The sequence below is a fragment of the Nicotiana sylvestris genome, chromosome 6, assembly GCF_000393655.2.
Source record: "Nicotiana sylvestris chromosome 6, ASM39365v2, whole genome shotgun sequence".
Taxonomy (NCBI): domain Eukaryota; kingdom Viridiplantae; phylum Streptophyta; class Magnoliopsida; order Solanales; family Solanaceae; genus Nicotiana; species Nicotiana sylvestris.
This window is the reverse complement of record NC_091062.1, coordinates 108,318,441-108,390,529: the sequence shown is the minus strand read 5'-3', so window position 1 is coordinate 108,390,529 and position 72,089 is coordinate 108,318,441. Positions and strand designations below refer to the sequence as shown.

Here is a 72,089-nt window from a genome sequence, read left to right as displayed (position 1 = left end):
GTGTCATATAATCTTCTGTTGGGATGACCCTAGATCCACGCCGCCAAAGAAGTGCCTTCTACACTTCATCAGGTGGTCAAATTCGAATGGGATCGACAAGAGATTGTGGTACACGGGGATGATGGTACAGGTGCCGTTAGTGATGCCATTGTGCCCTTCATAGAAACCGACGATGACAAGGGCCCATTGGTTTACCAGGTTTTTGACGCAGTCTCAGTAGACAAAATTCCTGAGGGCGGGGGCCTTCCATTTCCCAGAATAGCAGCTGCAACCTTCATGATAGCCTCGGAAATGTTAAACAATGGGTTTGTACCAGGAAAAGGTTTGGGGATTGATCTGCAGGGAATTGTCCAGCCAGTTTCTTAGCCCAAGAACCTGGATACTTTTGTGTTAGGATTCAAGCCTACCGCAGTGGATGTAAAGAGAGCTCGCAAGTTGAATAAAAGAGGCTGGGTCCTTCCCAAGCCAATTCCACACCTGTCCAGATCTTTTGTCAGGCCGAGCATCAAAAAGCAATTGCTTTCCAAAGTTCTCGGACCACTGATTGGGCCAGATGGAGATTTGAATGAAGGCTTTGAAAGGTTGTTCGTTGATGTCAACATGATAGAAGCTGGAGAAGGTTCCAGTAAGGCAGACATATAGTTTGTGGGGCCTAGGGCCAATACCAACAATTAGATAGCTACTCCCCTTCCTACTCGGAGGGAGTCTTGGTAGTGGGCTTTGATTTTTCTTTCTTGTCTTTGGATTATTCCAGGGTTGTAATCCAGATTTATTTTTGTTGTGTTCATCAAAGTGTGAAACCTTATTATCCCGTAATTCAATAAAATAAAAAAGTTTCTTCTTCATTCCTTATTTTATTTTAATTTTGGTTTTCTTCTTTTCTTTTTCTGTAAAGTTCTCTTCATACTGGTCTTAATGACATGGTGTGCATAAGGAATTCTCAGCCCAGTCTTAAAAATCAATTTGATTCCGAAATGATAGTTCAAGAAGTAGATTACGATTACGAATCAGAGTATGATGATAAGGATGAAGCGTTCGAAGAAATTAGTAAAGAGTTAATTTACTTCGAAGAGAAAACCCAAACCCAATCTGAATGACACAGAAACCGTCAATTTAGGGGACACAGACAATATCCGAGAGACTAAAATAAGTGTCCACCTCGAGCCAAAAATCCGAGAAGAGTTAATCAAAACACTCATTGAGTACAAAGATGTTTTTGCATGGTCATATGACGACATGCCAGGGTTAAGCACTGATTTAGTGGTCCACAAATTGCCCACTGATCCAGCGTTCCCTCCCGTCAAGCAAAATTTGAGGAAATTCAAAACTGATATGAGTGTGAAGATTAAAGAAGTGGTTACCAAACAGTTGGATGCAAAGGTTATCCGGGTCACCCGATATCCTGTTTGGTTGGCTAATGTCGTGTCTGTGCCGAAGAAGGATGGCAAGATCAGAGTATGCGTCGATTACCGCAATCTCAACAAAGCAAGTCCGAAGGATAACTTCCCACTGCCCAATATCCATATTTTGATCGATAATTGTGCCAAGCGTGAGATCGGATCTTTTGTGGATTGCTATGCCGGGTATCATCAGGTTCTAATGGATGAAGAAGATGCAGAAAGACGGCATTCATCACACCCTGGGGAACTTATTGCTACTGGGTAATGCTATTTGGTTTAAAGAATGCTGGGGCAACCTATATGAGGGAAATGACTATTGTGTTTCACGATATGATACACAAGGAGATTTAGGTATATGTAGATGATGTGATCATAAAATCAAAGCATCAATCCGACCACGTCAGGGATTTGAGGAAATTCTTCCAGAGGCTTCGCAGGTACAACCTCAAGCTCAACCCCGCCAAATGTGCATTTGGTGTTCCATCCGGAAAACTGTTGGGATTCATAGTCAGTCGGCGAGGCATAGAGCTGGACCCATCAAAGATCAAAGCCATACAAGATTTGCCCCCTCCGAGGAACAAGACTGAAGTGATGAGTCTGTTAGGAAGGCTGAACTACATCAACAGGTTTATTCCTCAGCTCACGACAACTTGTGAGCCTATTTTCAAGTTTTTGAGGAAGGAAATTGTGATCAAGTGGACTGATGAGTGTCAAGAAGCGTTTGACAAGATAAAAGGTTACTTGACAAACCCACCTGTGCTGGTTCCGCCAGAACCAGGAAGGCCTTTGATTCTTTACTTGACAGTCTTGGAAAATTCATTTGGATGTGTACTGGGGCAGCATGACGTCACCGGCAGGAAGGAGCAGTCCATCTATTATCTTAGCAAGAAGTTCACAGCTTATGAGGTTAAGTACACTCACCTGGAAAGGACATGTTGCGCCTTAACTTGGGTGGCACAGAAGTTGAAACATTATTTGTCATCCTACACTACTTACCTCATTTCACGCTTGGATCCGTTGAAGTATATCTTTCAAAAGCCTATGCCGACAGGCAGACTGGCAAAATGGCAGATTTTGCTCACAGATTTTGACATAATCTATGTGACTCGAACTGCGATGAAAGCCCAGGCATTGGCCGATCATTTGGCCGAGAACCCGGTCAATGAAGAGTATGAGCCACTGAGGACTTATTTTCCCGATGAAGAGGTGATGCACATTGATGAACTAGAACAGGCCGAAAAACCAGGTTGGAAGCTCTTCTTTGATGGAGCCGCGAATGCGAAAGGAGTTCGAATAGGAGCGGTACTTATTTCTGAAATAGGAAACCATTATCCTGTTACGGCTCAGCTACGTTTCTATTGTACCAATAACATGGCTGAATATGAGGCATGCATTTTGGGTTTAAGGTTAGCTGTAGACATGGATGTCCAGGACGTCTTGGTCTTGGGATACTCGGACCTCCTGGTGCATCAGATTCAGGGTGAATGGGAAACACGGGATTTGAAGCTCATACCATATCGACAATGTTTGCACGATCTGAGCAAGCGATTTCGATCAGTGGAGTTCAGACACATCCCAAGAGTTCACAATGAGGTTGCCGATGCTTTGGCCACTTTAGCATCGATGTTGCACCACCCAGACAAAATTCATGTTGACCCGTTGCATATCCAGGTTCGTGATCAGCATGCTTATTACAACATGATAGAGAAAGAAATGGATGGCAAGCCATGGCTCTATGATGTCAGGGAATACCTCAGGATAGGGATATACCCGGAGCAGGCCACCGGAGATCAAAAGAGAACCATTCGGCGATTGGCCAATGGATTTTTCCTCAGTGGAGGAGTGTTGTACAAAAGAACCCCAGATTTGGGATTACTGAGATGTATAGATGCTAGTCAAGCCATGACAGTTATGACAGAGGTACATGCTGGAGTTTGTGGGCCGCATATGAGCGGATATGTATTGGCAAAGAAGATTCTTCGAGCAGGGTACTATTGGCTCATTATGGAGCGTGATTGTATCATTTTCGTGCGGAAATGCCATCAGTGTCAGATACATGGAGATTTGATTCATTCTCCGTCGACAGAATTGCATACAATGTCAGCACCATGGCCATTCGTTGCCTGGGGCATGGATGTCATTGGACCTATTGAGCCGACAACTACCAACGATCATAGGTTCATTCTGGTGACCATCGACTATTTCACTAAGTGGGTTGAAGCTAAAACTTTCAAGTCGGTAACCAAGAAGGCAGTAGTAGATTTTGTTCACTCCCATATCATCTGTAGATTCGGAATCCCAAAGGTGATCATCACGGATAATGGTGCTAATCTTAACAGCAATTTGATGAAAAAGGTATGTCAGCAGTTTAAGATTACACACCGTAATTCCACACCATATCGTCCCAAGGCGAATGGAGCAGTTGAGGCAGCCAACAAGAACATCAAGAAGATACTGAGAAAGATGGTAGAAGGATCCAGACAATGGCATGAAAAATTACCATTTGCATTGTTAGGTTATCGCACTACTGTCCGTATTTTAGTTGGGGCAACTCCTTATTTGTTGGAATATGGAACTGAAGCAGTAATATCGGCAGAAGCTAAAATTCCATCCCTTCGGATTGTCGCTGAAGCTGAGATTGATGATGACGAGTGGGTCAAAACCTGTTTGGAGCAGTTGAACTTGATTGATGAAAAGCGATTGGTAGTCGTGTGTCATGGCCAGTTATATCAAAGAGAATGGCAAGAGCGTACAACAAAAAGGTGTGTCCCCGGAAATTTGAAGTGGGCCAGCAAGTGCTGAAACGCATCCTCCCACATCAGGCTGAGGCAAAGGGCAAGTTCGCCCCGAATTGGCAAGGGCCATTCGTTGTAACCAGAGTGTTGTCCAATGGCGCTTTATGTTTAACAGATATCGAAGGGAAATGCGTCGACATGGCTATCAATTCTGACACAGTTAAGAGATATTATGTATAATTTCTTTTAATTGTAATTGTCGTTTGTTTGTACTTGGCATTTATCGGAGAATGAAATGACGGAGGCAATTCTTTCTTCTATCCAAACACTTTAACATTTGCTTCCCCTTTTGAGCCTTATTTATTCTTTCATACCCCTCTTTTGGAATCAGTAATGAAAATGAAAGAAAAAGAGAAGAAAAAATAACGATAATAAAGACAAAAGAAAAGTCACAAGAAAAACAAAGGAAGTGGGAACTACGTTCGACTTGATTCCTCAAATAGGATACGTAGGCGCCTCGCGGCTCGGTCATAGCGTAACAAAAAATAAAAATCCCCAAGCAAGAAATTGGGGTAGAAGTTGTGTTTGTAATTTTGCGAAGGAAGTTTGATTCCAAGAGTTGTAATGTTTTACCCATCAAAATTATTTTGAACCTTTTGATACCCCTTTTCTTTTAGACATACACAAAAACCCATATTGATGTCCAAAAAAGACCTCCCGATCAGCCTCCGAGAAGTGCCCAGGCTGGAAAATGGAAGTCAGGAATAACACTCTGATCCCCAGCAGAGAGGAGGATCATAAACTGGAAATGAATTAATAGCCGGAAAAATCCCCAGCAAAGAGAGTCGTATAGGCAACACTCCAATCCCTAGCTGAAAAAATAAAATAAAATGAGAGAGTCTTATCGGTGAAAACCTTCACAGGCACCATAAGGCGACGGGAGTTAAGAGAAATAAAATGAGAGAGTCTTATCGGTGAAAACCTTCACAGGAACCATAAGGCAACGGGAGTTGAGAGAAATGATAGAGTCTTATTAGTGAAAACCCCTCAAAGGGCACTATGAGGCGACAAGATAAGATTGGCGGAAAGGATCCGTCGAGGCATCAAGCAATGCAAAAGTGTTGATTTGGCAAAAGGAGTTGGGCGCCTGCATATCCCCCAGCGAAATGAGGCCACCAGAAAGATTGATTGATACAAATAGACTGGGTTGATTAATCCGGAATGCACGACATGATCGTCGGTATCGGTTATTTCATTCAGATAAGTCCTTTTCATTTTTCTTCTCCCCAACATTCGTTCAGAAAGACTTCTTCTATTTCTATCTTTTGACATCCATTTTTTATTTCTTGGTTTAAAGACTTTACCTCCCCAACAGTTTGTTTTGAAAAGGATTTTCAGAGCTTACTACCAGTTGCCAAAACGGTGCAAAGCAAAATGCGAATAGGACAGGCCAAAGATAAGGCAACAAAGTGAAAAGAAGTTTGTCGCAAGAACAAATGGTGAATGGGTCTAAATCTGTGGAGAAAAACAAAAAGAAACCGTTAAAAGGTTATGAGGATCCCCAGCAGATTTGCGAGATGCAGGAACAACTCCGACAGATTATCGACCAAGTTCCGCGATGGTCGAACAGCATAGAGCGGGGAAGGAGGAGAAAGGAAAAACCATCCCTAGCAGGAATATCATCCCCAGCGAATAATATCATCCCCAGCAAGTTTTGTAATAAAACGCAAAGCAGGGAAAGGAAAAAGGAAAAACTATCCCCAGTAGGAGTGGCACGACCACTCACCACATTTTAAACTAACAAATTTTTCTTTGATTTGAAGCAGGGAAAGGAAATGTTATCGACAGCAGGAAGACATGGCCACAAAGAAGATTATCAAACTGGGGCAGAAAATTTTCTCTCAGTGCGAAAATTTTCTTGAAATCAGATACCCACTTGGGAAAGATGGAAGATAACACAAGTTTTGAAGGAAGTGGAATCCCGAGCAGTTCACGGGAGAAGGCAATTCAAGTTTTAAAGAAAGCAATCTTGGAAGAAGCAAGATAACCCAAGTTTTAAGGGTAGTGGTCTTTGAATCAGTATCATCCCCACCATTGTTAAAAGCAGGAAAGTAACTAGTCTTAAAGAAGGAAGATAATTCCCTAGCAGTGTTATCCCCGGCAGGTTTCAGAGAAGTGAGAACACCAGTTTGAGGGAAGTAATTGCTGAAGAAGTCAGGAGCCCGCCTGAAGAACGGAGGTTGTTTATTTTAAAAGTTGGAGAAGTCACGAGCCCGCCTGAAGAATGGAGGTTGTTAAATTTTAAGTTGGAGTCAGGAGCCTGCCTGTAGAACGGAGGTTGTTTATTTTAAAAGTTGGAGAAGTCAGGAGCCCGCCTGCCCGCCTGGAGAATGGAGGTTGTTAAATTTTAAGTTGGAGTCAGGAGCCCGCCTGTAGAATGGAGGTTGTTTATTTTAAAAGTTAGAGAAGTCAGGAGACCGCCTGGAGAATGGAGGTTGTTAAATTTTAAGTTGGAGTCAGGAGCCCGCCTGTAGAATGGAGGTTGTTAAATTTTAAGTTGGAGTCAGGAGCCCGCCTGGAGAATGGAGGTTGTTAAATTTTAAGTTGGAGTCAGGAGCCCGCCTATAGAATGGAGTTTGTTAAATTTTAAGTTGGAGTCAGGAGCCCTCCTGTAGAATGGAGGTTGTTAAATTTTAAGTTCGTGTCAGGAGCCCGCCTGGAGAATGGAGGTTGTTAAATTTTAAGTTGGAGTCAGGAGCCTGCCTGTAGAATGGAGGTTGTTAAATTTTAAGTTGGAGTCAGGAGCCCGCCTGGAGAATGGAGGTTGTTAAATTTTAAGTTGGAGGCAGGAGCCTGCCTGTAGAACGGAGGTTGTTATATTTTAAGTTGGAGAAGTCAGGAGCCCGCCTGTAGAATGGAGGTTGTTAAATTTTAAGTTGGAATCAGGAGCCCGTCTGTAGAACGGAGGTTGTTTATTTTAAAAGTTGAAGGAGTCAGGAGCCCGCCTGGAGAATGGAGGTTGTTAAATTTTAAGTTGGAGTCAGGAGCCCGCCTATAGAACGGAGGTTATTTATTTTAAAAGTTGAAGGAGTCAGGAGCCTGCCTGGAGAATGGAGGTTGTTAAATTTTAAGTTGGAGTCTGGAGCCCGCCTATAGAATGGAGGTTGTTAAAATTTTAAGTTGAAGAAGTCAGGAGCCCGCCTGTAGAACGGAGGTTGTTATATTTTTAAATTGTTGAAGAAGTCAGGAGCCCGCCTGTAGAATGGAGGTTGTTATATTTTTTAATTACTGTTGAAGTCAGGAGCCCGCCTGGAGAATGGAGGTTGTGTCATCTTTCAAAAATCAAGTTGGAGTCAGGAGCCCGCCTGCAGAACAGAGGAATACATTTCAAGATCAAATCAGAAGTTAGTAATGCGGAGGGTTACAACAAAAATCCCCAGCATAACAACCTTTAATGTAGGAAGCAGTGTCCCCAGCAGACAGAACGAAATGATAAAACTTGTGTTCAGAAAAGCAAAAGGCCAGTGTCATCCCCAGCAGTTTTCGGAAGAAAAACACTAGAGGAAACACAAGCCAACAAGAAAGCAAGGCAACCAGAGCGAGTGGAAGATAGATAAGATTTTGTAATTCCTAGTTTAGTCTAGCCTCTTGTTTTCTTTTGAGCACAGTGTAACAAGGAGATCGATAAGCAATAGTAACAACATGCAGCAGCAGTAACAACAAAATTGCAGTCCCATGATAGTCTCAGCTACCAAAACTTCTCGAACTACATTAACCTGATTCCCTTTTAGCCAGGGATATGTAGGAAACCTTTGAAGCAAAGGTTCGGTTAAACCTTTTCAAAAAATGCTTCACACGGAGTATTCCAACGGGCAAAAATTGCTCATATCCGCTCACTTTATCTTTGCACGAAAACTCTTTGTGTTTTCGTACAAAGAGGGGCAGCTGTGAGCACGTGATTTTTGCTTCACGAAAACTACTCCAAAAGAAATCAAAAAATAAAACAAAATTTTCTTGGTGTACAATTTTTAGAATTTGCGTGGCATTTTTGGATAATTATTTGTGTTTTTGTCTGTGAATGTTTATCCTGTTATAATTAATTGAAATAATAAAAAATATGTGGCATGTGCACTTAGGATTTTTATTTCTTAAAATTAGGAATTAATTAAACCATAATTTGGTTTTAAAAGAAGGAAAATCACAAAAAATATGTAATTGTTGTAATTTTGTCATTTAAATGTGTCATTGTGTGATTTTATTTTTAATTAAATGTTTTAACTTGTGTGTTGTTTGTTGTTAAGGGTTAATTAATATTTTTGTAGATCAATTTTGTTTTACAATTTATTTCTAGTGTTGTTGTTAATTGTTAATTAAAAGAAGGAAAAGAAAAGAGTTAAAATAATTAGCTGAGTCGGACTGGGCCAGGCCAAAATCAGGCCAAAAATGCAATGCAATGACCCAGTCCATTATGCCTGATCTCTCAGATAGCCTAAACGACGCCGTTTAGGCGTCTTCAATCTGAGCCGCTGATCGAACAGATCAAACGGTCCAGTGCAGCCCTAGCTTGGTTTGAAACGACACTGTTTCAAGTGTGTAATCCGAGCCATCCATTTTCTTTGATCCAACGGCCTCAACACGACCCGATCCACTTCACCCCCGGGCCAACCCATTCCCCAACTTAAACCGAACGACACCGTTCAGTTAAGTGAGTTGATCCAGGCCGTTGATCGTGCTTGATCCAACGGCCAAGATCAATCCCCTCTCCACTATATAAGCCTAATACCTACCCCAGCCCCCCAAACCAAACACCCCCTTTTTTCTTCCCTGTTCATCGTCTCTCAACTCAGAGACGAACTAGGGCTAACCCTAGCCGCCACCTTACCTCGTCGCCTGAAACTGATGCCGCCGGCCACCACCTTAACACCATAAGACCATCTGACCACCCCCGTTCCAAATATGTTACTCGTTTGGTTTGAATTTTCCCACATCTTCTCGAATCTTCATTTGAAGATTCGAGCCAAAAGGAAACCTACACCAACCAACCCCAAATTCATACCAGGTAACCCCCAGACCTCCCTCATACCATAAATAACTTTGGTCCCGTTCGAATCTGCCTAGAAACATTCGAGCCCCAAATCGAATGTAAGAACCCTAGAAAACCAAAACACGGGCTTCGTCTGAAATTAAGAGGGATTTGGGGTTTCTAACTGACCTTAGTCCAGTGTTCTCAGTTGAGAACACTCGATTAAGGTCCGTTTGACCTCAAAAAATCCAAGCCCAAGTTGGTCCCAAGGTCGTCTGTTTCTGATCTTTGTCACTGAGGTATTTTTCCCTTCTTTTGTTCTATTTTTGTGTTTATATCTGTTTATTTGTTTAGTTTAAGTTTCACTGATTTTTCAATTTTCGTCGATTGATTCTATCCATCTTCAATGACCTTTCATTTGGTCGAATTATTCTGTTCATTGATTAAGTATATGTTGTAAACTGTATAATAAATGTGATTAGTTTCGTCGATTAGTTGGTTGTATTACAACTCACTGTTTCTGTCAAATGCTACTCGAATCACATGTGGTTTTTTCTGATTGATTGTCGATAATTATTGTACATTATGGCCTGTATAATCGATTAATCAAGTGTCCTCAATTAATTTGCTTGAAAAATTAGAGAAAACATGATTGTAGTTCCTGGTTGTTTTCCAGTAGGTTTACCATTTCTTTTTGTCTTCTGTGTTAAATGTGTAATGAATTGAACCTGCTGTTTTCAGTCTTGTTTATTTTAACCAGATTACTCATTCAGTTCTTCATAGTTTATCTCATTGCCCTGATTAATACCATTTCGATTTTCTTCTGTTCTTCTGCCTTAAATCATTGTGTCTGAATAGGATTGTGAATTGGATATAGTTGTAGTTATTTAGGTGTTTAACCAAAAATTAGTTTCGGGTTTGAACTTACATAAATGTAACTTCAGACTTGTAAAGCTTAGGGTAATTAAGTAATAACAGTGGGGTCTCAGGGGGTAATTTGGGGAGTTCAAAGGTTTGAAAATGGTTTTGACTGAGTAGTTTGTCCAGTGGGGTCCTGGTGTGCTTTAAATTGAACTAGTGCTTATTGATAGGAGGGCGACTAAGGAATAAGAGGTGCTTTTGCTAATTGTAAATTAGCAACAGTAGGTAATAATGAAAAGATAAAATGATTCACATAGTAGAGGAATATAGTAGCTGGAAAGTAAAAAGAAGTGGAGGGTAATAATAAAAGGGTAATAGTAAAAGAAAAGGGAGGGGCTGAAAAGGGTCTGCTTTGGGTATAAAATAGGAGTCATTTGGGGACTAATGGGGGGACTGGATTTTGAGGGGAAAAGTCCAGAGTTTAAGAATGAATGAAAGCGGAACTTTAAACAAAGGGAAAACATTCATAGTTCAAGTTAAAAACCTACTGGATTTTATCATCAGAATTCAGTAATTTTAAAGTTGAAATAGGTTGACTTTCAAACTAAAAGTGAGGTCTTTTCATTACTTCTAAAATACCAGAACTGTTCCATTGCCCTTTCGCCCCTGATTCACTCTGTTTTTCTGCCAGTAATTGTTTGGCATTGTTGGTTTTCAAGTAGTATTTCCCGAAGTGTGCTATTGGACATCTGTTACTGTTTCATTGCTATTTCTGGGTTTTTCTCCATTGGTTTTCGAGACTGCTGGTTGCCGGATTTTGTTCCATTGGTTTTAAGTTGCCTGTTGGTTATTGTTGATGTTGTTGTTGTCTGCTACTGATCTACTAATCCTCACCTTCTTCTTCTGTTCTATTATCAGGTACACTACTTTGAATCACCTCGATGTTTGATTATTGAAGTTGAAATAAAATGGACAGAAGATTTCTGTATTTAACTATAGAATAATTGTATTTTAGTTAGATATTAGTTATGTGTTTCTTGTTATATGAAGGGTAGAGGCATGTAGTATTAAGACTATTTTTGTAAGATCATTGATTAGCAGCTAGATAGGGCATAACGTTAGCTTACAGACCTAAGATCCTTGAAATGACGTGAATATTAGTCAATACAGTATGCATGTTTAATTTGAGCAGAATTGTTAGATTGTTGAACTATTGGATGTATTTCTGTAGGAATTGCATAGTTATCAGTTTTAGTTTTGCTAATTCATATATTTAAAATAATGTAGCATCGGAATCACATCCAACTCGAATTGGTAATTAGTTAATGTGGTGAATCGATTTAATTGGTTGGTAAAATCTAGCTTTGAACTCGCGAATATTGGAATAGAAGTAACTTGAAGTTTGTGATTTTTTGAATCTTGTTAGTAACAAAGATCCGTAAGTGTTAGGCAAATATAATTGGTTAGTAATTTCGAATAATCCGTAGGCTTGATATATTTGAAGTGCGATTCAATGTAGTAAGGCTAAGAACACTAATCCAATAGGTTATTTAAGTTAATGATCAAGCTTAAGCAAACTTTCGTAATCATTAGTAATTAAGGTTGGCTTAGTTTCAAGTAGTTGAAAACAATTAGTTCCAACGGTTCATTTCATCTAACAATGTGGGTTTAAATTAGTTATAGGATAATTAGTTTCTTTTGAATATATATTGTTTGTCAATTCCGTATTTATTTATAATTTCAATTTCGGTAGTATTGGCTTATAGAATAAGGCATGAAATAATCTCCTTTTACGCAAGTTTGATTGCAATTTTCCGGTTGCGTTTGCTTTTATCCGATAAATAAGTGATGGCCTTTTCAAGCATGTAATTAACTAGGATTTTTCTCTTTTATTTTAGAGACAAACTTAAATAGATAATATAGTAACTTTAGGAATGTCCTTTTAAAAATTAATGAGGCGTGCCTCGCCAAAATAAAACGTACAAGCGGCGAGGCCCTCTATTTTTAATAACTATCTAGCTTTCGGGAGAGGCCGTTTAGTGAATATCCACGACCTTCGCCGAATTAATAACATGATAGTCTCTTTAGGCGCATGTTTAATAATCTTACCTTTCTTAAATTCGGGTGTGCATTTCATGCGACCCAAATCCAAATCCCAAAATGTCGAATCAAATGTGTTCAGGATTGCGGGTGCAATTCATGTGACGCGATCCAAAGACATGTTTCAAACGACGTTCAAATTTCTTTAATAATTTGAATAAAAGCGGTTCATGGTTGGAATTCGCACATAAGTTCATATTTGTATAAAATCAGATAATTAAGCCGAATATAAAAGTTGAGCGACTGTGCTAGAACCACAGAATTCGAGAATGCCTAACACCTTCTCCTGGGTTAACAGAATTCCTTATCCGAATTTCTGGTTCACGGAATGTTAAACAGAGTCATTCTTTTCCTCGATTCGGGATTAAACAGGTGACTTGGGACACCATAAATCTCCCAAGTGGCGACTCTGATTCTTTAATAATAATCCCATTTCAATTGTCCTTTAATTGGAAAAACTCCCTTGTACCTTTGCGAGTGTAGTAAAAAAGGAGGTGTAACAGTTGGCATCCGGTGGAAACCGAAAGGGAAACAGACCTCCTCATTTGGGGATCATCGGAGGGGGCCGAATAGTTATGTCCCAAATTTCCATGAATTGGGATCTAGGGAACGGGGACATCTTCCTCTTTGACGACTATGACCGGTGGAGATGATGTAGCAGTTACTGGTGGCGAAAACAATGTTGGCAAAGAAGGTGATGAAGCTGATGGCATTGTAGGTTGTGGCAAAAGCAGTGCTGGTTGTTGGTTACACATCAACCGAAGATGGAAAAGATTTGGTACCCAGCCTCACGGTAATCGGAATGGCGATTGGGACTCAGAAGCAAGATTTAGCATCTTCCACTACATCATATTCCCCCAGACCGTCAGAACGTCGTCCTCGATTGGCATAACTAGCTCAATAGATTGAGCATTCTGTTGGGCTGATGAAGGTCGTCACCTTCTCATCATTGGCTCCTCCATCATCATCGATCATCACCGTGTCTATGGCTAGCTCGGACGTGATGCTCATCACCACACTACCCACGGCTGGCTCGGGCGTGGCGCTCTTTGCCTTTTAATTTTAACCTTTGGCCATGGAGGAACGTCACTTTTTTTGTTGCTTGTTCTACGACCGGGGACTCCAAGAAGAAGCGCTTGCACTGGAAGTAGGCCCAATGACACCCTTTTAGGTGAAAGCCTCCTGTAGCAACCTTGCTGCATCAGCAGGATCAGCCAAAACATCCTCTTAGGGGATGATAACAGAGCCTTGCAGAAGACCTGAATTCAACAAGAGAGAAAAGTTAGCCAGTTTTCCTATATGAAAGGTAAAACTTGGGTAAGTTCAACCTACCATGGTTTTTTCCCTCCACCCGTATTTAAGGGCCAGTTCTTTCCATCGACGAGTCTTAGACGTAGTGACGTCCAAAATCTTCTGAACCCACTGGTCCAAGCCTTTAACCCTTGATGGTGTCCACCAAATTGCTTAAATAACAAAAGAAGTAGGATCAGTAGTAGCATGGGAAAAGCTTTAATCAGATGGAAAGACACATGTTGAACATACGATTATGATTGCATGATTTAGGAAAGGATGGAGTTTTAGTTGGGATGATGTCTCTGGAGGCAATTACAACAAGTGCTCCATTTATCCACGGTCGTTGTCATCGTCCATGCAGTTGAGCAAAGCATGGTGACCACACTTACTGAAGTTTATCATTCCCCCACGGAAGATCTTGAGGGAATAAAGGTTCCTCGGTCGATCCAAGGAGAGATCCTCCCCTGTCTCCTCGCATAAATGTCGAAGACATACAACTATCCGCCATACAAAAGAGCTCACATGTACCAAGCAGACTTGGTAACGGAAGTAAAACTCCAAGATAACAAAATCAAGCCCCCTACAGTGAGAACGGGCCCAGAGTGAAAGAGTACATGTAAACATACGTAAAACCCTTCTTGGAGAAGGTAACACGTTCAGCTAGGTCAGGAGCAATGATGTTCAAATCTTGACAACCACAGTCTTCCTTCATAGCAAGGATACTAGAAGGACAAATGGAAGAAGGATATACGCCTACAGCCCATTTGCGGGGATTAGCAATAAGGTACTTTTTGAAGTCCTTATTTGTATTAAGCCTTCTGGGGATAATGGTGCTCACTGTAGGAGGAGCAACATCATCATTGTTATCTTTGTTTTTTGAAGAACTGGAATTTTTGGAAGAGGCCATGATTATCAGAAGAAAGTAAGGGTTTTTATGAAGAAGAAGATTGTAGGAAGTTGAAAACAAGAGAATGTTGAATAATAAGAGTTTGAGAGGGTTTTGGGAAAATATGAAGTGTAAAGAGGAAGAAGGAAGCGTATAAGTAAAGGAATTGGCGACTAAAATCATGGCCATGATTACCCCGAGAACCGGTGAAAGTACTATTGAATTGTGGGATGACGCATGTTCGGAGCATTAAATGCAGAGAGACGTGTGTTTAATCAAGCGTCAGAAAATTTTCAGAGGGAGTCAGTAAATTTCTCACCAAGAAAGGTATCTTTACCAACTTCCCGATGACACAAGGATATGTCAACGGAAAGCAGCGGGACTATCTATATAGGGTAAATTTGGTTCCTATTAAATGCTCATATAAGAAAATGACACGTTGAAATAAAAATAGATGGAGCGCAAGACAGGTGGAAGACAAGACCGAGGGAAGCAGTCTCGGTTGGTACAGGAAAGCCCCTGAAGGGAATGTTGCTCCCAAAGATAGGTGGACACCTATCATCCGATAGCATTCAATGAGGAATATTAGAGAGTATTAAATACAGAATCCATTATAGAGAATATGTCATTCATAGCTTGCCATTACACATTCTTCAATGGCCCCCATAGTTATCATTTAAGAGGGGTTTGATCCTAGGACCTTGTTCCCTAGGTACCACTATAAATAGGGATTCCAACAACCATTTTAAGGAGGGAATTTTCTGATAATCTTATGCTATATGTTGTTCAAAGCTCAATAATATTTTATCTTTTCTTGCTTATAAATCGTTACTATTGCCGACGGAAACCCTGCTCCCGGAACCAAGATTTCTACTGTCTTATCTCAATTTCAACACTAAGTCTTAAATTCTTGTTTAATTTAATTTATTTATCATTTTGGGATCAAATTAATTCACTTATCTATAAACCACGTATAAATTCAACTATACCATTTTACGGGTAAACAAACAAAGAGTATAAAATATCGAGAGAATGACCTCTCAAAGAGGCACACACACAAGCGGCTGGCTCAAACTTGTCCCAAAAATTCTCCCCTAAACAAGACTCAAATTCTTTATGGCTACATTGTGGACGCTACTAAATAAGATGGAAGGACTAATCAACAACAACAACCCAGTGTAATCCCACAAGTGGGGTCTGAGGAGGGTAGTATGTATGCACACCTTCCCTCTACCTGGCAGAGAGGTTGTTTTCAGTAGACCCTCGGCTTAGGAAAGCTAAAAGGAAGGACTACAACAAGCACCTCAATCAGAAAACCGAAGTAAAAATATAAAACTAACACTAGGTACCACAATCAGAAAGCCGAAACAAAAGCAACAACAAGTAATAACACAAGTCAAGGAATAAGAAAATACACAAATGACACTAAGTCATGTACTAAAGTTACTATTACAGAGAAAGACCATGCTCGGCAAGGAAGGACTAGTCAAATATAAAAAATTTATAATTTTCTTTTAGAAAAAGGAAAAATCAAAGTAAATATGTTGTCCTTACATCAACAGAAACGAAAATCAAATATAGTTATAATCATTGATCGGCGATGACCCTCATGCTACATGGATGAGAAAGGAAAATTTTAGTTTGTGTCTCATACAACTGCATAAGTTGTATGAGGCAATTTTTTTATCTCACTGTTTTGTGGACCCAGATTTTTGTGGACTCAGAAGTGTAAGATTGGGGTCCACAAATTTATGAGATAAAAAGAAGCCTCATACAACTAGTGTAAGTTATATGAGACACAAAATAAAACTTCTCGATGAGAGAGCATTTGGAACGAGAGTTCTTTTTCTCCTATATTTTAATCTTAGATTGTAAGTATACTTATGTAGAATAAATTAAAACTAACCATAATTATAAATTGTTGTATTTACCCTAGTGATCTTTTAAAAGAATAGGCTCTGTTTCAACAAACGTAAACAGGAACCTAATACCACTGATCCTAATATTTAGGCAAAATTAATGAAAATTATTTAGATATGGAACTAATATTTCTCGACATAGCACTTTATCTGATCATGCATATGATTATTGGTATTAATTCGTCAGCTTAGAGTTCAAGATATTGACATGTGTACTTATATTGATTTGTATGTAATTTTCTTTTTTTTTGGTAATTAACTTTTTCATTACCAGGGAAAATATTTACAAGTAAATCAAACCCTTACATATTATTCTGCTTTCCTATACTTCACCCCTCCCCATTTTCCTATTATTTACACATTTCCTACCTATTACAATGGGTACCAGTCTACTCTATGTAGGATTTTCTCTGTATGCCTACTACTTCGACAATGAAGCTCTTGTATAATCTTCTTACATATTACCTCCCACCCTTTTGCCTTAGCTTGAAAAGTTCAAGCATTCCTTTCTTGCCATACATAGTACACTATTGCTGCTAGTGCCATTTTGTATAACTCAACTGCTGCTGTTTTCCTCTTAGTGCACATCTCAGCCCATCGTAGTTCCTCATCCCAACCATTTACTAATCTTTTAATCCCTTGCCATGCTAACAAGGTGCTCCATAATGTATTTGCATATGAGCATTCAAAGAACAAATGCTGTATGGATTAATTAGCTTGCTTGCACAGGACACATTCTTGATCCACTTGCACTCCCCAGTTCTGTATTCTATCTCTTGTGTATAATTTTCCATGTGCTGCCATAGTTAGTATAAAAATCCACCTGGGGCATCCTGTGTTGTGACAGACAACTCTTCTCCAACTGACTTTGTCAAATCTTCCTTGCAGTCTGTGATATATGTTTTTGATCGAACAATTATTCATCTTCATGATATCATCATAGCCGAAGCCTGCTTCCATAAATGTCTTCTTTGCTTTCATGATCTTGCTCACCATCCAAGATGTTTGTTTCAGCTGAGTTTCCCATATGTGTCGGTCTTTGATATAGTAACTATGCATCCATTGTATCCACAACTTCTTCTTTTCTTTGCAAAGATTCTTGTATTGTTTACATATGGCAGCTTTGTTCCAGATGGTTATGTCCATAATGTTGAATCCCCCAGTAGACTTGGGTAGACAAACTTTCTCCCATGCCAATAGAGCCTTCTTTGAAACACTTCCTTCTCCTGTCCACAAAAAACTTCTACATATTGCTTCAATTAGCTTTGTGATCTTTTTAGGGAGCACAAAGATTTGTGCCCAGTAGGTCTGGATAGAGAACAGAATACTCTTTATCAGTTGAATCCTTCCAGCATAGGATAGAAATTTGGCAGTCCATGAAGTTATTCTGCCCACTATCTTATCAATTAGAGGCTGACATTGTACTATGGATTTTTTTTTTGAATTTAATGGGGCACCTAGATATCTTACTGGCAGTTCCCCTCTCTAAATTCCTAGAAATTCTAGGATTTCCTCTTGAGCAGCTTGTGAGACCCCTCCAAAGAATATAGAACTCTTGTTTTTATTGATCACCCGACCAGAAGCTTTTGAGAACTCCATAAAGCAATGGAACAGTAGCTTAACTGATCCTATATCACCCCTGCAAAACAATAAACGATCATCAACAAAATCAAGTTGCAAGATTTGCATCTTTGCACACTTGGGATAATAGTTGAAGTCTGGGATATAATTCAATGACTTTAAGCTTCTTGTTAAGTATTCCATTGCCAGCACAAACAAGAATGGAGACATTGGATCTCCTTGCCTCAACCCCTTCTTAGCTTCAAAAGGCTTTGTCAGATTTTCATTAATCACACCTGTATAAGTAACAGTTTCCATACAAGCCATGATCCATCTCACAAATTGGTTTGGGAAGGCCAAAGTATTCAGCACTTGTTCCATGAATGGCCATTCAATTGAATCATAAGCTTTTTGCATATCCAATTTCATCATGCATCTAGGTGATACCCCTCTCCTTCCATATTCTTTCACTAGTTCATGACTCAGGATAATGTTATTAGTAATTACTCTACCAGGCACAAATGTAGACTGAGTGTTGTCAATAGTGTATCCATAACTCCTTGCAACCTCTTAGTTAATACCTTGGCCACTTTGTATAATACAGTGCAACATGAGATAGGTCTATATTCTTTAACACTAACAGGATTCCTGACCTTAGGGACTAAAGTGATTGATGTGCAATTGATAGGTCTGTACATATAGGTTGTTTCAAAGAATTCCAATACAGCCTGTGTTATATCCTCTCCTACAATTTTCCATGCTTTCTTAAAGAACACAACATTAAACCCATCATAACCTGGAGCTTTTAGATCACTGATGTCCTTCAGAGCTGCCCATACTTCTTCCTTGGTTACTTGCATGATCAGCTGTATCTGTTGTTCCCTTTTAATTTTGCACCCATCTTCATAACATTTAGATTGATAGTTGGGATACTTTCAGCTCTTGACCCCAGTAGCTTTTTGTAGTACCCTAATATTTTTGCTTTTATATCATCCTCCATTACAAGTTGAGCTCCCACATCATTTGTTAGACTTTGGATTCCATTCAAGTGGTTCCTATTCTTCATTTGTGCAAAGAAATAGGCTGAGTTTGAATCCCCCAGTTTCAACCATTGTACTCTGGATCTTTATTTGTATATACTTTCTTCAATCTTTCCCCATTTTTCTAACTTACACTTCAATGCTTTCTCTTTCTCAACCAGCTCCTTATTTTGTATTTTAAAGCTCATTTCCTCTTGCACCCCCTGCAACTCCCTCCTAACCTCCTTTATCCTTTCATCAACCCCTTTATAGTGTTGTATGTTTATTATTTTGATTACCTATTTTACACTTTTAAGATTATTCCATACTGCCTGTATTATCCTTTTTGTGCTCCTTTCCTTCCAAGCTATCTCAATTTGTTGCATGAATTGTGGGTTATCAGCAATGCAATTGAAAAATCTGAATGGCCTGTTCTTTTTTCCTTGTACATGAGTAATCACTAGCTTCAGTGGTGAATGGTCAGATACCAGTGGTTCTAGCACCTGCACTTTCACATTTGGCATTGTCATCATCCAGTTGACATTTACAAGTCCCCTGTCTATCCTACTATAGGTATGGTTGTTAGTCCATGTGTAACTCCTTCCCACATATTGTAATTCATTCATCCTTGTGTCCTTCATATACTCCTTGAAGTGTTTTGTTTCCATCTCTTGTACCTCAGATCCATATTGTCTATCTTGAGTATGTAAAACAACATTATAATCCCCCATAGCTAGCCAAGGACCCTGCTGGATGCTATGAATTTGTCTCATCTTACTCCATAGCTTCAATCTGTCTTTAATAGTATGTAAGCCATATATTGCTGAAAATCCAAACATGACTGCTTTTGAGATAATTCTGATTTGACCATGTATCAATTGCTCATCTACTTCCATTGGTTCAAATGTATATATCCTAGGGTCCCAAATTACCCAGATTCTGATCTTATGACTTGCACTAGCATTGGATATCCATTTCCATCCAGGTGCAATCTTCTTGATCACCTCATTTGTTTTGTGCTCTTTTACTCTGTGTTCTACTAATGCTATAATTGCTTTATTATTTCTTTTATAAACTCCCTTATCTCTTTTTGCTTATATGTTTTATTCAACCCCCTAACATTTCATGTTATCACACTCATACAGGTATAAAATAGGGATAGTGATATAGTTCCTGCACCTCTGAGCTCCTCATCTGCATTTTGCTTGTACCTGGTTCATCATATGTTTGGTCCTTTGCTAAACTTTGGAATCCATTTCTTCCAGATAGTTCCTGCTCCTCAAGTTGTTTAGCCTTAGCTTCCCTAGCTGCTGATTTTCCTAGGACTGTTATCCACCCCTCATCCTTTTCTTGTGCATCTTTGTCTTTTGATTCTGGCTCTAACTGCTGAGTAGTCTCAGTTATTTTCTGTTGTTCATTCACCTTCTTATCATTTCCACCATCTCTATCTGTTCTGAGCCAGACTTGCTTATTTTTTATCACATTCCTCTACTAAATCATCCTTTGTGGTTGTGCTGTTTTAATCTCAGCACAATCATGCCTTATTTTCAAACACTTTGTGTAGTATTTTGGCTCCCAGTCATAAGTAACTTCCTGCTGAATTAGTCTCTCCTTAGGGTCTTGTAGCTTCACTGACCTAGGTAGAGGTTTAGTGATATCCATTTCAATTAGCATTCGTGCATAAGAAATCCTAATTGAGCTAGTAATGCATTCATCAGCATACACTGGGTTCCCCAATATATTACCTATCTTGCTTAATGCTTTCATACTCCAACAATTGATAGGTAGATTAGGGAATCTCACCCATAAGGGAATAGTTTTCAGAACTTCATCTTGAACATTGAAATCTTCTGACCATGCTTTCATGATTATGGGCTTGTGGTTGACTGTGTGAGGTCCAGAGTATAGCACCTGGTCTCTTTCCTCCAAATTGCTAAATCTTATCACAAAATATCCTTAATTATGGTAATAGATCTGCGGTTTCACTGAGAATTTACCCACTGAGATCAGGAATCTATCCATTGCTCCAATAGTAGGCGTTTCCCCAATCACATACAGGACAATAGCAAATCTCCATTTCTCAGTTTCTAGTTCAACATCTTCAATTTCTAACTTCTCTATTTTCTCGCCAATTTGGACTACCGGGGCTATGAACTGTAAATTCATACCTTTCATGGCCAATTTGTTACCTACCACCACATTTGCCCAGGATTGATTCCTCTGCTCATTCCTTGTCTCATCTTTTTCTCCACTTCCAATAGTACCTGAGCTTCATGGTACTGTTCCATTATTGATCGGTTTCATAACTCGTGTTTGCGCTTTCTCGTTCCTAGATCCACCACCTACAGCTTGTACAGCTACAGGTGTAACAATAACTTCCTTCGATTTTCCTTTATCCAGTGATAGATCTGCTTCCTCCTTGCTTAGCTCGCTCTGAATGCTCCTAGGAGTTCAATTTCCAGTTGGTTCTTCAATTCGTATCCCTTTTGGTGACACAAACAATTCTAATACAGCATTCCTTGTTTCTGTAGATCGTTGGTCGTTGATTGGAATCTTCGTCTGGTTTTTCTTAGGTCTGCCTCTCCCTCTCATGGCTTCCAAGCGCACGTTAGCTAGGCCACGATAACGTGCACCGAGAGAGAAAGTTTTTTGTATGTAAATTTAGATGCAATAAATTTATACATTACATTTAAATTTTAATATTCACTCTGTTTCAATTTATATATTACAAATTTTTTTATTCGAGTTGCGCGCGAGCACGCATACACACACACGTACACTCACTCGCTCTCTCTCTCTCTCTCTCACACACACACACACACACACACATATATATATATATGTATATATATTGTGGTTTGACCTTTTAAGTTATCCAAATAACGCTAATGACTAAGACTACTGAGATAACGTGAAACAAATATTACACTCAAACGAATTGATTGTATTATCTCACTAAACGGAATTACAATAACCAAATAGAAATAAAATAGTAGAACACAATATTGATGAAAAATAGAGAGAAGATCAGAAGAAAAATTACAAATAAAAAATTAAGAAGAAAGAGGAAGAGGAATTAAACAAAAAGAGAGAGATGCAAAACAGATTCAGAAGAGGAGATGAGAAGAACAGACTGAGCCAAAGCTAAAACATCATTCGCACAATCCCTTCTTTCTAACCCCTAATTCTTTTTAACCACTTGCTAATTGGGTTGCATCCCAAATAAAATTCTTTAATATTTTACTCGGCACAATAATGTTCAATTGACCCAGCCTCATTCATCCTTTCTAGTCTATAGACCCATTCAGCTTGGTTCACAACATAATGTGTATCTTTAGTAAAGTAAAGATAAATCATATAACAACGAGAAATATATCAAAGAGCAACAAATATTTAACATGATTCGGTCAATTGACCTATATCCACATACAGAGATGAGCAATTAACTATTTAACAGAGAGTACAAAATATCAAGAGAACAACATAACAAAGAAGTACACACAAGCGGCTGACTTACACTTGTCTCAAAAATTCTCCACTAAACAAGACTCTCAAATCTTTTATGACTATATTGTGGACGCTACTAAATAAGAAGGAAGGATCTTCAATTTATAGAAAATCAAAACCTTTTTCCTCCAAAAAAGGACTAGCCAACTATAAAATATTTATAATTTCCTTTTAGAGAAATAAAAAACTAATTGTAGTAAATATGTTGTCCTTCATTTAACAGAAAAAAAATCAAATATATATATAATTAGAATCATTGATCGAGGATGACTCTCATGTTATATGCGTGAGAGAGAGCATATGGAAAAAGAGTTCTTTCTCTTATATATTTTAATCGTTGATTGTAAATATACTTATGTAGAAAAAACTAAAGCTAATACAGTCAGATCTCTATTAATTGAGCTAGATTGAGCAATTGAAATACAACATGACACATGCAAGAACAATTTCCATTGATTGAATTAAAAGAATCTAGAGAGAGAAAGCTTGAGCTTAGCAGATAGGAAGAAGGTCGGTTATGTACAGGTAAATCTGATTTCCAGATTAATGTACTATATAATAGCCTATTTCTAATACAACTAACTACCTCAAACTGCCTATTATTACACTTTAACCCCTGACTTTCAATACTCCCCCTCAAGCTGGAGTGTTAAAGACATCAAATACTCCAAGCTTGGAGAGTAGTAGCTGGTGTTGTACTGTTCCTAAGCCCTTTATCATCAAGTCAGCTAAATGTAGCTTGGAAGGAATGTAGTTGGTAGTGATCAGGCCTACTTTGATTCTTTCTCTCACAAAATGGCAATCGATCTTTATATGTTTTGTCCTCTCATAAAAGATAGGATTTGCTGCTATTTGTATCGCAACTTTGCTATCACAATGTATATGTATTGGCTTCTTCACTTTCACTCCCAATTCTCCTAGTAATCCTGTTACCCAAATGATTTATGCTACTACAGCTGCCATGCTCTTGTATTCTGTTTCTGCCGAGCTCCTACTGACTGTTTGTTGTTTCTTAGACTTTCAAGATAACAATGAGTCTCCCAACTTCACAACATAGCTTGCGATTGATCTCCTAGTATTGGGCCAAGCAGCCCAATCAGAGTCACAGTAAGCTGTGAGTGTATGAGTTTCTCCTTTCTTCAAGAATATACCAAGGCCCGGTAAACCTTCGATGTATCTGATGATCCTCATTGCTGCATTCAAATGAGGCTATTTTGGCCTTTGCATAAATTGACTCAGAACCTACACAGCAAAGCATATGTCTGGTCTTGTGATTGTCAAATATAACAGCTTCTCTATCAGTTTCCGATATGTTGTTATATCTCCCAGTTCTGCAGCTTCAGTGATTCCCATATGCTTATCATAGTCTATAGTTGTTAGCTTGTGATTGAGTTCCATTAGTGTGGAAGCAGGTTTACAACCACTAAGTCCTACTTCAGAGATCAACTCCAAAACATATTTTCTTTGATTGAAAACTATTCCTTCTTTTGACCTCATCACTTCTAAGCCCAAAAAATACCTCAGTTCTCCCAAGTCCTTCATATTAAAATTACCATGCAAGGAATCCTTTGCCTCGTGTATCAAGTCAGCATTGCTTCCTGTGATTAGTAAGTCGTCTATATACACTAGAATGACTACAATACCAGATCCACTTTTTTTAGTAAAAAGGGAATGGTCATATGTGCTTTGTATATATCCAGCTTGCACAAGGGCAATGGTTAGCTTTATGTTCCACTCTTTAGAAGCCTGTTTGAGTCCATACAGGGATTTTAACAACCTGCATACCCTGTACTCCCCCTGTTGTTGAAAACCCTAAGGCATCTTCATGTGGACTTCTTCTTCTAAGTCACCTTGAAGAAAAGCATTATTAACATCCACCTGAAACAAAGGTCAGTCATTTGATGCTGCAACTGCAATGACTGTCCTAACTGTGACCATTTTTGCCACAGGTGAAAAAGTTTCATGGCAGTCAAGCCCTTCCTATTGAGTGTAGCCCTTGGCTACTAACCTTGCTTTGAATCTATCAACCTCTCCATTTTCCTTGTACTTAATCTTGTACACCCATTTTGACCCCGCTGTTTGCTTTCCTGGTGGTAAGGGTACCACCTCCCAAGTTTGATTATCCTCAAGAGCTTTAACCTCTTGCTTCATTGCCTCAATCCAATTCTTATCATTTGCAGCTTCTTTGAAGCTTCTAGGTTCAGTGAGAACTGAGAAAGCTTGTAGATATGACTGATATGGGGTGGACAAATGTGAATAATCAACATGGTTGGATATAGGATACATGTGACCTAATGATCCTTTTGTAGGATTCACATAATGTGACCTGATGATACTTTTGTAGGATTCACATAATCCTTCATCCAGATGGGAGGCCCTGTTTTCCTCTGAGGTCTGTTAGTAGTGCATTGGGGAACATTATCTTGTGGAATAACTGATGGTGTAGGTTGTTCATTGGTTTCAGTAATTACTGGCTCAAGCTGCTCATTAGCTTCATCAGTTGATTCAACAACAACTGGTATATGGTGGTCATGTAATGGACCTTTCTCATTGTCAGTCTCAACATTATCTTCAGTAAGTGAAGCATCTGCATGAGGTGCTGGGGATGTGAGTTGATCATGAGCATCAACATTTACACAGGGATCAGACATTATGAGCTGAGTTGACTGCTGAAGAAATGGGTCACCTTGTTCAACAATTGTCATTTTTAAAGGGAAGCAATCTTCTCTAAACTGAACATATATACTAACAAAAAAGGACTATGTCTCCATATCATATAAACTGTATCCTTTCTGAGTTTCAGCATAACCTGTGAAAACTGCCTTCCTTGCTCTAGGTGCAAACTTATCTCCCTTAGGCAGATTGCTTGCATAACATAGGCAGCCAAATACCCTTAGATGATCCAACCTGCTAAGCTTCCCATATAATAATTCAAAAGGTGTTTTCCCTTCCAAAACGTATGAAGGTATTCTGTTGATCAAATATACAGCAGTCTTCACACAGTCACCCCAAAATTTGATAGGTACCCCACTCTGAAACTTCAGTGCCCTGGCTACTTCCAAGATATGTCTGTGCTTCCTTTCAATCACCCCATTTTGTTGGAGTGTATAAGGACAACTACTTTGGTGTAAAATACTAAGAGATGACAACAATTCATTACGCTGTGTAATGAAGAACTCAGTCTCATTATTAGATCTTACAATCTTAACACACACATCAAACTGATTCTGAATTAAAGATAGAAAATTCTTCAACACAACACAGACTTCACATTTTGATTGAATCAAACAGGCCAAGTGTATCTGCTAAAATCATCAACAACTGTAGTAAAACACTTTTTGTATCATAAGTGGGTACCTTATAGGGTCCCCAAACATCTAGATGAACAAGTTCAAAAATAACAGTGGACTTAGAATTGCTGACAGGAAATGGTAATCTACATTGTTTAGCTAAGGGACATATAGAGCAAGATTCTAATTGTCTAGTATTTATTCTGCCTTTTAGGGATGAAATGTGTTTCATAGCCTTCAATGAAGCATGACCTAGCCTGAAATGCCAAAGTACACTCTCTGTGTGTTCTTTTGATACTGATCCAGTTGTTGCTACTGCACCTCTTTCTTTCAGTATATACAAACCTCCAGACTTCTTACCAATCCCCAATACCTTGCCATTGTAAAGCTCCTGTAATAAGCAGAAGTCAGGGTAAAATCCAATAAAGCATTTAAAGTCCTCTGTTAGCTTTGCTACAGATAATATATTAAACTTAAAAATCTAGCACATATAGGACATCTCTAATGCACTGATCTCCTAGAATCACTGCATCCTCTGTGTGTGTTATCTCAGCTCTACTTCCTGTTGGTAATTGCACTCCACTTCCTTCATTTACCTCTAATCCTTTTTTATTGTTTAAAGCTTCCTTATTGCAAGTAATATGGTGTGTTTCTCCAGAATCTACTATCCACTCTCTTAGAGAAGCACTGGATAATAAAGCAACAATACCTGCCATATTGATAGAACTCTCACCACCAAATGGTTTGTTCAGCAATCCCACCAGTTGTTTATATTGTTCTTCTGTCAGAAAGTGTCCTTGTCCTTGTGAAAGACTTCCACTACTGTTGTTTTCTTCTACAACAACATTGTTGACATAAGTTCTTCCTCCTGCTCCTGCTGGTTCCTTTTTACTCTTGAAATCTGCTGGATATCCAACAATTTTGTAACCGTTTTCTTTTAGGCGTCCTTTGTAACACAATGCTCACAGATTAGCCCTGCTTTCTTAGGCTTGAAGCCTTGAGTTCTTCCTGCTAACATAATTAGAGAATCTCTATTTGCATCACCAACACCAATACCTAACGATCTTTGACTTTCTTCCTGTGTTACTATAGCATATGCTTCATTTACAGTAACTACAGGTCTTCTTAGCAGCACATTACTCCTCACATTACTATAGCTTTCATTTAATACCATTAAAAATTATAATAACCTCTGATTAGCTAGATGTTGTATGGATGACCTAGCTTCTTCACAATCACATGAAGACAAAGGAACTAACATATCTAGCTCACTCCATAGATCATTCATCTTCGAGTAGTAAGTAGTTACAGAATCTGTACCTTGTCTCAAACTCGTGATTTCTGTCCATAGATGATATATTCTAGTCAAATTGCATCTATCAAACCTTTCCTTGAAATCGCTCCACACTTTCCTCGTACTAGACGCAAACATGATGTTGGGCATCAACTCAGCTGCAATACTGCTACCAATCCATGAAAGTACAATCACGTTGCACTTCTCCCATTATTCTGCGAGTTCGCCTCTGAACATAGTTTTTACACAGGTTCCGTCAACGAATCCAAGCTTACTTTTGCCCAAAAGAGCTAGCTTCATTGCCCTACTCCACAAGGCGTAATTCTCAGGCCCTGTGAGTTTAATTAGGACTAGAACTAGTCCTGGTGCATCTACCGCTTGAAGAAACAACGGATGATTGCATTCGAGTGAAGAAACCTCATTTCGTGCCATCCCGATTTAGTCTAAAACAGTCGATTTCATCAGATCTCAGTTCAATGGTCGCCGGAAGTCACGTCGGAGCCCTAATTTCAGAATCGCTGCTCTGATACCATATTAATTGAGCTAGATTGAGCAGTTGAAACACTACATGACACATGCAAGAACAATTTTCATTGATTGAATTGGAAGAATCTAGAGAGAGAAAGCTTGAGCTTAGCAGTTAGGAAGAAGGTCGGTTATGTACAGGTAAATCTGATTTCCAGATTTACTGTACTATATAACAGCCTATTTTCTTATACAACTAACTTCCTCAAACTTCCTATTATTACACTTTAACCCCTGACTCTCAATAATCTCTCTATAACAGCATCCTTATATAACAACACTTCACTATAAAAACTAAGTTTTTTCGGAACCACGTTTCGTGTTATGTTATATATGTTCTCTATAACAACACTTCACTATAACATCCAAAAATATTCAGAACAAACGAGGTTGTTATAGAGAGATTTGACGATAGTAGTTATAAAATTATTGTACTTACCCTAGTGAGCTTTCAAAAGAATGGATTCTATTTCTAACAAACATAAACAGGAACCTGATACCATTAATCGTAATATTAGGGGGCAAAAATAATTAAAAAATATTTGGAGATGGAACGAATATTTCTCGATGTAGCACTTTATCTGATCATGCACATGTTTAATGCATGGTGTCAGCTTAGAGTTCAAGATACAGATATGTGTACTTATATTCATTTGTATGTAAATTTTGATGCAATAATTTATACATTACATTTATATTTTAATATCTTTCCGTTTTAATTTATATATCGCAATTTTTTTTATTCTACTTGAACACACACATATATAGGTTTTCTCGGTTTGGTTTTTTAAGTTATTCATATAAGGGTAATGACTAAGACCACTGAAATAATGTGAAATAAATGTTGCACTCAAACGAATTGATTGTATTAACTCAGTAAACGAAATTACAACCAAATGAAAATAGAATATTAGTGGAATACAATATTGACGAAAATATAGAGAAGATGAGAAGAGAAATTACAAACAGAAAGCTAAGGGGAAGGAGATGAGGAATTAGAAAAAAAAAAAGAAGAGAGAGAGATGAGAGACAGATTTAGAAGAGAATATGAGAAGAGACTGAGCCAAAGCTGCAACATAATTCGTATAATCCCTTCGTTCTCACCCCTAGTCCTTTTTAACCACTTGCTAATTGAGTCTGTATATCAAATAAAATTCTCCAATATTTTACTCGACCGAATAATCTCAATTGATTCAATCTCATTCATTTCTTGTAGTCTATAGACCCTTATAGAGTATACTATTGGTTCACAGCATAATGTGTTTATTCACAGTTATATTATCCTATCTAAATGAAATCACTATTTTCTGTCAGTATCGCGTCATATCCAAGCCCTTGTTACTTATCTTTGCTCTAATATGCACATGTGATGCCACTATTGACATGAATTTGGATACATAAAAGGAAATGAGCAAATGGAATAGTTATAGGAGTAATTAATTCTTTCTTTAACACTCCTCATCGATCTTTTCTTTATAGGATTAATTAATTCTTTCTTTAACCTTCCTCATCGTTTATAGTAAAAGCATACCTTAGCTTTATCAAGTAGTATTTTTTTTTCAAAAGAAAAGAACTAATATTTGCTTCTAGTGACTTGTTTCAGAAAAGAATAATGCAAAATAACCCCAAAAAAAAAAAAAACAACGCTTCACGTTAGTTACAGTTGGAGAGAAACATAAGAAGCAAATAGTGAGGCCGAAGCTAGAAATAAATAGGATACTCAAAATTATGTCTAATATATCTCTCCTAAACCTTATCCTTGATTTATAAAATTATATGTTCTGTCGACAATTTGATATAACATATAACAATATAAAGAGCTTGCTCCATCTCTTGAAAATTTACAGTTACAAAATTTTGTAAAAATTGCACGGGGTGCCCTATTTGGTCGCCCTCATTTAATCTATACCCATGTTTTTTAAACTTTTAACTTGTACCTACTTTTTAAACAACTTCAGCTCCCTTTCTCCTCATCCTTCTCCTCCTTCATTTTCTTTTTTCTTCTTCTACAATCAGATCGATGCTACAATTGTCTCTGTATATGAACAGGAAATAATCTACCACCACCAGCCCAAGTGATCAATCTTTTGAAGTCAAGAAACGTCCAAAAAATACGAATTTTCGATCCCAATCAAGATGTTTTAACGGCATTACAGGGATCTGATATTTCTATAATTCTTGGTACCCGAAACGAAGACCTGCAATCACTTGCTAGTGATCCAACTTTTGCTACAAATTGGGTACAAAACAACGTAATTCCACATGCTTCAACTGTCAAATTTACGTACATTTCAGCAGGTAATGAAGTCGTACCAGGACCATTAGCAAACATCGTATTAGGAGCAGCGTTGCAAAATCTCGACTCTACACTGAAAGCCAACAACAATAGCAGGAAATCTGATTACATCTTGATAGTGGGATTCCCCAGTTACAAAGACAAGAACTTCAGCTCTAGTCCCAGTTACAACACGGAAACTTCAGCTCCAGTTACAACACAAAATCTTCAGCTCTAGAGCTGAAGTTTCCAGTTACAACACAAAGAGCTGAAGTTTCCAGTTACAACACAACTTCAGCTCTAGAGCTGAAGTTTCCCAGTTACAACACAAAAACTTCAGCTCTAGAGCTGAACTTCAGGCCCGGCTACTAGAATGCTGAAGTTTTGCGTGATTGTCTTTGCTACTTCAGCCCCGTGTGCTGAAGTTATGCGAAAAAACAGGTACGCTTACAAATTTTTTTGCAAAGCAGACACAAGTTAAAATGTGACACAAAAAGTAGGTATAGATGCAAATGCCCCCAAAATTTACTGTAACCATTAGGGGTGTAGAAAAAAAATCGATAAATCACATCAAACCAATAATACAAGTCAAATCGAAAAAAAATCGATTAATGGTTCGGTTTGATTTGGTTTGGTATTTTAAAAAAAAAATCGGCCATAATTGGTTTGATTTCGTTTTAACTATAAAAAATAAACTGAAATCAAACCAACCTGTCATATATATATATATATATATATATATATATATATATATATATATATATATATATATATATATATATAATTTGTACAATATATTTATAGTAGTGTAATTTACAAATACTTCTTAAATATTTTCATAGTTTTTGTCATTAAAATATTAATTTAATTTTGGACTTAGAATTTTTGAATGGTCCAATATGTTCAATAGATGTTAGTAACTCAAATAAGCCCAAACCAAAATCAAATTAATATTAATACTAACAAAAAATATTCAATTCAACACTAGAAATGCCAATAGTATTGGATATCTATTTGTTAGTTTTGCATTGATTTAGAATTTAGATAGTAAATGCATAACTTAATTTTATTTTTTTTCTCTAGTGTTTAGTCATATAGTTAATATTTATTAGCAATACTTATTTTAGCATGACTTTGTATTTTAAAATAATGATCATTTTTATTATGGCTTATTAATTAGCAATATGTCTTTTATGTAATTTTATTATCTTTTTATTGAATATTTTAGTACAATGCTATTACTCATCTCACATTTTGTGTTATTTTCTTGGGAAGCACCCTATATAGTTGTATTTTACTAGGAATAAAAATATACTTAGAGCACAAGTTAAATATTTTGTGCTATAAAGGCTTTATCCGTAAAAAAACAGAAAACCCAGAGAAAATAAAAAAATCCAAAAAATCGAGATTGAAAAACTAGTTTTTTGCTGGTTTGGTTTATAGATTTAAAAATTTAACACAATTGGTCTGGTTTGCTAATTAAAAAACTCGAACCAACCCGACTTATGTACACTGCTAGTTACTACCTACAAACATGGGTAGATATAGGGAGCAGAAGTGGGTTCGTCTGGACCCACTTCGTCGAAATTATATTGTGTATATATGTTTATTATAAAATGAATCCCCTTGAAATATCCATGAACCTTAGATCAATGGACAAAAGGGTTCATATTCTTGTTTGACCAAAAAGTGCTAAGCTTTTCGTTAAATCAATTAATAAAAAAAATGGAGGATAAATCTTAGCCAAATATAATTAACTCTAGATCTAAACATATTGAATATGAGAATCGAAGGAGGCCGAGCTTATATAACATTTCTTAAGATGATTAACAAACATCATACATAAATGATAAGCTTACATCTTTGATACATTGTTCCGTACTAGTGAGAGCAAAGAAGGAAAAGAGGGAAAGTCGTTGATAACTATGAGATCTATCTTTATTGATTCTACAATGATGATTATAAAGGGTCGTAATGAAAATCTGGGTTTTTGCTTTGTTGTTGGAGGTCCCCTCCTATTTTCATCTTTGATACATTGTTCCTCTTTTTTTCTCGAATGTGAACCCCCTCCTTTTTGCCTTCTTCTCTCATATATATATATATATATATAACCAATATTCCCCTTTATCTAACGGTATTTAACCAGCGTACCCTCTCATGACTGTACTCTTCCTTACTCGCCCAAGTATTACGACATATGCTCTGACGTGTAAGCCTTCTGATGGCTCGATCTCGGTAGTGGCTGAGATACTCATCGTTATTATGCCTCATGGGTACGACTATGGCTTGGTCGACCCCTTATCATTCCTTTTAATGATAACCCACCTGTGGTCAAATTTTGACACATACAGTTAGTCCCTCCGCCCGTTGAGGTCGCCTCTTGGCGAGCTCGATGGGCAGATTCTGTTGATTCAAAAGTTAGGAGAAATCTGAACGTTTGACCAAGAACGAGGTCCTTATGGAGAGGTAGCGACATGACGCTTCAAGAATTTCATTAGACCATTACATCAGTTCAGAGTTGGATCGTCACATCAATTCAGGGTATCATGAATATTTATTATGCGTCATGATGGCGTACATTTCCCAGGCACCGTATCGTTTCCTGTGCCCTTTCCGTTTTCTGATTGGCAGCTCTTGGATTTCCTACTTAGGACATTTATGTCCCTATAAATAGGGGAGCCTCTCAATTGATTGTTGCGCTTTTCAACTTGTCTAAGAAAGAACTTTGCAAACTTCCTCCTCCTTCTCTAGTCTTTCATACTTCTACTTTCGCTAGAATTCGCTGTGACCATTGCCTTTTTTCCTTTACCGTTCTTGTTTATTTCAATCAAGGAAGACAAATGGCTAGTGCTCCTTCCTAATCTGATAGATCTGTTGGTGCTCCGGTGCCGGAAAGTGTCGTATCCCTATTCGAAGAGGGAGTGGAGGTGGTGGAAAACGAGGGATTTCTGATGGTGGATGAGGTAGTTCCTCGTCCGGGGAAGATGAGGACCGATTTTAACAGCCTTGTTGGAGATGAACCGAATCTCGTTCCTTCCATTATAGATGAGGCGGCGATCACGGCGCTCAAAGCTAAGTGGGGAATCCCCACTCATATCGAAATGGTGCCAGCGGGGAAGGATATTATGCATTTGCACCACCCAGGATACTGCGCGTTTCACGCGTACCCCCTTTGTTATCGGGTACACGCTTCCCCTTCCTTCTTTGGTGGTGGACTCCTGCCGCTTCTATGAAGTGTGCCCGGCTCAACTCTCTCTATATGTGTACAAGCTCTTTCTTATGCTCATCAAGTACGCATAGCTGGCCGGCGGAGGAATGTTCCTAGGGAACATGCTCGACATCTTTGCCCCTCATTTTCTTCAGGGTACGATGATCCATATGCGCCATCGAGGAACCAAGAGTTTGGTGGTGAAGATGGAAGATAAGGCCAATCACCGCTTTTGGGAAAGCTACTTCTATGTGCGGATAGAGCACCTTGTGGCAAACTCGGCAGGATTTCCATAGACGTGGAACTTCGATCGTGAGTTTTCCTTTGTTTACTTTGTGATTATTCTTAAGACGATCGTCGTTCGCCTTCCTTTAGAAGACATCGCTGAGGACTTATTTTTGCTTTTGCAACCGAGAGACTACCTCCCCCGCTAGTTGTTGATATCTGCGAGTGGGTAAGCGCAATTCTCCCCCACACGGTGGGGATTCGTGAGTAGGCGCCCTTCCATGAGAAGATTGGGTGCAAGCCTCTTACTGGTGAGTTGGCTTGTTGTAGTTTTAGTTTGTTACCTGCTTCATAGTTTCTTTAACTTTGTCGTTATATGATCTAATCCATCCTTGCTAACAGGTCGGAGAGGGGTGAGGAGGACGAGGACTCCTTCGCTCCAGGGGCATAGGCAGAATTTTTCTCAAGCGGTGTCGATATTTAAGAAAGTGAATAAAGAAACACATCGACGTAACAATATCATATTAAAAAATACAGTTCGAATACTATAACTCTCCTCGATGAGTTTTATTTTTTTTAAGTTGAATTTGTTGTTTTTTATTTTTATTTAGTATGCCCATTAAAAATAATTTCCAAATACCCATTTTTCTATAAAGGCATTAAATAATTACTCAAAAGCACATCCTTTATTTGATTTTGCAAATTGGTATTAAGAAATTCCGACACCCAAAAAAAACATGACAACTAACAATGGGATTAACATCCTATATGTTAATATAAGAGTAATGTTTTAATAGATAGGGCATAATTTTTTTTAAATAAAGCTGTTGGGGTACAAACATGACAACTAACAATGGGATTAATATCCTATATGTTAATATAAGAGTAATGTTTTAATAGATAGGGAATAATTTTTTTAAAATAAAGTTGTTGGGGTTTGTATCCACGACCTAAGAGAAGCAAAACAGGGGGCTTGACCAAGTGAGCTGAGGAACTATTTGTTTCAAGAAATGTCATTTTTTTAATATCAACGTTATATTTTTTTTTCATATTAATTAAATAAACATATTTAGTAAATTTTTTCGACGAAGCGGTGTCGGATGACACTGCTTAAGCCAAGGTGCATCCGCCCCTACTTCGCTCGCCTTCCGTCAATCGGTGCCTTCTGCCCAGCCCACACCAAGAGTTACTACAGGTGAAGGCATGGGGAGCCTAGCTGCTCGTCGGACCGCGCTTGCGGCAGAAGCCGTACGCTTGGAGCTTGTTTCTCAACCGGAGACTTCGGCTCCTATAGTCCGCTCAACGGGCAAATCTTCCCGCATTGGCAGTGGCGAGACCCCGTCGAAGAGACTAAGTGTAGTGTTGGAAGGGGCTTCTCCAGCCGAAACATATTCGAGGGCAACCTTGCCCCAGCAGTGCCCAAAACTAGCGGTGGTGCCAACCGGCCGTGGAGACGACGCCCGTTGCAAGCGTTCAAGGGGCTAACATGGCGGAGAGACAGAGTTCCGAGGATGTCATTGCTATTTTGGGTGGCCCTTCGACATCCCCTCAGAACCGTGCCCCCTCTTCGGCCAATGATAAGTGGAAGGGCGTCATGGTTGAGGATTATGAATCAGAGTCCGACATTGATCCTGAGGACATGAGGATGTTCGAGGAGGGCTTTACCCTAACTGTAGTAAGAGCGTGAGGCCCTTCCCGAATACTCAAAATTCCGTCGGATCTCAACCTGCTGCAACACGCGGTGGATTTTGTGCCGCAGTTCGATCTTCTATGCTCCGCCGCTGAAAGCGGAGCTCTTCAGGATGTCAGCGACTCCGATTTGTCACGCGGTGTGGCCGCGATGGGCCTAAGGGTGAGTTCCTTTTTGTTTTCTTTGATTTGTGACCTTTGTCTTTACTAACTCCTTTCTTCTCTCTCTTCTTCCTTTTTTTTTGTAGACTTACATGCTAGAGGTTGAGAGTGCTCGTAGGGTCGAGACGCAGGCCGAGATTTTTCTGAAGATGACCGAGAAGTATCGATGGTACCGTAACAGATGCCGTGAGATGCACGAGCAGCTCAGAGTGGGCGCCAGTACCCATTCTACCAGGGAGGAGTTGGAGAAAAGAGATGAGGAATTGATGCGGTCTATCCGCAGATGCAGTGAGCTTGATGAGTTGCTTCATGCCAAGGACGAAGAGCTTGAGATGGGCAAGGGGGTTACCGCGAAGTGCGAGGACCTTCAGGTGAAAGTGCTATCTTTACGAGCTGAGCTTGAGCAAAATGCTACTAAGATCGACGCTCTAAGTGCAGAATGGACGGAAAAAGTGGCCGAGCTAGAAAAGAAAATGGCCGAGATGGAGAGAGCTGAGAATGCTCAAGTGTCAGCTTTGGCGAGGGCGGCGGCACTAGAGGATACCATATGTGTCCTCAAGTCCGATTAGGAGTTTGAGAGGGAGACGCCCACGCTAAAGGAGGCACGGCTCGAGGAGTGAATTGGTGAGCTTGATCGGGACACTTTGATCTTGGGAGACCAAGTTGCTGCTCTTGAAGCTGAGAAGGCGCAGTTATTGGCTCAAGCTCCCCCTCAAGAGTCTGCTTCAGCCACTATTCCCCTCCACCTATATGAGATATGGGTCCATGCCTAGGCTCAACGTGATATATACAAGGGTTTATGGGAGGCGGGAAATGTTCCAGAGGCCGCCTTTGAAGATCTTCGGGTGAAGGCACGCGAGGCTCGCACTGCCTGCGGTTACGATCCTGTGACGTCGGAGGTTGGTATGGGTATTGATATTAAGGATGGGCTTCCTTCTGATGATGATGATGATGCTGGGGAGAACGGCGATGGGGATGATGCCGAGTGAAACTTTTGCTGCAACCTTTGTACTTAGCTTTTTTTGTTTATTTTCATCTTTTCTTGAGGGCCTGTTTTAGCCTTCTGTAAGGTGCGGCTGTTGCGCAAGTATATTTGAATGAAATAGTTGTTTCACCTTCATTTGTGTATCTTTTGATTTTCTTTTTCCTTCCCTCCCGTCTGTTATATTTTCTTTTGCGTAGACCTTCGGATTTTATTTTTGTGATGAGTCCCTAATCTTTTTAATTGGGAAACCGACCTTGCCTGAATCGAGAAGGATCTCGTCGTGTGAGTCTGAATGAAGTCACTTTGGATTTGCAAGTTCGGGCGAGATTGACTTCTGGTTTTCCAACTTGGGAGGAATCAACCTTTATTCAAACGAGGTCGAATTGGGACTCGCCATCTTGGGCGAAGTCAGTTTCGACTTATATATTCAAGTGGGATCGAGTTCAGACTTACCAATTTAGGCGATGTCAATTTTTTCATATGTATTCGAGCGAGGTCAAACTCGAAGTTGCTATCTTGGGCAAAAGTTTGACTTATATATTCGAACGAGGTCGAACTTGGAGTCGCCATCTTGGGCGAAGTCAATTTCTGACTTATATATTCGAATGAGGTCTAACTTCAATCTGTCAATTTGGGTGGACGAATTTTTACTTTTCTTTGGCAATGGCCGACAGCCGCAAATATGTGAATTTGAGAGATCAAAATTGTAATCCATTGTAAATTCGAGTGAGGTCGACATTTTCTTTTATTTGACGGTGGTCGATGACCGTAAGGTGTTAATTCGAGTGAGGTTGAATTGTAAACCATTTGATGATGGTCAGTGGGCATAAAGGTGTTAATTCAAGCGAGGTCAAATTGTAACCCATTTGACGATGGTCGGTGGCCACAAAGGTGTTAATTCGAGCGAGGTCAAATTGTAACCCATTTGCTGATGGCCGGTGGCTGTAAAGGTGTTAATTCGAGCAAGGTTGAATTATAACCCATTTGACAATGCCCGGTGGCCGTAAAAGTATTAATTCGAGCGAGGTCGAATTGTAAACCGTTGTATTATTTCTATTGGAGAACATTACACATCGCCGTATTGTTTATGCGTGCGTCGGGGTGAGTTCCGGTGTGCTTGGTTGTGCTTTCACTGGAGATTACTGTGCGTTTCATGGGTGAGTCCTAGTTCGCCTAACTTTGCTTTCATTGGAGTTTACTGTGCTGAACTGCTTCTGTTATTTGTAGTACAGTACGGCTTAGAGGGCTTTGCTCGGTCATTGCTTGCAAGACGGTATGGTACGAAACCTTTTCTTGGGGTGTTTTGGTGGCGTCCGTTCCTTGTTCGCATACTTGTGAGAGTGCTCGTGTTCTGTTTTGAACCAACAAGAGATCGTGATAAGTGAAAGCCAAAACGACATTGCCTGTTACCTTGGCCTAGTAATTCGGTGGAAGGACGAATGGCGTTGTAGGGTCGCTCGCTTCGCCTCGTACTCGAATGATGATTTCAGATTTGGCAGTCGTGTTCGGCTCCACTATTAATCGTGTCTAGGCTTCTCGCGAGTTGGACTTACCTTGCCCGTTGGGATATCAAAACCGAGTCCAAGTCCGATCCCGTCCGGTATGCACAAACAATAAGGGAAACATGTCATACTTTTGTTCATAAATCACCTCGTGCGTGGGGGTACAAAAATAAGATAGGATATGCCCGTTATTTCAAAGAATCACATAGTAAGATATCGTCCCTTCCTAAGGGGTGGAAGTACAGACCGGTGTATAAGGTGAGTACGTCAAATAGGATATGTTCCGTACTTGTGAGATCAAAGAAGGAAAAGAGGAAAAGTCATTGATAACTATGAGATCTATATTTATTGATTCAACAATAATGATTACGAAGAGTTATAACCAAAATCTAGGCTTTTGCTTTGTTTTTGGAGGTCCCCTCCTGTTCTTATCTTTGATAACATTGTTCCTCTCTTTTTCTCGGATGTGAACCCCCCTCCTTCTTGCCTGCTTCTCTCATATATATATATATATATATATATATATATATATATATATATATATATATATATATATTACCAATTTTCCCCTTTATCCAACTGTCATGACCTGAATTTCCCACCGTCGGGACCGTGATGGGCCTAACATTGTACTCGCTAGGCAAGCCAACTTTACAGAATATTTTACATTTTCCCTTTATCTTTTAATAATTAGCACTTAACAAAAGTAAATCAGCGGAAATAAATGTGGAAGAACACAGTTTAAAAGATTATCTTTATGCTAATAACGAAAACCGTAATAAATTCCACCCAGAACTGGTGTCACAACTCACAAACCGTCTACAAATACTACAAATATTGGTTTGAAAGAAAAATATACATCTGTCTCGGAGGGAAAAGTAAAACAGAATGCAGTAAAGATAGAAGAGGACGCCAGGGCCTGCGGACGCCTGCAGGACTACCTTGGGTCTCTTGTAGACTGAAAGCAGCAACCTCGACTCTGATCAGCCACTAGCTCCGAAATCTGCACAGGAAGTGCAAAGTGCAGTATCAGTACAACCGACCTCATGTACTGGTAAGTGTCGAGCCTAACCTCGACGAAGTAGTGATGAGGCTACGATGGGGCATCACAACATATACAACCTGCAATAGTTTATACTAAAGCGGAAAGGAAATACATAATGAAATATAACATAAATTTGCATTAAGTGACCACGGAAACCAATCGTTCTACCAGTACTCAGCTATAACCAATCCTTAGGGAGTTTCAACATCTCAGTAATGAACTTCAGTAGAAATGAATACTAAAACAATAACGGATACGGCGTGCATCCCGATCCCACCCTATAAACAGTAACAGTATCAATATTCACCCTTATTACTCCTTGTTTCAGCGTGCAACCCAATCCCACCAGTCCACCCTTATTACTCCTCAACACATATCACACTATTCCTTATGTTGCGGCGCGCAACCCGATTCCACCTATCTACCCTTATTATTCCTTGTTGCGGCGTGCAACCCGATCCCACCAGACAATCACATTCACCCTTATTTCTCCTGTTGCGGCGTGCAACCCGATCCCAATATATATATCAGCACCAATTATAAAAATAAAGACAAGTGTTTTAAAAGTTAACTCAAATCCTCCACAACACTTATACCTCGATCCACACAATGGAATATCACAACGTTTATGAAACTTTACCAGTTAAAACTACACAGCGAGACCAACAAAAGTATACCATGAAGCACCAATAAACCAATATAAGCTAAAAGGGTAATAAAACGAAATCATGAAACGAATAAATACTTCGGTAAAGAAAACAACAGTTAATATGAAGCAATTAGACATGAAAATATTTATGATCAAGTAGCAATTAAGACAGGAGAGCAATATATAAGGAAACAGTGAAGGGAGCATGCTAAAATGATAATTTGGTGGCGCATAGGTACTCGTCATCATACCTATACGCCACACACATGGAATTTCACATAGCAAATAAGTCGGGGATCCCTAATCCCTCAAGTCAAGGTTAGACCAAACACTTACCTCAAGCTAACGGGTATTTCAAATCTCAACCACCGCTTTACCTCTCGATTCTACCATCAATTCACTCGTATCTAGCCATAATTAACTTAATAACATCAATAAATGACCAATTCCAACGCATAATCAAAGATTTCCCAACATTTTCCCCAAAACGTCAAAAATCGACCCAGGGCTCGCTTGGTCAAAACTCGAAGTTCGGACCAAAACCCGATTACCCATTCACCTCCGAGCCCGGATATGCAATTGGTTTTGGAATCCGACCTCAATTTGAGGTCTAAATCCCCAAATTTCAAAATTCCTAAATCTTACCCAAAACACCCAATTTTCCCATGAAAATCCCTAGATTTTGTGATGAAATCTTGCAAAAAGATGAAATAGATCGAAAGAAATGAATTAGAAATCGTTTACCTATGTTTTGGGAAAGAACTCTTCTTTGGAAAATCGCCTATGGAAGCTTAGGGTTTGAAAATTTGAGAAATGAGTTCAAAATCCCGTCTAAGTCGTGTTTTACACAGTTGCAGGTATCGAACCTGTGATCGCAAATGCGAACTCGCAAATGCGACTTTAAGTAGCGTACCCTTTCATGACTATACTCTTCTTTACTCGCCCAAGTATTACGACATATGCTCTGTCGTGTAAGCCTTCTAATGGCTCAATCTCGACAGTGGTCGAGATACTCGTTGCTATTACGCCTAGTGGGTACGACTATGACTTGGTTGACCCCTTACCATTCCTTTTAATGATATCCCACTTGTGATCAGATTTTGACCCATACAATTCTCCCCAAAGGTTGGTGGTTCAATTCCTTCACGTTGCGGTATTTTTCCTTTTTTTTTAGCTTTGGGCATTCCCAAAGATTTTAATGCATAAAAGCTAATTAAATTCCTATTTTCTAGATTTCTTTCCCGGCATTAGTAAAATCTTTTGTTTTCCATTGTTAGCGATTTTCAAAGATAATATATGACTGAAAGGAAAAAAAACAAAAAAATCTAAAATAAAATAAAACACTGCAAAGTGAGACAAAGAAACACAAAATAATTTAAAAAGCACTCAAGGGGGCATGGAAAAAGTAGGAAGAAATGTTAAATGGTGCATGATAAGGCGAGTTAAAGACGGTTTAAGGTTACTTTTTCCCTTTCGTTATCCCGCCCTATTTATCATATAATTTTAGCGTGTTTATTTTTTTATATTTTAAACTCTTTCGTGAAAATTCACACTGCTCACAGAGTATTTGAAAGTTATTGCTCCAACGAATTATTCATTTCCATAAGAGCTTAAGTTTGAAGGTTATTAATGATGACATAACTTCACATGAATATACTGACCCCTTCTTTCTTTTAATCTTCTTGTTCTTTTCCCTAATTTGGAGATACCACGTACAATCACTTTTCGTTTGACTTGTCAAGTCTGTTTTAAATCTTCCCTACTAATGCAGATATTTCCAAGAGACGGTACTTTTTTCATTCCGAGGTGGTAATCTCCCCACGCCCGTTTCGAGATACCCTCGTCATTTTTTAAGGTTGAGAACCAACTATCAATCAAGAATTTAAATATCCTATATGTCATTAGTCCGATCCTTTGTAGGTGCACGATAGTTTGTTATTTTGAATTTGGGAAGTATGAGATTGTTTCCACATCGAAAGTCTCTCTTTTGGAATCTTATTAGCACTTGTTACTTTCATGTCTTTAATTTAGGCACATATTTTTTAAGTGTGTACAATTAAGTACACTATATATTTAAATATATCATATAATCAAAGACTGAACTTGGACACTATATTAAATATTATATAATCAATTAAGTACACTATATATTTAAATTTAAAATTCGAATAAACATATATGTCTCTTTGTGAAACAATATATCTTTTCTAAAAGAGTCACAAATATTATACAGGCTTTGTTGTATCCCGAAGAGAATCGTTTGTATTTTCCCAAATCAGTATACATGCGATAACTCTTTAAGTACAGTCTATTTTCACGCCCTAAAGCCGTTTTGTTTATAATTTCCGTATTATTTTCTAACACTAGTAAATTTGCTAAAATATCTGTAAAATAATTTATTTTTTATTTGATATGTTATATATGACCCTAACAAAAGAAAAAATTTTATTTGATAATCAAACGATTTATAAAAAAACAACACATATTAATTTAAACTTGACAAGAATTTGGCCGGTTGGGCTATGACCCAAATTTTAGTTCATTTTGACCCAGCCCTTCTCAGTTCAAGTAACTTTTGGACAGGTCATTGACCGCCCATGTATTGACTTAACCCATATTGATCCGCCAAAAATCATATCAACCCGCCCATTTGACACCCTTATCTGGTTCTCGGAATGTTCCGTGTATGCTAACCCTGCAACTAATTAACTTGTGCAATAGTTCCAAGAAGGATTGACTGATAAAAATTGTCTCTCGTGACAATCAATTTGAAGTGCAACTAACTCTTCTTTATTAAGAATCAAGTAAATCATAAAGAGGTTCATATCATCATGTGTTTGATCAAGAAATCGGCTCACTTATCTTGGTTTAGTCTTTAATTTTGATCCTAAAAACACAGAACAATTCTCTTGTTTGGAAACTAGATGCTAGTGACAGTTCCTTTATTCTCCTGATTCGTATTTGTGCTATAATAGATCCCATGGCTGCATATGTAATTTCTCACATGTTAACTAGTGTTATATACAGTATGGCAGTGGAGACTAATCTTAGTCCGTCTGTGAACACATTAATTTACAACATTAAGCTTTAAATATGTATCTTTAAATATTATCTCAACAGTTTGTCTCTTATATCACATACATATTTGGAGACGGAGTTATGGTAAATAGGTAATATTATCTCAGCTTGTTGTTTATCCATTTTTAAGCTTATAATGCTAAATCATACACAACTGATTATTTTTTTAATTTCTTTTTTGTACCATTGTCTCCTGGAAACAGCCTCTCTATCCTTCGGGGTAGGGGTAAGGTCTGCGTACATATTACCCTCCCCAAACCCCACTTGTGGGATTATACTGGGTCGTTGTTGTTGTTGTACAATGGTAGGTTCTTTAATAGGAACTAATAGTGATTTATTAAGAATGGTAGGGAAGTTGAAATTATGTCCAATTATTATGTAATTGGAAGAAGCGGTAGATATGACGTTAAAAGAGATGTTCCACAGATGAAAGGAAACTTCATGACTTCATTCACATGCTTTTGTCTCACAATATTTACACCAATTGACAGTCCAACCATGCCAACACCAACCTTATCTCTGACTCTTCCTTCGTGCACTCACACTAAGTATATATATAACCTACGTAACATGCTTTAAAAAGGCACCCAAAGAAACCCCTACATAATAAACCAAAGCCAATAAAAAAACCCTAGTAGCTTTACTTATTATTTTTCTCTATCATTATGTCAAAGGGTAGAAAAAAAGGGAAGAAAAATAACAGTGGGATAGTGAATCTGAAAGTATTGGTACAAAAGAGTCTTCTATTAGGGAAGAAATTACCGTCCGATGATTATTTCGACGAGTGGGAAAACGACGTGCCGGAGGACGTGAAGGAAGGGCATTTCGCCGTTGTTGCGGCGGAAGATGATGAAGTGAAGAGATTTGTGGTTCCATTGAGTTGCTTAACACACCCTTCATTTTTGAGGCTATTGGAACAAGCTGCTGAGGAATATGGTTTTGATCATGAAGGTGCACTTACTGTACCATGCAGGCCAAGTGAAATGGAGAGAATTTTGGCGCTTATATATACCGACTTCTCTCGTCTCACCTTAGTAGCATAACTCTTTCTACTGGCCTAGCGCTGTTTAATACTTATGATCAATACATTTAGAAGAAGAAGAAGAAGATATAAAACTTATGGTGAACATCTATATGTTTGAGTCTGTCATTTCCAAAATCTAACGTACAGGATATTAATCCAGTTAATTTTTTCCTTTATCGTAGCCATGATTGTGAATTTGTATATCATGCCTGCATGTGGAATATGTATTATGGTACATGCTATAATAGTAGTGTGGAGAAAGAATTCTAGTTCGATTTAAGGGGGGAAAGTGATTTTAGCAGTGGACAAAAGACATTTTTCCTAGTACTCCATTTGTTTTCGGTTTTTCCTAATTTTTCATTTCCTCCTCCTTTTACTATAATCCTTTTTACCCCTTTTGTTGTTCAGTATGATAAGATAATGAGTTTGTCATAATTAGCGCCTTATAGTGCTATTATTCAGTTGTTTCTTAATTAGATTGAATCAAGAAAAATTGTTCTATTTGGCCTATTATAATTGCATGATACTGCATTCTGCAGATGCTGAATCGGAAGGTTTAGGGTTTGTTGTGGATATCTAAGCGTTATTTTATTTGATTATTTGAATAAAAATTGATTGTACCCAAAAGCTAGATGATCGACTTATTTGAACTTTCAACATTTAAAAAAAGGGGTTTTGACACAGTTACCCACAAAAACAAAAATATTTATTGCCTACACATTTGTTTTTCTACCCATAAACTAATTATATTTTCTACCCATAATAATTTTTGTGGGGAATTTTTCCTTTATTCTCCAATTCCTTTTTTATTTCTATGCTTCTTTTCTTCTTCTTTTTTTCTTTTCTCCTTTTCTTTTTTCTCGGTTTCTTCTTATTTTTTATTTTTTCCTTTTCTAATTTCATTTAACTTTTTTTTTTATTCTTTTTCTCTTCATAATCTAATTTCATTTATCGTTTTCACTATTTTTTTATACAATAAGAAAAAATAACTGATATAGTAAATATTTGTTCACCTTTTTTTAATATAACTTGTACAATAGACCTTCTGTTTTTTTTTATTTCTCATTTATTAAATTCAATTATTAAACTAAAATAATATTAGTTGTCACTTGATCTAATTCACTGAACATCACATTGATTGCTGCTAAGCACCATAAATTACATAATCATATTCTAAGAATCAACACGTGATTGTTATGCAAACCTTGATCTACTTCCCTATAAATATCAGTACACACTCTACCATTAGCAGTAATACAACCAGTTATAGAGCAAGAAAACATAATCTACGGCAACCAAATCTCCATATATACTAGTTAGAATAAAAATGACAATAAAATATTAAAAAATGCAACAAAAGTATAAGTAGCAAAAAAAACTTCTAGTACCATGTGATACCAATATGGTGTGTGTGTGTGTATATATATATATATATATATATATATATATATATATATATATATATACCAACAGCGCATGTGATTTCTCTAGAATATTGCTACAACTATCTACGACTATACTGCTGTACCAAAACATTAAAAGATGCAATAAAAGTATGAGAAAATTACATGCTCGTATTGCAAGCTAAATATTCGCAAAACAACTTGCTCATTTTGTATACTAAGAGGGTATATAGTTGTATGGGGTTGTTCCAACAATTGCCTATAACTATAAAAACTATTACATAATACACATAATTTATGTCCATCGGCACACAAAAATTCTAGCATTGCAACTCATGTTCATATAAATAATTTCATAATAGAATTCACTTAAAATGCAGCTAAAACAACCAAAACAATGTTCAATTACCATATGATACCAATATGGCATATAATTATACCAACATGGTATATTTACTAGTTAATTCCCGGCAACTATATGACTATACTACTATTACATAACACACATGCATAAAGAGAAAAATAAAAAAAATAGTGTACCACATATTAATATAATAAGGTATTTCAAGATATTGTACTGTATTACTATTATTAAAAGAAAATCAAATATTGTACCAATTAAATGGAGCTAATACAACCAGAAAATGATTCAACTAGCATATGATACCAATATAGTATATAGCTATACTAATAGGGTATATAGTTGGAATGAATTGTATACTAAAATGGTATATTTGTATACTATTTGAGTATACAATACAAATTCATCTTCTTCTCTGGTTCAACTATATTTCAACCCAAATTTCTAAAATCTACTACAAAATCTCCACCAAATTGACCAAAACTCTAGCTACAACCTCCAATCAACTTTCCAAACAAACCCATACAGGATCGGATCAAAATAATTAAAAACTCAAACAAAGCAAGTTATGAGTTTCAAGCTTCAAGGTACTTCAATGGTGGATTTAAATCTTTGTACAATAAATCTCCAAAAACTAGCATCAAAAGTACAATCTACACATCAAAGAACAATAACTAATGAATCTACACAACTGTGGATGAAAAACGGTTATCACAAAAAGATTTCATCAACAGTGAGTACTTGGGTATCAGGAAAAAAAGGAGGATTGTTGTTTTTTGGAGAGATGTTTGAAGCTCTAAAGAATTTGCCAAGATCAGTGTGGATTCTTCTAATGGTCACAGCTGTGAACCGAATTGCTTGGTTTCCATTCACCTAATGGTCACGGGCTTCTGTACAATAAATTTTGAATTCTTGAAAACAAAATCTGTCATAAAATTTCAAGAAAAGAGCAGTTTTCTAATACATAAACTGGACGATAGAAGAAAGAAAGATGGTTGGCAAGGGAAAACAGGGTAAATAATTTGGGCCCCATAGGTAGGAGTAATAAATAATTTGAGTCTGAGCATTAAAAGGTAAATAATTTAGGATTAATGGGTATAAAGTGAGATTTTCTCTTTAAAAAATTTCAGAAGTCCTGTAAATGGTTAAAATTTTCAGCCAAAAACTTTCATTTTACTGGCTATACTCACTTGTCATTGCCACTATTCTGAAATCCTTTCCTTTTGCCACCACTTTTTTTTTGTCTTTTTAATATATTGAGCCACTATATAACCTTTTGTTCGAGGAAGACCATATACAGCGGAAAAGCATACCCCTTAAAAGGGTAAAAGAGATAGACTATTAACTAGTGCATATTGTAGATCATTGTAAACTAAACATCATTAGAGATTATTGAATAAATTGCTTAATTAACAAATTTGATATCACTAAGATTAATGAAGTACTATTCTATGCAAGAAAACTTGTAAAATCTAGAAGCAAAAGAAATTCAAGATTAATAGCTGTTAATGTATGCAACATTGATACGTTAATAACAAGTGACCTATGTATAAGATGAATATTCATATACAATTCAAAAGAAAAGGGGTATAATTAGCGTACAAATCGGTACAAGTACGAGAAGTTAAGAAAATCAAGAAACAAGGTACATGTACAAGCCAACAAATAGTGTGGGGAGTAAAAATATTTGAACAATGAATATACTTCCAATATTAGATGATGGAAAATTAATTATGTCAAAAGATTATAGAATTTGAAGTTTTAAGGCCGATGCACAAGAAGCTTAGGTGTTTAGACCTGAATTGGTTGATATTTGAAAAAATAGTATTTGAATTGAAAAAGAATATTCGGAAGTTGATCAACTTGTGTTTGGACTTTGGACATGAAGCACCTTAGAATTAAATCCAGCCATAATATTGCATTTTGTCTCGTACTTCTTTCGTTCACTTTTACTTATCTAGTATTTTAAAAATAAATTTTCAGTTTACTTGTTACTTTTAGCATATTAAAAGAAGATAATTTTCTTTTTCCTATCATATATACGGTATTAATTACTCATTTCAAATCATTTCTCAAATATGCCTTTTGACCGTTAGGTTAATGATGAATTAAGAATAATTATTATTTAAATTTCATGTGACAACTTCTTATTGATCGAAATTAAAACATCTAACCTATTAATACAAGAAGAAGGAGAAGGTTAGATGTTTTAGAGCTTTACATTCTATGCACACTTGTTAGAGCTATTTGTTATCTCAAGGAGTAAAGGGTGAACAGGAGAGTGCTTGTGCTGTTGAAACGTTGGTGGTGAGTGAGTCAAAATATCGCCATGGCTTCGACAAGTGCAAAAACCACAACATTTGAGCCGAACATATATAAATATATTGTGATGTTCTTTACATTTATCATTTTGCAACTTGTCTTGCTATTCACCCATTCCACGTACTCTCTCATACAGTCATCTAACATGGCAGAGATTGGCAAGTAAGCATTTGGGGCGTTTTTTTAGTTGAACTTTTTATTCAGGTCGGGTTAGCGTTTGGGGCGGATTAGTTCAAAAACGGGTAGATATAGGTGGGTCTTTCTAATAGGTTAGATATTTTAATTTCGACCAATAAGAAATTGCCACGTGGATTTTAAATAATTATTATTTTTAATTCACCATTGACCTAACGGTCAAATGACATAAGTGAACCAAAAAGGTGGATGGAGGGGTATTTTTAGCCCAATAGGTGGATGAAGAATATTTTTAAACATTTTCCAATAGTTTAGGGGCATTTTTAACCCTTTTTCGTTAAAAATACGCATCAGCCAATTTGGGTATTGTGGTAAATTATGTACTTCATTTATTATTTTTTAAAGGGTGTGCAAAAATCATAGTGGACAAGTAAAAGTGAACGGAGAGTGTATTTTGTAGTTTCTTAATGTTTCATTTTTTGTTTTTCAAAGTCCAGCCATTTTTTTTTTGTGAAAATAGACAAATCTATTCTCGTGACTAGGGGTGTACATAGGTCGGGTTGGTTCGAATTTTGCAATTACCAAACTAAACTAATTGGGTCGGGTTATTAAATCTAAAGACCAAACCAAACCAATAAAACTCGGGGGTTTTCAATCTCGGGTTTTCGGGTTTTTTGGGTTTTTTCAGGGTTTTTTCGGTAAAATCTTCATAGCACAAAACATATAACTTGTGCTCAAAATATTTCTTTAATCCTAGTAAGATACAACTATATAAGGTATTTTTCAAAAAAATAATACATAATATGAGATGTGTCATGGCGTTATCCTAAAATATTCAACAATAAAGACAATAAAATTATGTAATATAAATATTGCTAATTAAAAAGTCATAATAAAAATAAACACAATCTAAAAGTACTAAGTCATGCATAGGTTATGCTAAAGAAAATAGGCTATGCATTTTTATCTAAATTATTGCAAAACAAAAAATAGATATGCAATACATTGTTGTTCGTATTATTGAATTGAATGTCTTTTGTTAGCATTAGTATTGATTTGATTTTGGTTTGGGCTTTTGTTAGCATTATTTAAGTTGCTAATATTAATGGCTATAAACTTATTGGAACATTCAAAAGTTCTAAGTCCAACCTTGAAATAATATCTTAAAAAGATAAAATTATGGAAAAATGCATAAGTACCCCCTGACCTATACCCGAATTTTCAACTACACATTTTTTCTTTGCGGAAATCCTATTACCCCCATAAACTTATTTTAAATGGAATTATTTGCACCCTTAACGCTGACAACCAAACTCTTGGCAAGTGATGAGCTACACGCGCCCCCACATGTATTTTTAGTACTTTTTTTATTCTTTCTTCTTTTTCTTATCCTTTTTTCTTATTTCTTATTATTTCAGTTTTTTTGGTTATTTCATTCTCTTTATTTTTGTTTTGGTCATCGACGACATAAAATGATGGTCGTCGGAATTTCACAAACATCATTTTTTCGGCGATTTTTTTTCTCGGCGACAGATTTTTATCCCGATCTAAGTGTGTTTTGTTTTATATGATGAGTTTTTTTCCCCAAATCTGAGTGTATTTTACTTTGCTTATGATCTTTTTGAGAGTTTAATTTGTGTGTGGAAAGAAAAAATGGAAGAAAAACGGTTAGACAAAGTCGTTGGTGAATGAATATCCGCCTGAATTAGAGAAGAAACGGAAAAAAAAAAACTAAAAGAAAAAAGGCAAAGAAAAAGGAAAAGGAAAAGGAAAAAAAGTAAGAAAAAATGGTAAAAAAGAATAAAAAAGAATCTGAAAATCATTTTTTCTTGCTTTTCACTCTCCCTCTCCTTTGGGAGAGTGAAATACACATACTCTGCCACGTCAGCGTTGAGGGTGCAAATAATTCCATTTAAAATAAGTTTAGGGTTGTAATAAGATTCCCGCAAAGAAAAAGTGTGTAGTTGGGAATACGGGTATAAGTCAGGGGGTAATTATGCATTTTCTCTAAAATTATGAAAAAGTTTAAGAAATATTTATAAATTATATCACAATAAGTATATTTATATATTAAATAAATCTAAAATTTCTATATATGTAATGTCGGGTTGGTTTGGTTTCGGTTTGACTTTCTTTAGTTAAAACCAAACCAGACCAATTATGGTCGGATTTTTTTCCAACACCAAATCAAATCAAACTAAACCATAGTCGGATTTTTTTTTCTCGATTTAACTCGGATTATTGAATTGGTACGGTTTGTCGGTTTCCGTTGTACACCCCTACTCGTCACATTAATTTGAACAAGAATGGATTCATACAAGTTGAGAAATTGATACGCAGACCAATTAAGATACGTTGACAAGAATTATCTCCCCTATGCTTTTCTCTTTTATATAAATAAATATCGTTTTTCCCCCTCTCTTCCCACCTTAATCCCCTTCATGTATATAATGCCCAAATTTTCAATTATTGTGATGTTAGGCAAAGTTAGGGCCATCCTCCACAGGCTATTGAGTTGCTTTTATGGAGAGGAGTGTGAATGAGAAATTTTTTATTTGAAAACTGAATAATCCCTTCTCATTTAATGTGGCAGACTTGGCTGCTTAATCGCCCGTTTGGCCAAGCTGCAAAAATCAGGAGAAATGCTTTCTTTCAAAAGTACTTTTGGTGAGAAGCAGTTTGTGTTTGGCTAATTAGTTTGAAAAACACTTTTCAGCAGCAATTAGTGTTTGGCCAAGCTTTAAAAAACTGATTCTAAGTGTATTTTTCTCAAAAGTGCTTCTCAAAAAAGTACTTTTGGAGAGAAACTATTTTTTTCTGCTTCTCCAAAACTGCTTCTGTTTCTCCTCAAAAGAACTTTTTTTCCTTCCAAAAGCTTGGCCAAACATTTTTTCCTCAAAAATAAGCTTGCGGGATCCACTTATGTTTCTGGTTGTTCACAACCCCATTCCTTTACTTTTAAAACAGTAATTGCTCCTACGACTGTGACCCTTATATTTGACTTCATTTTCATTTTAGACATCTATTTTTTAGCTCCGACTAATTGATGATTTGACATTGTCAGCGATTGGGTAATTGATAGTCAGTCGAGAAAAAATAAAATGTGAAGTTCTTATGCTAAGTAATGAAATAATAAACGAAGACACTTAAGAAAAACTCGTAGGAGAAATAGGTGAGGGTAGGAGGAGAAGAACGAGGAGGAGAAGAAGGAGAGAATTTGTGGGAGATGAGTCGTCACCGAAGACTCGATTAAAAACATGACTACTTAAAATTTTGAGAATGACAGTGACTAGATCTAAAGGGAAAAGATAGAAATTGGCAAATTATTGCGAAAAATAGTGTGGGTTAGCCAATTTTCCGACTAGTAATAAAAATACCAAATGTTTGCAAAGTCATTAAAAAATAGTCAATATTTTGTTGAAACAACGAAAGTTCTAGCATAATATGCTGGATTATGGAACTCTTATGCTGGAACTCCAACACACAGAAAATTCCAGCATAATATGTTGGACTATGAAGATCTTGCGTACAAACTTCCAGCATAATATGTTGGACTATGAAGATCTTGCGTACAAACTTCCAGCATATTATGTTGTTCCATCACATTATGAAAATTTAGTTCTTTCCTATTTTATGATATTATTATTATTTTGAAAATTTCAAATACATTTTCTTTAATGTGACATTTACGAATTGTTTAAGGTATTACAAGTAAATTCTTATGGCAATTATTAATTGGTAACTTGGTAAAATTATAATAATCCGTTATATATCACCTCACCTGTTAAATTACACTAATAATATAAAAAAAATATTTTATTAATTCTCCTTCGAATCTTTTTTCTTTTGTTCTTAGAGCTAAGGCCCATCGTTGAAGTTGGTTTTTCCAGCGTAATATTTACAATCCTAATCAGAAAACGGAGTTTTAGCTTGTCATTTTGCAATGAAAGCTACATGAGTCCTTCTCACGCAATCTTTCATTCTTCCCAAGTACAAAATACACAGGAATTGTATTAGTTTCAATATTCGATTATAAGAAGATATAATTACCAGTAATGTTTATGACTAGGTCAATATAACAGCTTCTATTGTGGCGGACATAGAGCTCCAGCAGTGAGTGCGATGTCACCTAAAGCGTAAATACTACAAAAATGGAGTTCCTATTCAGCAGGCTACTAAAAACTATGACAAAGTATCTTTGCAGGTAAAACAGTCAAGCACCACTCGGTTTACGTCAAAAAGACCATCTTGAAGACATATCTGGCAAGCATATAAAGTGCACTTAAAATAAAAAGGTAAATTCATAGATCATAATAGTAGTAAAGTTCCAAAATCTGAAGTACAATATATCTATGATATAACGTAGATAACAAAACAAGGTCATGTTTAATGTAAGGCATCAATTTGGCTGCTATTTCTCCTCCCGGTTAATGACTTTTGATATTGGAGAAAGGCCAGAATGATTTGGACAACAAAAATATTGCACCAAGCTAAACATCAGCCAGTCCAGTCATACGGTGACCACGATCGCTTCCTCTCTAAGGTATTCAGCTGGCATGGTGTCACTAACGTTGCTAGCTGCTGATGTTGACCAATTTCTCTTCAGACTACACTATTAGCCAGGAGAAGCAGCCATATTTCACTTGCTAGTAATACCCAAAACTTTGGAATGTCTGCTTTAATCACCTAATCCGGCCCTCAACTTCAAATGTAGCTTGAAGTCCATAATGTCACCCTCCCACCGTGTCACAGTTTGATTTTCACATACCCATATCTCGTGGGCAACCTGGTTTATGAGCCTGAAATCATGACTAACAAGAACCATGCCACCATCCCATTCATTCAAAGCCTCGGCAAGTGAGTCAATAGTCTCAATATCAAGATGGTTGGTCGGCTCATCCAACAGCAGCATGTGAGGTTGCCTAAAAGCTAACCACCCGAATATCACCCTGCTTCGTTGACCGTCTGACAAGTTCTTCATAGGCATTACTTGAGCTTTACCAGTAAGACCAAACCTCCCAATTGCTGCTCTCATCTTCTCCTCCTCATTCCCAGGATACTCTTTTATCATATATTGGAGAGCAGACATTTCCATGTCAAGCTTCTCAGCCAAATGCTGGTGGAACTGTGCAATCCGCAGGTGATTATGCCGCCTAACCATGCCATCAAGGGGAACTAAATCCCCTGTCATCAGCTTAAGCAGCGTGCTCTTTCCAGCTCCGTTAGGTCCCACCAGTGCTACCCTTGAATCAAGGTCTACACCAAAATCAAGGCTCTTGTAAATAAGATTATCAGGTGTGTAGCCAAATGTCACTTCCACAAACTGCAGAACAGGAGGGGGGAGTTTGCCAACATCAGGAAACCGGAAGACCAGGACCTTGTCCTTCACCACCTTCTCTGTTAGCCCTCCACGCTCCATCTTAGCCAGTGTTTTCTCTTTGCTTTGTGCTTGACGGGCTAGTTTGGCTGATCCATGTCCAAAACGAGCAATGTATTCCTTCATCGAAGCAATCTGCTCCTGCTCCCATCTGTACTGTTTCATCTGATTCTCTTCCAGCTCCTCACGGGTTTGGACATATTGATCATAATTACCCGTATAGAGCTTCAACTTCTTATTTTGCATATGGATGATGTTAGTGCACACACCATTTAGAAAATCTTGTGAGTGTGAAACAACAACCAGAATGCGGTCAAACTTCTTCAGGGTTTCTTCTAACCACACGCAAGCCTCTAGGTCTGCATTCAGGAGAAAATGATCATAAGCATGTGAAATCTAAAAATCAGTAAATGAAGAATCTAGCACACCTTCATTAGATCCATGTGCAATAAAAACAAGAAGATACTATAATATCTCTGTATTTCCTTTCAGTTAAGATGAACTTCACCTAACTACTTAGCAGAGGGAAACAAAAAAAACACCAGGAAAAATGCTGTAACAAGAGTGCGAAATTAATATTTAAGGTCCCATATAAAATCTGCAATATCTGTTTTCATAGTATGTATTCTTCCTGAAAGAAAATTAACTATGTCCAGATACTCAAAAAACCAATAATGTCGCAACTATCTGATATACTATGAAAATGCATCAGAAGATTACCAAGATGATTTGTGGGTTCATCAAGCAACAAAATGGTCGGATTCATAAACAGGGCCCGAGCAAGAGCAATCCTCATCCTCCATCCACCAGAAAAATCTCGTGTTTTCTTTTCTTGCATTTGCTTGGTAAATCCAAGACCAAACAAGATCTCAGCTGCACGCTTCTCAGCGGTTGATGCATCCAAAGCTTCCAAACGCTCATAGATTCGTTCAAGTTGCTCTCCGCCACCATCATCCTAAAGATAGACATAAAACAAATCATCACATTTGCCCAAAAAAAAAAGATCAAGCCGATGGAATGGAATGTAATATATTACTCATGGCACAATACCTGTGCAGCCAGGACTTCAACTTCTTTCTCCAATCTCAACCTCTCTTCATCGCAACTAATAACAGCTTGAAGTGAGGACATGTCAGAGGCTTCAATCTCACGTGTTAGATGAAAGATATCCATATGATCTGGGATGGGAAGTTCACGACATCCTATAGCAGCAAGAAGAGTAGACTTTCCACAGCCATTAAGCCCAAGCAAACCGTATCGTCTGTGAAATTAAGATCATAGAATTTGACCATCAGCTATCAGCTCTACTGAGAAACAGCCATACAAAGAGATGATTAACCGTACCTTCCATAGTTGAGCTCCAGTTCAGAATCAACTATTAAATCATGCCCATGGAAAGTAAGTGATAAAGATTCTATCTGCAAACAAAGAGTATCAGAATAAATAAAAAAATTTAGGTCATTGCATGAAAGAGAGAACTCCCTGTAGGTAATAATTTTTTTTCTTAGTCATAGTTAGTCCAAAAACATAAATATGTATGCTTCTTGTTCATGAGTAATGACAGCTATATGCAACTTCACCAATCAAGACCATTCTAAGTAAATATGGGATAGCTTCAGCTATTGACTGATTGATGTACCAATAGTCGGAATATCACACTCTTCAATAACACCCAAGTAAAGTGACTGTTCGAATGCAAAGGGAATCAAGGAAACAAACAATCAAAGCCTCATAAATGTCACAAGCTTGCAGTGACGTACAACGACAGGACACAAAACCATGAAATTTTTTTTTTTTTTTAAAAAAAAAAAGATGTCCCTGTCACAAGACACCATAAGGTCTATGAATGGGCAAGTTGTCATGATTAACAAAAATGGATACAAACTCCGTACACACAAAACCAGAGAGCATCATTGAGCAAATATACTGTTCTTTACTTGATATTAATTTCTCAATCTTGCAACAAAGCCACATCAATCACTAAATCTTTCAGTCATCTCTTGAAGAGTAGAACCAAGAGTTCCATTCATTAAGCATTAAAAGAATGTATTGCAAAAACATCATGACCAGGCATTGGTGTGTTCATAATTCAGTTTGGTTGTTTTAAGATTTTTGGGTATTTTGGCCAGTCTTGCACTTCGTTTTTTGTTCAAAAACACTTTTTAGATTTATTACTCAAATACTAAAGATAATTTCTGATTGGCAGTAACATAATTTCTGATTGGCAGTAATATGACAATTTCTCAAAATTTAAGTGTTAACTTGAAGCAATCAATTAGGAGTCCGGAAAAGCAGAAGCAACAGAAACCAAATTGAAATTAGAAAGAAAGGAGCAAGCGCACACCCTACATTTACAGGCAGAATCAAAGTCTTTATTTTTTATTGATATTCAAGTAACATTTATCCAAAACAACACATTTCCTCTTTTCGCGCACACCCTACATTTACAGGCAGAATCAAAGTCTTTATTTTTAATTGACATTCAAGTAACATTTATCCAAAACAGCACATTTCCTCTTTTCGCGCACACCCTACATTTACAGGCAGAATCAAAGTCTTTATTTTTAATTGATATTCAAGTAACATTTATCCAAAACAACACATTTCCTCTTTTCCTTACTAAAAGAGAGATGTGTGAACAATTTTAACTCCCTCTTGCAACAATTTTAACATCCTCTTAGGGGCCCTCTCAACCAGCGACAAGCTATAGAGCTTGGCAGCGCTTAACAGTCATATACACTCCTCTGGCATTAAAGAATATAGAACTGGCAAGTGATATTTAATTGTTCAGCAACCATTAAGTGTGTTATTGATCAAGAAAAAAGTTAGAAATCTTGTAGTATAAGAAAACAAGTAACTAGATCCAAAATAAAAAGAAATAATAAAACCTACTTCCTCGTCCAAAAGAAAAGAATCAACCCATCTATTTTTGGGCATGAATTTGTACATCCATCTATTTCTAAAGGCGAAATACATAAACGGCCCCTTCAAGTTGTCCTCAACGGTCAGTCAGACACCTCAACTGACCCCATTTTCAGTTGGACACTTCAAGCCTTCAATAAAGCAGGTCAATTAAACACCCGACCTCATCAACCCACCTCGCATGAAATACACTCTCGGATTCATGTCAAACGAACAAATGAGAAAATGTCATGTGTAATTTTAATTAAAAAATTTGCCACCTATTATAAAACAAAACAAAAAAAGCAATAATAATAAATAAACCCTAGAGACCTAGACCCCTCCCAGCCGCCCCCTCTTCTTCTTCAACCAAGAGCAGACCCTAATCCCCCTAAGAATTCCAGTCGTCCAACCTCCTCTCCAAGGCGGCCACTGCTTCTGTCCAAACGGCCCTTTGCTCCTCGAAGTGCCTTCAGCCGTTTCCAAACAGCCACTGACGCCGGTAATAGCCATGGACGCCGGCAACAGCCATGACCGCCGGCAACAATCATGAACCACTTCGTGTTTATCGTCCATGTTGCTGCAAAATTTTGAATTTCTGGGGTCTGTTGTTTTTGCTTCTGAGTCGGGTTTTAGAAGTAGCCGATGTAACCGTGGCAGTAGCGTCGTTGTTCGTTGACCTTATTTGCTAGACGGATTTTTGCCGGAAAATCTAATCCGGCGAGCTCCATTAATTGCAACTGAAGACACCACTGTTTCACCACCATTTTTTGCCTCTTGGGATTGGCTGAAGAGGAATGGATGAAAATAACTTGTGCAGTGAATTTCTACTGTTTTCAATGGCTTCTATTGTTTTGCACATTCACTATCATGGTAAAGTTGTGGTGTTGAGAATGGTGGGTTAAGGTACAGTGAATAGCGGAAGAAAATTTTGGAGAAGAAAGAGTGAGGAAAAATGGGCTCCACCAGTTAAATTAAAAAAAGAAAAGAAATAAATACAATTTTGAAAGCTTCACTTGCTGCAACGCGAGTGTAGTACACACATTTTGCCATGTCACTTTGAAGGGTTTAAGAGATACACTGAAAAATAATTTGAGGTGTCTACTTGATAAATAGGTCAGTTGAGGTGTTCAAATGACCATTGTGGACAACTTGGAGGGGCTATTTATGTATTTCGCCATTTCTAAATAATGTCAAGATACAAGAAACTATATAAAAGAATGACAAAGTAAACTTATTTATATTTGAAATGATTAATTTGTTTTTGTAACCTCGCAGTGAAAGAAATTTATTTTTTGACTCACCAAATAAGATGATAATAGGACCAAACAACTTGGATAGAGAGAACGATAGCATCTTATTTTCAGAAATTGATTGAAATGGTTCCTACTTCATATATTTTCAGCTCCCCAACTTTTATTATTTTGGATTACTTTCAATTCCTAAACCATATAAATGTCTGTGTTATAGTTACATTTTCTACCATTATGAGCTTTTCCCCTATGACAACACTGCTACCACTACAAACAATAATACTAATTAATTAATCAAAATAAGATTTTTCGGTTCTTACAGAGTAACATATCGAAGAGCGAAAACTCAAAAGTACAATTACGAATTTGGACCTTAATTCCAGAAATAAATAAATAAATAAATAGATCAAAAGAAACTAACCCGAATATCTCTGGAAAGTGGATGTGAACACAAAACACCGGTACAAGTCCGATCAGATAAATGAATTTCCCCTACACCATTCGTTAAATCATCCACACTGTTGCTCTCCGCCGGAGAAGCTGTTGCAGCCGCCGCCGCTTTCATCGCCGCCGCCTTAGACTTGCCACTTCTCTTGGCAGCTGCGGCTGCCTTCTTCTGCGCCTCTCTCTTCTTACTTGCATCCGACACCATCTATTCATTTTCAAAAACAAAAAACACCACTTCCAATCAGAAAACACAAAAAGAATACAAAAAATACAGGAAAAAAAAACTACAATAATGTGTTTTTGAATCAGAAAAAATTACCTTGAAATCGGAGATGGAGATGTTATTAAGAAGATCTAGTGTTTAAAATAATCAGATGACTGTCTTCTTCTATGATTATTGGTCGGAGAGAGAGGAGAGTCCGATGATGAGGGTTTCTGAGGAGTTCGGAGATGGTGGAGGAATATTTATAAGAAGAGTGTGGGAAGAAGACGTTACACGTGTCGTTTTGGTGTTGAGGTCCATGAGAATTTTGGAGCGGTGATACTTTGAGAGTTGCGATTTTTTTTTATTTTAGTTGCGTAATGTGACTAGGAACTGGCGATGTGTCACACTTGATTTACTTGATTTTATATATACTTGTTATATAGATGTCGGTTTTTAATTTGGCTCGTGTTAATTTCCACTTAGGAGAGATGGTCGTGCTAAAACAAATGGTCGTTTCACATCGAAAAATTAGCTCAAATGATTCAATTATTGATAAATTGATTTTTCTTTAATTTGGTATGATTTGCTATCTAGAAAATAATATATACGAAATTTAACTAGATTAACAATATAATATTCACTCTCGTTCATTAATGTGTTTGATATAAACTTAAAGAAATTAAATAAAACTTTTGAATATGATGATCTTAAACTCAATGTGCGTATAATATATGAATATATTTGTTGAATCTTATAATTTTAAACATGTCATGTCATTCATATAAAAGTATAATTAAATCTAAATGAGAATATTTAAATTTAAAGTTATATTAAATATAAAAACATGGCATTCTTTTCTTGATGCAGAAGAAAGAGTTCAAGCATTATTAAATATGGACTATAAAAAGCATTCAGTCATTAAAAGAGGATTTGATTGAGTATCGAGGAGTCAAGAAATTTAAGCCAAAATACCAAATAAAAGTAGATCGACTTTTTTCATTCCTGAAGAGATGCATATCTTGCCTGTAACGATTCGACCGGTCGTTTTGCTTTGTAAAACCCCGTTTCCCTAAATAAAATTTTTCGTACATGCTTTTACTATTTTATGACTTGCGGGGATGGTTAGTTCGGGATTTGGAAGGGTTCGGGTTGTAATCGGAACACGTGGTTCCTTAAGGATAGTTTAAAAGGCTAAGTTTGACTTCGGTCAACATTTTGAGTAAATGACCTCGGAATCAAGATTTGACGGTTCCAATAGGTTTGTATGATGATTTCGGATTTGGGTGTATGTGATGACCCTGTCATCACTTGATTTACAAGTCAATTCTGTGTTCCGAGACCTTAAAAAACTCCCTTTATCTTACCTCAATTTACATGCGCGGTCAGGGCATATATCCGGAAGCTTTTATGTGAAAATTTGAGAAAAATGCTAATTTTGCCTTTAAAATTGAATTTAAGTTGACCTCGATCAATATTTTAGGTAACGGATCCAGACCCGTGATTTGATGGTCCCTGAGGGTCCGTAGAAAAATATAAGAGTTGGGCGTATGCCCGGAATTGAATTCCGATGTCCCAAGCCCGAGAAATAAATTTTTGAAGAAAATTGTTTAACTGAAATTATAAGAGTTTTTGAAAATTTAAAGATGTTTGAATTTGATGGTACCGGGCCCGTATTTTGGTTCCGAAGCCCGGTACAAGTCTCATATGGTATTTAAGTTGAGCCTGTAAAATTTGGTAAGAAACGGAATTCATATGACGTGAATCGGACCCTCGGTTGTGGAAATTTGAACTTAAGAGTTAGTTCTTTGAGTTTTTTCTTTGATTTTGATGCTAAACTTGTAGTTCTAAGTGTTATTTTGGTGATTTGATCGCACGAGTAAGTCCGTAGAATATTTTTAGGTTAGTATGCATGTTTAGTTTGGAGCCCCGAGCGCTCGGGTAAGTTTCGGATAGGCTTCGGGGTGATTTACACTTAGGAAAATCTGGTATGATTGCTGCTTCTGGTGTCTGATGCAAACATGCATCGTGATCGCGTAGTAACTCTCGCGATCACAGAAGGGAAACTGGACTGGGGATGGATTTGTTCTATGCGAACGCAAAGACAAAGTCGCGAACGCGGAGCACTAGGGAGATGCTCTACGCGAACGCGACCCGGCTGGGAATCGACCTTTTCTTCTACGCGAACGTGCACGTTGGTCCGCGAACGCGAAGGCTAGGGGAGTATACCCTTCGCGAACGCGTGGAGAATATCACGATCTCGTAAGTCCTTAGGAGTCTGCTCTTCGCGATCGCGACAGCGTTCACATGATCGCGATGAACACTGTCGCCCAGCTCTTTAAAACAGTAGCAGAATCGGGATTTAGCCCACATTTTCATATTTTTAAATCTAGAGAGCATTGAGGCGATTTTCAAGAGGCAAGTTCTTCCCCAAAGTATTGGTATATGATTCTAAACCTTTTTCTTTCGATTTCCCTTTACGTTTCATCAATCTCCATCCAAAACTATAAGGTTTTTATGGTAGAAATTGAGAATTTGGGTAGAATTAGGGTTATTTGAATAATTGAAATTTAGACCTCGTTTTGGGGTCAGATTTCGAAACTAATTGCATATTCGGGCTCGTGGATGAATGGGTGATCGGGTTTCAGTCCGTACCTCGAGTTTTGACTAAGCGGGCTCGGGGGTCGATTTTTGACTTTTTGGGGAAAATGATAGAAAACCTATAATTTAGCATTGGAGTTGAATTCTTTAGCATTTATTAATGTTAATAAGTTAATATTGACTAGATACAATTGAATTGGAAGTGGAATCAAAAGAAAAAGCGGTGTTTGAGGCTTGAGTTTGGCCGTGAAAGTTCGAGATAAGTGTTTGGTCTAACCTTAGCTTGAGGGAATATGTGTTGTGCCTTATTTGCTATGTGCTAGTGTAGTGTACGACGTATATGTGCGGTGACGAGTATCTATACGTTGGTGTCAAGCATGCCTGTGAGTCTTAAATTGTGATCGTTGTGTTTCTTAATAAGTACTACAAATGCCTAAATTGTTAATTATCATGTTGAACAAGACTTATGATTATCTTCTTGATATTTGCTTATGGTTGAGTATTGGCTCCAGCTGAGGTTCATTTGTGAAGTTAATTATTGGTACAAGTTTGGTTATAGCTGATTCCCTTGCCGGGACGTATTTAATTCTTATTGTTGATTCGTTTGCCGGGATGTATTTATTCTTATTGTTGATTCCTTTGTCAGGATGTTGCTGTTGCTATTCTTTCCCTGAGGAAAGAGAGATAAAACACGAAGGGGTGATGCCGTGCATATTCATACTTATGCATATGGTGAGGAAAGAGTGATAAAGCACGAAGGGTGACGTCGTGTACATTTACATTGATATTGATACATATGATGAGGAAGAGAGATAAAGCACGAAGGGTGATGCCGTGCACATTTCTAATATTTATATGGTGAAGAAGAGAGATAAAGCACGAAGGGTGATGCCATGCACATTTTCATTATTTGATTGCATTGGTGAGGATTGAGAGTAAAAACACGAAGGGTGATGTCGTGCACTTATTGCCAGTTTGTTATGATTTCTTGTTGTTATCGGTTCAAGTGCCTTAATTGTTTCATTCCGTTATTACTGTGATTCTTTATGTTGGTATTCCCCTATAGCATGTTACCCATCCCTGTTACTTTTGAATTGTTTCTATTACTGTTATTCTGCTAGATACTATTTAACTGCAGGTTATTTTGTTTGATGTGTCCTAGCCTCGTCACTACTTCGCCGAGGTTAGGCTCGACACTTACTCAGTACATGGGATCGGTTGTACTGATACTACACTCTGCACTATTTTGTGCAGATCCTGATACTGGAGCATACGGACCTTAGCTAGGGGTTGCTGCCTTCAGTCCATCGGAGATCCGAGGTAGTCATGCAGGCGTCCGCAGGCCTTGGCGTCCCCTTCCTATCTTTTTTCTTTCTGTTCTTTTCTATTTCAGAGACAAACATGTATTTTCTTTGTTTAGACCCTATTTATAGTTTTCTTAGATAGTCTATAAGATTGTGACACCAGTTCTGGGTAGTTTATTATTAAGGATTCGTATTGGTATTGGCTTAATTGTTAAATTTCGTTCTTTCGCATTATTATTCCGTTGTTTATAGTATGTTAACTTCCAATTGTTAAGAGATTAAAAATGATAAGGGTAAATTAATCGGAACAGTTGGCTTACCTAGCTTTCACTAGTAGGTGCCATCACGATCCCGACGGCGGGAAATCCGAGCCGTGACAAGTTGGTATCAGAGCTCTAGGTTGCTTATGTTAAACCCCGCAATATTACGATGATGTTACGTCATGCAGTATTATATTACGATGATGTTACGCCTTGCAGTATTACATTACGATGATGTTATGCCTTGCAGTATTACATTACGGTGATGTTACACTTCGCAGTATCAAGTTACGACGGTGTTGTACCTTGTAGTATTGTACGTTGAATTTGTCATAAGGTAATTGACATCAGTTCAAGGAAAAGATCATTTGGAGATTATAAAGATTGTAAATGATGAGTAAATTCGTGAAGGTGAGAGGGAAAGCAAGTCGAAAAAATAAATTTCGTTGAAATTTGGCATTTTGGGATAAAATACGGCCCGAGCTAAAATACCCGGTATTTATGGACTAGTGTCATACAAGGTACTACATGACCATGCTAGTAAGGTGTACTAGGTATGTTAAAAGAAAGTAGTATTTTAAGTAAGTTGAGATAACTTTTAATTATGCGGGTAATTGATTAATTACCGAATAACATGACATTACCTAATTAACTTATGAGTTTGGATAAAGATTAATAAAGTGAGGATGCCATCTAAAAACACGTAGCAAGTAGGAATCAAATTAAGGACACATGTGCTTTACGTGTTTACAACTGTTGCCTTCTAAATATGATTTTACATTCATCCATATCTTCAAAACAAAAATGTCCATATATCTGCCTTAGGGGTCGTTTGGTAGGGTGCATAAGAATAATGTTGAGTAGGGTGTATTAGTAATGCTTGCATTAGTTATGTTGGTATTAGTTATGCTGATATATTTCTTATTCATTGTTTGGTTTGATGTATTAAAGCATTGCACAATTTCTAAAAGAATTGTTTATTTACAAAAATGCCCTTAAAACCAGTCCATCACTCTAACTTTTTAAAAGAAACATATGTTGAGAAATGTTTTTATATGAAAACGTTTTAAAAAAATTATTTGATTTGTCTACCTATATTGTAATATAGAACCAAATATTTATTTATAAAAAAGAAAATATGCTAATATTTATTTACTAGAGATATAATTTTATTTCTCACTATTTGGATTATTTTATACTTGCATTAATATATTAACTAGCATATTTTAATCAAGCATAAATTTTGAAGGCCAATTTTGTCTTTAACTAAGCTAATGCATGCATTAAAATCCATTGCATTGCTAATACCATTGTTTTCTATGCATTAGTTATGCATAGGATAATAACAAATAGGATGTATAACTAATGCCTGCATAACTAATGCATAGGTTCAAAATATATACCAAACAAAACATTATTAATACACAAAGCTAATGCATGCATTATTTTACCTAATGCATTCTACCAAACGACCCTTTAGTGTATTAGGTGGACTTACACTTGACTATTAGTAACACCTAAAAAAGGTGAATACATGGAAAAAGGAGATATGATGTCTTAAGTCTTATTTTAAGAACGGTCATGTCCGTCTCTGTTCTAGAATTTTACAAAAGATGTGGTATGCATCAACAATATGCAAGTAAAGAATACTCCTTTCTATGAAGTGTATCTAAGTGCATTCATTACCCTTGGACAGAAAGAGTAATTTTCTCTGCGAAAGAAAGATAGTATACCTTGATATACTAACTACTACTACAATTACAACTACAACCTTGCGTCAATACTAATCTAGTTTGGGTCAGCTATGTTATTCTTTACTATCTATTCGTGTGTTAGAGGGATTGTCAAGAAAATTGGTCCATGTATGTTAAGGCTATCTCTTCTTTATTTGGCATGATCCATACGATACAAATGAAACGAGTAAAATACGCAACTTTTATAAATGACTCTATTCATAGAAATACTAGGGGTGCCTATATTCTTGATTCCCCATGTGTCATATTATTCTATCATCTGTTCATGGGTCTCAGGAAAACACAAAAGTTGAAAAGAGTTTACTTTATGATATTACTCAAAGGCAAAATGGTCTTATGACATTCCGAAAGACTTTATTAACGTACTTTTCATGCATTGCATTCATGTACATTAACCCATGACCAGATGGCGTTATATATGCGTATATATGTATGTATATATATATATATATATATATATATATATATATATATATATATATATATATATATATGTATATATATGGGATATGGGAAAAGTTGTGGCATTATATACGCACCACCACCTGATCAGCTGGTATACGTTGATGATTTTGCGCGCAGTAGCCAAGATGATATGATGGGATGCCCTCAGAGGCTGATGATGTTATGAAACATGTGCCTATGCACGACATTATATTCATACGCATATGCATGATACTATAATTATTTCATGATTTACAAAGTTATTCAGACTTACGGGTGGAGTCATTTACTCTATATTTCCTCTATGTCTGTTATGTACTTATTTATGTGCCTTACATACTCAGTACATTATTTGTATTGACGTCCTTTTTTGCCTGGGGACGTTGCATTTCATGCCCGCAGGTCTTGATAGACAGGTTGAGAGCCTCCAAGTAGGCTATCAGCCTAGCGGAAGATGTTGGTGCGCTCCATTTGCTTCGGAGTTGCTGGTTTGGTTAATATGATTTAGACATGTATTGTTTGGTATGACTGGACTCTGTCCCGACCTTTTACGAAAATTATATATTCTTAGAGGCTTGTAGATAAATGTCATGTACGTAAAATATTGTAGGGCCTTATCGGCCTATGTTCAATACATGAGTGGTTATTTTGGTTTTATAAGCTCGTACTTCATACGTATAAGTTTGTATTCCCTCATGCTTTACTCCGGTTTATTTACCTATGGCAGAATAATATGAAAGCTATGTTACGTTGGTACTCGGTTGAGTAAGGTACCGGGTGCCCATCGCGGCCCATCGGTTTAGGTCATGACAAAAGTGGTATCAGAGCAGTTCTGTCCTAAGGAGTCTACAAGTTATGTCTAGTAGAGTCTTGTTTATGGGTGTGTCGTGCACCACACTTATAAGCAGGAGGCTACAAGTCATTTAGGACTGTCACTCTTTTTTCTTACTCTAGATCGTGTGGTAGAGCTCACTTATAAGAATTCAAATACTGAAATTCTATTTTATTCGTAATAAGATGATACCTACATCCGGAAAGAAGGTTGGAAAGAGAGATAGCTGTGGAAGAGCCGAGTCAGAGGAATTCGATTTTTGTATGATGCTTATGATAAATAAATGTGAGATCTTTAGCAGATCATGCGTGTACTAAAAGGTGTAAGCTTCCTGATAAGAAGCCTTAAGGCAAGAATGTCTATCCACCTTTATGGTGAAAGACAATGGGAGATTAAAAAGATAAATACAAGCTTCAACAAGCAAAAGAAGCAAGATGAAAAAGGGTACGAGGCGCCCAGTTAATGAAGGTTAATAGTATTTATAATTTAGGCAGAAGAACATAAGCTTTTTGAGTTATATTCAATAGTAACAGAGGTATGTACAATTGGTCATACCCATTTCAGTTATGCCCTGTAGGGGCTAACAGGTATAGTTAAGAAAAGGACGGGATATCAAGATCCAGCTGAGGTTAGGGTAACCCAAATTGGTGAATGGATTGCTTATGTTAGTTGGCATTGCCGAAGAATATTGCAAATATGCTAATAGATCTCCTTGTGAGACACCTAGATGGTGCACTCTAGAATATTACAATTAGATGTGAATACTAGCATGATCAAAAAAAAATCAGATGATAGGCACTGAAAGCCTGGAAGGGATAAATATTAACTTAGTATGACTCTCGTCCCTAGTAGAGCGAGGATGTTGAGCAACCCGAAGAGCCGATGAATGAAGCAAGGAGAGCTAAAAGTGAAAGAATATCGTGTTGAAGTTTTCACAAGAAAAGGGATATGCAGAAATATTAGCAGAGTAATGAGAAGAGAGATAAGGAAGCATTATGAATAAGGTGTGATACATAGATAACGACGGTAGGAAAAGAAGAAGAAGAAATGACAGTATTATAGAGCCTAGTCATGACTAGACAAGAGTTACGGACAAATCAGCAGATCATGCAACATGAATGTAGTAAACCCCAACATGGAGAATTCACCTCGCAGTAATGTCATTATAATACTTGAGATAAATTCAAATAGGAGTCGGGGTATTTAAAGGTATTGTATGACTGTTACGAGGATAAGACAAAGTGCCACTGGGAAGGCAATCAAAATATCAGTTCAAAAGCAACCCTACAAGCACAAGAGCACGGAGGTAAGCAACTACGGATAATTATAGGCAAGGAAGGACATCAAAAGATCCGTAATAAGCTCACAGCTTTACAAGGGTCATGGGTTCTCCCTAAGTACTACAACGAAAGACTAGCTGAGGAGATAAGGAAGAAGGCTTCAACTTAAGCACAATGACCTAAAGAGGAAATGGTCGTGTAACAACAGTCTCACAACAACATTATAAGCACTCCAAAGGAAAGTGGCACCTACCGTGACTAATGAATGGGAAGTAAAATTAAAAGTAATATTCGAGACCATATGAGTTGCAAAAAAACTCTGGCATGTGTGGGCACTAAGATGAGCTAAGTATGGACGCAACAAGGGGGTAAGAAGACTTGGAAAAGTAATAGCTTACATTAAAAGAAAGCTAAAATGGAACAAAAGAAATTATTCGATCAATGATCCAGAGTTGGTTATGTTATGAATGCACTTAAGGGTTCAGAGTTTTATACATACATCATATACAGCCGTAGAAGATTCGGGTATATGTTAAAAAGAAAGAATTGGACCCAGAAAGTTAGAAACATCATGATCGAGAACATTATAGGATCTCCCTTAAAATTAGAGGTACGAGAGAGATAGTACTACAACCATAGTCTATAATGGCTCTATGATAAATTCAATTTTAAAAAAAAGGTAACAGTCTCATAAGAAGTTAGTATGATGCTCCCACCAAATTGTAGTATTATAATAGAGCTTCAAGTCATGGTGTGAATCATACCTATGTGGAAGAGAGGTTATGAAAGAGATAAAAGGTATGATGCAAGATTTTAAGTAAGTAAGGTAAAGGTGAGCAACGTACGAGATACTCAAATGCAGAAAGTTGTGAATAGTCCATACTTCGGATAGAAGGCTAGAAGCACGGGGATCCAATAACCGGGAATAATAGCGGCATCGTCAGCAGCATGTCTTCCAGCCTATGGTTTCTAAGTACTGATAAATCTAGTTAAGAAAGTCAAGAAGGATTAGAGATGATGTAATGTCTCGCTTGACGTTCCAGAATAACATAAGGAAATCTATGGTACAAGCAAGTTGAAGGAAAGTTGCGAGTAGTATAAATAGATATGTATAGGTCGCAAGCTAAAGTATGGTATAACGATAAAATTTTAAGAAAACATGAGTAAAGATAAGGAAAGGCAAGTGAAAAGGTGACGAGAATGGATAAGTCCTCGGAATTAAGTCCATGAAAAAAGAGAGATAATGGTTTCTCTAAGTTATTGAAAGTTCAGTATAGCCTGAATGAACTCAAATGCGTCTAAGATTAATAGCATTTAGAAAGAATGAAATGCTAACCTAGTAATAAAATGAGGGTGTAATTGTGACAGATAAAGGATGATGTTTGGGCCTTCATTTGAATAACGATTTGAAAAAAAAAATAAGAGAAGGAGAAAAGATTTCGCTGACGGCATGAGATTAGGATACCCCCCATAAGGTGAATCACATTGAGACACTATGAAATACGATTATGGAAATCACCTCAAATATTCCTCAATGCAACGTAAGCCCTAGCGGCAATGTATTACATAAGAAGTTTCAAGTCTTCAAGTGGAGGTTTGTAGATCAACATTGAGGTGAATCAACAATGGACAGATACAAGTTACAAAGTATGACATGAGATTAGGCCATCCTTCTTAAGATGAACGGTAATGAAGGAGCATTAAAGGACTGAGATTTATATCTAAAGGATAGGCAATAAAAGTAACCGGGAGTTTGGTAAGCATACCACAATAACAGTAAATTAAAGTAAAAATTATGGTATAGTATGACCTATGTAGATGCAGTAAAGTCATACGAATGGATAACTAGATCTATGAAATAAGATATGGCCATATTCGCAAGTTCTACAAAGTACCGAGCGAAGAACTTCAGTACATCTATAGATGCCCAGAGAGGCATCCTATTAAGCCTTGTATATGTTTACAAAGTAAGGCCTAGAGATCGACGAAAAGCTAAAAGGAAAAAGGAAAGATGAATCGCATAAGCGCACTTACAAAGCTAGGGTCATACAAGCTGCATGACAGGAGGTAGCAGCAGTTGCGAGATTAGAAAGATTATGACCACAAGTCACGATATAAGCAAGAAGACTAAAAGGGGGAATACCCTAGACTTTGGATTTATTCACATAGCAACTACTTAAATGGCAAGGAGAATATTAAGGTATTCACAAGAGCTATAAGTTATGAAAATTATAAGAGCATCAGTCAACATTCGAGGACGAATGTTCCAAAGAGGGGAATGATGTTACACCCCGCAATATCACGATGATGTTACGTCCTGCAGTATTATATTACGATGATGTTAAGCCTTGCAGTATTACATTACGATGATGTTACGCCTTGCAGTATTACATTATGGTGATGTTACACTTCGCAGTATTAAGTTACGACGATGTTGTACCCTATAGTATTGTACGTTGAATTTGCCCTAAGGTAATTGACATCAGTCCAAGGAAAAAATCATTTGGAGATTATAAGGATTGTAAGTGATGAGTAAATTCGTGAAGATGAGAGGGGAAGCAAGTCAAAAAAAAATAAATTTCGTTAAAATTTGGCATTTTGGGATAAAATACGGCCCGAGCTAAAATACCCGGTATTTATGGACTAGTGTCATACAAGGCACTACATGACCATGCTAGTAAAGTGTACAAGGTATATTAAAATAAAGTAGTATTTTAAGTAAGTTGAGATAACTTTTAATTATGCGGGTAATTGATTAATTACCGAATAACATGACATTACCTAATTAACTTATGAGTTTGGATAAAGATTAATAAAGTGAGGATGCCATCTAAAAACACGTAGCAAGTAGGAATCAAATTAAGGACACATGTGCTTTACGTGTTTACAACTGCTGCCTTCTAAATATGATTTTATCTTCATCCATATCTTCAAAACAAAAATGTCCATATATCTGCCTTAGTGTATTAGGTGGACTTACACCTAACTATTAGTAACACCTAAAAAGGGTGAATACATGGAAAAAGGAGATATGATGTCTTAAGTCTTATTTTAAGAATGGTCATGTCCGTTTCTGTTCTAGAATTTTACAAAAGATGTGGTATGCATCAACAATATGCAAGTAAAGAATACTCCTATCTATGAAGTGTATCTAAGTTCATTCATTACCCTTGGACAGAAAGAGTAATTTTCTCTTCAAAAGAAAGATAGTATACCTTGAGATACTAACAACTACTACAATTACAACTACAACCACAACCTTGCGTCAATACTAATATAGTTTGGGTCAGATATGTAATTCTTTACTATCTATTCGTGTGCTAGAGGGATTGTCAAGAAAATTAGTCCAGGTATGTTAATGTTATCCCTTCTTTATTTTGGCATGATCCATACGATACAAATGAAACGAGTAAAATACGCAACTTTCATAAATGACTCTATTCATAGAAATACTAGAGGTGCCTATATTCTTGATTCCTCATGTGTCATATTATTCTATCATCTGTTCATGGGTCTCAGGAAAATACGAAAGTTGAAAAGAGTTTACTTTATGATATTACTCAAAGGCAAAATGGTCTTATGGCATTCCGAAAGATTTTATTAACGTACTTTTCATGCATTACATTCATGTACATTGACCCATGACCAGATGGCATTGTATATGTATATATATATATATATATATATATATATATATATATATATATGAGATATGGGAAAGGTTATGACGTTATATATGCACCACCACCTGATCAGCTGGTATATGTTGATGATTTTGCCCATAGTAGCCAAGATGATATAATGGGATGCCCTCAGAGGCTGATGATGTTATGAAACATGTACCTATGCATGACATGACATTCATAGCATATGTATGATACTATAATTATTTCATGATTTACAAAGTTATTCAGACTTACATGTGGAGCCATTTACTCTATATTTCCTCTATGTCTATTATGTACTTATTGTGTCTTACATACTTAGTACATTATTCGTACTGACGTCCCTTTTTGCCTGGGGACGTTGCATTTCATGCCCGCAGGTCCCGATAGATAGGTTGAGAGCCCTCCAAATAGGCTATTAGCCCAGCGGAAGATGTTGGTGTGCTCCATTTGCTTCTGAGTTGCTGGTTTGGTTAATATGATTTAGACATGTATTATTTGGTATGGCTGGACTCTATCCCGAACTTTACGAAAATTATATATTCTTAGAGGCTTGTAGATAGATGTCATGTACGTAAAATATTATATGGCCTTGTCGGCCTATGTTCAATACATGAGTGGTTATTTGGTCTTATAGGCCCGTACTTCATATGTATAAATTTGTATTCCCTCATGCTTTACTCCGGTTCATTTACCTATGACAGAATAATATGAAAGTTATGTTACGTTGGTACTCGGTTGAGTAAGGTACCGGGTACCCATCACGGCCCATCGGTTTGGGTCATGACAAAAGCTTAGGTCTCACAATTCACGGACAAGCTTAGTAGAGTCTGAGGGATTGGTACGGAGACGCCTGTGCTTATCCCCCAGAGGCTACAGAGTTAGGAAAAGTTTCACTTCTAGTTATCTCTGTCATGCGGTTTGGTTTCTCAATGTTAATTGAACTTCTACTTTATTCTTTCACAGATGGCAAGAATACGTGCTTCTTTATCCGTTGATTAGCAGCCCGAGCCCCCAGTGGCAGCTTCTACAAGGGGTAGAGGATGAGGCCGAGGCTGTGCTAGAGGCCAAGGCAGGGGCAGAGCTCAGCCTAGAGCAGCAGCACCAGTGGCAGAGCCTCAGGTAGAGTTTGATGATGAGGTTCCAGCCTACATAGTTCTAGTGGGCCCAGCTCAGGTCTCAGAGGGGTTCATCGCTACCCCGGAACTCCAGGATGCTCTGGTCCGTCTAGTGGGACTTATGGAGAGTGTCACCCAGGCAGACTTACTTCCTGTAGCACCAGCCGTCTCTCAGGCTGGGGGAAGAGCATAGACTCCCGCTACCCGCACTCTGGAGCAGATGGCTCCACAGTTTCAGACTCCAACAACTCAACCAGTTGGAGCAGTTCAGTCGGGTGTAGTAGCTCAGACCGGCGATGGAGCAACTATGTCTGTCGATGCTTTGTGGAGATTAGACAGGTTCACCAAGTTGTTCACTATTACTTATAGTGGTACATCTTCAGAGGATTCCCAAGATTATTTAGACAGTTGTCATGAGGTTCTTCAGAACATGGGGATAATGGAGATCAATGGGGTCGACTTTGTTGCTTTCCGTCTGTCAGGTTCTGCCAAGAAATGGTGGAGAGATTGTTGTTTGGCGAGACTAGCTGGATCACTAGCTCTCACTTGGGACCAGTTCTCGCAGCTATTTCTCGAGAAGTTTCTTCCCGTCACTCAGAGAGAGGAGTATCGCAGGTGGTTCGAGAGTCTCCAGTAGGGTTCTATGACAGTCACCCAGTACGAGACGAGGTTTATTGATTTGGCTCGTCATGCTCTTCAGATACTCCCTGTCATGACCCCTTTTTCCCTTTTTGACAGGGAAGTCTATGTTTCGACATTCATGGGGGAAAATAACTCGTTTCCTTTTGGGAATTGGGTATTTGAAGAGTCGCCACCTAACGAATTATGGTGCATTAGGGCACCTTGAGCAATTAACTCATGGACTACTTTGCATTACCAGAGATTTAGGGTAAGGGCTCGAGATAACCTTGAGGGGAATTAGGCACCCCTCGCAGTCCACAACGGTGGTCCTGACCAAGCTTAAACTATGTGAATTAGTCATTTTAACAAATAAACAGTTTTAACACATATTTGCAAATAAAGGCATGTTTTTGACATTCTAAGTACACGTATGATTCAAGTAATGAAATTAAGGGAAAAACGTTTGAACAATTTTCACATATATAAAGAAAAGTAACTTTATTTAAACAACGGGAGTTAGGAAAGAAGAGTCCTAGATTGGTTAGCCTACAGGAT

The 72,089-nt window shown here is 37.5% G+C and overlaps 3 protein-coding genes across 3 annotated transcripts; 1 reads left to right on the top strand and 2 right to left on the bottom strand.

Moving 5' to 3' along the window:
• Nucleotides 1-19,095: 19,095 nt before the first annotated feature.
• LOC138871076 (uncharacterized) lies at nt 19,096-20,662 on the bottom strand. Its single transcript, XM_070148929.1, has 3 exons — nt 20,337-20,662; nt 20,008-20,249; nt 19,096-19,889 (listed from the first exon to the last, which is right to left on the bottom strand). Exons 1-3 carry the CDS (start codon nt 20,660-20,662, stop codon nt 19,096-19,098), a joined length of 1,362 nt encoding a protein of 453 aa, XP_070005030.1.
• A 22,233-nt stretch (nt 20,663-42,895) lies between these two features.
• LOC104224149 (protein SMALL AUXIN UP-REGULATED RNA 51-like) lies at nt 42,896-43,273 on the top strand. Its single transcript, XM_009775733.2, has one exon. The coding sequence runs from the start codon at nt 42,896-42,898 to the stop codon at nt 43,271-43,273; it is 378 nt and encodes a 125-aa protein (XP_009774035.1).
• Nucleotides 43,274-51,757: 8,484 nt separating this feature from the next.
• LOC104224148 (ABC transporter F family member 1-like) lies at nt 51,758-58,099 on the bottom strand. The gene is made up of 6 exons (XM_009775732.2): nt 57,773-58,099; nt 57,428-57,658; nt 54,197-54,270; nt 53,903-54,113; nt 53,573-53,807; nt 51,758-53,211 (listed from the first exon to the last, which is right to left on the bottom strand). The coding sequence occupies exons 2-6, from the start codon at nt 57,656-57,658 to the stop codon at nt 52,154-52,156; spliced, it is 1,809 nt and encodes a 602-aa protein (XP_009774034.1). The 5' UTR covers nt 57,773-58,099; the 3' UTR covers nt 51,758-52,153.
• Between the last annotated feature and the right edge of the window lie 13,990 nt (nt 58,100-72,089).

Coding starts and splice junctions, on each gene's coding strand:
- LOC138871076 (XM_070148929.1), bottom strand. CDS start 20,662: ATGAAAGCATGGTCAGAAGATTTCAATGTTCAAGATGAAGTTCTGAAA. Junction 20,250..20,336: donor ACAAAGTGTTTGAAAATAAG/GCATGATTGTGC, acceptor AGTCTGGCTCAG/AACAGATAGAGATGGTGGAA. Junction 19,890..20,007: donor CCAAACATATGATGAACCAG/GTACAAGCAAAA, acceptor AAAACATATAAG/CAAAAAGAGATAAGGGAGTT.
- LOC104224149 (XM_009775733.2), top strand. CDS start 42,896: ATGTCAAAGGGTAGAAAAAAAGGGAAGAAAAATAACAGTGGGATAGTG.
- LOC104224148 (XM_009775732.2), bottom strand. CDS start 57,658: ATGGTGTCGGATGCAAGTAAGAAGAGAGAGGCGCAGAAGAAGGCAGCC. Junction 54,271..57,427: donor CACTTTCCAGAGATATTCGG/GTTAGTTTCTTT, acceptor CTTTGTTTGCAG/ATAGAATCTTTATCACTTAC. Junction 53,808..53,902: donor TTGAAGTCCTGGCTGCACAG/GTATTGTGCCAT, acceptor GTCTATCTTTAG/GATGATGGTGGCGGAGAGCA.